Genomic DNA, 72,089 nt, shown 5'->3' on the forward strand with positions numbered 1-72,089 from the left:
TTCCAAACTGTTTATTGGTTGTTCATTGTGGAAAATGAATGCCTACCAACTTCTCAGAGCTGACCAGAGTTTAAATACCTTTTTCAGGGAGGAATGTCTGGAAAAGACAGTTTATTGGCTTAAACCTCCAGGGCCTTTAGGTGCTTCATTAATGTGGAAATCTCTGTTCTGAGCCATATGACCATAGGTCACACTTTCTTATTTGGGAAGTATGGCACATTTTCCAGGCTGGGAATCTGGCATGGAGCAGGGAGCATGGAGCAGGGAGCATGGAGCAGGGAGCAGGGAGCAGGGAGCAGGGAGCAGGGAGCAGGGAGCAGGGAGCAGGGAGCAGGGAGCAGGGAGCAGGGAGCAGGGAGCAGGGAGCAGGGAGCAGGGAGCAGGGAGCAGGGAGCAGGGAGCAGGGAGCAGGGAGCAGGGAGCAGGGAGCAGGGAGCAGCCTACCATGTGAGGTGTGTATGTCAGTTTCCAGGGACTCAGATCCACTCTACCTTATCAAGTTTCCTGGAAAGGTCCATTTTTCCATAGTATTACTATTTCCCAAGTTTAGTTGCTAGGTAAAGGTCAATATGCTAAGTTACAAAGGAACTTGAATTTGATGATCACATCTTGGCACTATGTAATTTTATCAGCTTTAAATGCTTAGGATAAGGTTGAAGAATCACAAAAGAGGTCTGAGCCATTTTCTAAAATGGCCCAAAAGAACCCTTCAATGATGTTTTGCAAAGATTGGCTTCAGATTTAACTTATAGTCAGAAGTTAGAAAATAATAATTGAATCTGGCTTTTTTTTTTTTTTTTTTTTTCCGAGACAGGGTTTCTCTGTATAGCCCTGGCTGTCCTGGAACTCACTTTGTAGACTAGGCTGACCTCAAACTCAGAAATCTGCCTGCCTGCCTCTGTCTCCCAAGTGCTGGGATTAAAGGCATGTGCCACCACACCCGGCATGTTTTTGTTTTTGTTTCTGTTTTTGTGAATCTTTGGCTTTTGAAAATGCTAACTCAAAATGCAAAGAGGCTGATTAGACCTTTAAAGGAAAGATCAGCACTAATAGATGTATAGATTAGAAATATGGCTGATATTGGCATTCATGTTTTTGATGATACAGTGATTAAAGAAGTATTTTCTAAGAAAAATCAAAATAACCAATGTTTGATTGTGGTAAGCAAGGTCATTTGAAAATGGATTGTTGGCATGGTGTTTCTAGAGAAAAAAATTTTTTTCTAAAGATAATCCAAAAGGAGGGCCCCAGCCTTCTGGTATATACAGAAATTATGGCAATGGCTGGAAGTGGACTAATCAATTCAGATCAACAAGGGATAGGTAAGGTAAACATTTGCCAATAGGAAATGCCATAGAAAGCCTTTTGCAGGCCCCAATGTCAATCATTCCCTGTCAGCAATGAAGAAACTCATCCACAGAGGAATTAAAATATTTAATGCCTATTGCTAAAAAAACAACACTGCTTTGGATATAATTAAGGCAGAACACCTACAGTAGATAAAATGAAAAATTTAAGAGAGACCAGAAAACAAATATTTTGACAAACTGCTATAAATTATCAGAGACCAAACCTAAAAATACAAATAAATGGCGTTGTAATAGAAGGTTTAGTAGACACAGAAGCAATTGTAAGAAAAATGTCATCAAAATCTTGACATTAAGATTGGTGTCTTCAGGAGGTAAATATTCAGCTTCTAGAGATCGAACTTAATCTCAGGTAAAAATAAAGTGGTTTCAGTGTATAAGGCCAAAAGGACAAATAGTAAAATGAAATTTATATGTGACTAACATAACCATAAATTTATGGAGACATGATTTTTTTATCACACTAGAAAACACTATTAGCATTCTCCAATCTTTGAATTAAAGCATAAAATAAGGTAATCTTCTGAGAATATGTTAAAAGGTATTATCAAGAATAGTAACTGATCATTCAGGTTGTACATAAGAAAAGAACAATAGCTAGAGAGAGACATTCAATAGTAGAAAAACACTGCTGAATTAAATCACCCTGAATATTATAAAGATTTATTGACCTCAAATTGTAAGACATTTTGTATTTGTTTCACAGGAAAGGAAAAACTGGATACCATCAAAATTTATAAAGATTAGATTTGAACAGGAGAGAAATCCTGAATAAGGAGAGGTGATAGTTCATCAGATTGCTTGGTCATTCAGTTCAAACTAACTTGTAAAAACTAACAAATACCTTTCATTTGATCAGACATGAAAAAATAAAAATATAAAAAAAAATACTTATATTTTTGAATGATAGTTTACCAAAGTCATATTTGCCTTTTCAGCAGGAAAGGCAAAATGGGGTTTCTTAAACTACATGTTATATTTCCATGTTAGAATGTTAGACTATAGATTGCCACATGGCCCATAGCATCTTTGACATAAGCTTTTGAGTTTCTTCTTAAATAAGAAGGGCATTTTTGTTTTTTGGTATTTAAAACACAGTTAAGAAATTTAAAATATTTTAAGTAAATTAAAAGGGTTACTGCAGTTCAAATTTGTTTTCTAAGTCTCTAAGAGTTAGAGTGATTTGTAGCTAAGGTAAAATATTTGATTAGGGCAGTTTTAGCCCATGCTTTTAAGTCCAGCAGAAACCAGGCAGACCTCTATAAGTTAGTAATTTTCTAAATTTAAGAGTTACAATGAACAAGGTAGTGTTGTATGCCTTTAATACCACCAACTGGGACAACATTCAGATATATCTCCTAATGGAGATGTTTATACACTAGAGTAATCACATAGCATATTTAGGAATCCATATTTGGCTAGTGATTCTTCACACCTTTATTTCCAGTACTTGGGAGGCAGAGGCAGGCAAAAACGAATTACAATGATTTAAATTTACAAGGCACTTGCAAAAGGCAGGCTCAAATTCAAAGTGAACATCCTTTGTCATCTAAAAAATTAAATGCTTAAACCTTGAATTTGTAAAGAGAAAGAGGAATATATATATATATATATATAAATATATATATTCAATATATATATTGAGGTTTATTTAGTTTCCAATTTTTAGAAGAATTTTTTTTAATTTCAATTAAAAGATAATACTTTTCTTTGTTGCCAAAACACATTTTGCCCTAGGAACAATATAACCTGCTAAAAGTAGAACCCCCAAGACCTAGGTTTGGGGCAGAGTTTTGTTCTTATCTTTCCAGGAGAATGAAAGCATCCAACTAAAAAAATCTACAGACCACTGGAAAAGTGAAATATCTGAAGAAAAAGAGTGGATAATCAAAAGAATGTATCCAAGAAAAAGTATAAATTGACCAAATGTAACCATTGAGGTCTCCAAAAAGAAGCCCTGCAGTGATGAATCCACCTGGATTGTGGTAATGCTGCCACTGGGAAAAAACTGCTCCATACCTCTTCTGTTGCCAGGTTCTGTGCAAACAGTCGACACCTTTAGGCTGACTGCTGTGTTCTACTGAGACTTGCCACTGAGCTTACAATTGCAACCTGATATCAGCTTCAGACTACAAACTACTCAGGACATTCAAATTGATGAGCTCTTAGGAGAATAGCATACATATTTTATAAAATATACTTAATCTAAAGACTGCCAAATGCAACCAAGCTAGACATTGTAGAAAGCTTGGCAGAAATAGTTTCATTATTTTAAATAGTTTTACTGTGTTAGAGGTAAAAATCTTTCCTGTTTACTTAGATAAAATAGTGAAATATAGGAATAATAGGAACAAAGTGTTGATTATTAACTCTACCTTTCTTGAAAATTATTTTATTAGATATTTTCTTTATTTACATTTCAAATGTTATCCCCATTCCTCTTTCCCCTCCAAAAATGCCCTATTCCAACCCCCCTCCTCCTGCTGACCAACCTACCCACTTCCCTGTCCTGGCATTCTCCGACACAAGGGAATCATGCCTTCACAGGACCAAGAGCCTCCCCTCCCATTGTTGTCCAACAAGACCATTCTCTGCTACATATGTGGCTGGAGCCATGGGTACTCTTTAGTTGGTGGTTTAGTCCCTGGGGGTTCTGGTTGGTTCATATTGTTGTTCCTCCTATCGGGCTGCGAGCCCCTTCAGCTCCTTCGGTCCTTTCTCTAGCTCCTCCTTTGGGATCCCTGTCCTCAGTCCAATGATGGACTGAGAGCATCCACCTCTGTTTTTGTTAGACACTGGCAGAATCTCTCATTTGACAGCTATATCAAGCTCCTGTCAGCAAGCACTTTTTGCCATCCACAATAGTTTCTAGGTTTGGTAACTGTTTATGGGGTAGATCCCTAGGTGGGCCAGTCTCTGGATGGCCTTTTCTTCAGTCAATATGACAACATGGCAACTAACAGATTGGGAAAAAATTCTTTAACAATCCTACATCTGATAGAGGGCTAATATCCAATATATACAAACAACTCAAGAATATAGACTCCAGATAATGAAATAACCCTATTAAAATGGGGTACAAAACCAAACAAAGAAATTTCAACTGAAGAATATTGAATGGCCAAGAAAAACCTAAAGAAATGTTCAACATCCTCAGTCATCAGGGAAATGCAAATCAAAACAACCTCGAGATTCCACCTTATACCAGTCAGAATGGCTAAGATCAAAAACTCAGGTGGCAGCAGATGCTGACAAGAATGTGGAGAAAGAAGAACACTTCCCCATTTCTGATGTGATTGCAAGCTGGTACAACCACTTTGGAAATCAGTTTTTCAGCACCTCAGAAAATTCAACATATTACTACCTGAGGACCCAGCTATACCACTCCAGGGCATATACCCAGCAGATGCTCCCACATGTAATAAGGACACATGCTCCATTATGTTCAAAGCAGCCTTATTTATAATATTCAGAAGTTGGAAAGAACACAGATGTACCTCAACACAGGAATGGATACAGAAAATGTGGTACATTTACACAATGGAGTACTACTCAGCTATTAAAAACAATGAAATACTTAGGTAAATGAATGGAACTAGAAAAATATCATCCTGAGTGAAGTAACCCAATCACAAAAGAACACACATGTTATACACTCACCGATAAGTGGATATTAGCCCAGAAGCTCGGAATACCCAAGATACAATTCACAGATCACATGAAATTCAAGAAGATGGAAGACCAAAGTATAGAAACTTTGATCCTTCTTAGAAAGGGGAACAAAATACCCATGGTAGGAGATACAGATACAAAGTGTGGAGCAGAGACTAAATCTACTCTTAAATTACAGAGCTTTTACTAACCAAAAGTCATATATCGGTATAGATCTTTGAATATCAATTAAAAAATTGATGATATACTTGATTACATTGGTATTCATCTTTGTGTATTGATATAAAATTGGGGTTATATGTGTTTCCAATTCATTAACTTTTTAAAAGATATTACACCTATATAATTCTCAAAACATTGTTATGCTCTAGTCTTTTTGAAAGCTGCTATTTTAAATTGTTTAGTTAAATTAAGACATGAAAGTTAATAAATGAGTCAAACTCATGGCATTGTTTGATACTAGCATAGTTAATTACAGAAATATGTTTCATAGGTTAAACAGATAGTAAATAGTTAAAAGCAAGCAATGTTTGCCTATCATATATACTGTAGATAGGTAGCTGGTATTGAAAAACCTTAGAGAACTACAGAATATGGCATTTAAAGATTACTTTTTATAGAGTGTCTTTTTTAAAAACAATGAGACAGGTCTGCTCAAAGAACCTCCATATGGAGTTTCCTTCATCTGTGGCAAGCTACCCAGTGGGCAAGAAACTGCATTTGCTTTAACTGCGGAAAATATGCTTTCTAGACTGCACAAACAAGACACAAGGAAGTCAAATGCCAAGCTTGGCCAAAATAGGGTAAGCAGTCCTTCATATTTCCTGCTTCACAAAAAATATTTGTCAGATATTTTGTGCCACAGGAATGAAGATGATACTCGTACTGTTCTAAGAAATTTGAACTGGACTGCCCAGGCAGTCAGCTTTCTTTCTTGTTTCTATAGTTTTGGAAGCTATTTGCCCTTGCTTCCTTCATAGTTAGGTAAGTATCCTCTTTCTCAGGCCTATGATATGGTTGGGAACTAGCTAGTTATTGTCTTATAATCAAGATTAAGTTCTTTAGGATTTATGACACTTTTAGGTATACAAAGATGTTTTTAGGTTGGTTAATGAAAGTTATAATATTGATTTTGGTACAGAGCTTTGGACTCACCAGATAGGATAGACAGTAAAGTACTTTTTTCAAGTTTGCCAAATACAAGTGGACTGGATATTGTAAATGAAATTCTTAGGTTATAGTATATAGTGTATTGATGTTATAGAAAAAGGCTTTTATTTCCACAAAAGTGTTGCAGGATATTTGGTGATAATTTGAAACCTGAAATTGTTGACTGGAAAACCCTGTCTCTAGTTGTGATATGGCTCATCCCTAGCACAAATCTTTAATACAAGAGTGTTCTGTTTATTGTAAATACGATTAAATAAAGTCAATAGTCAACCATAGGTCATGAGGCAGAGCAAGCAATCAGTTGAGAGCTAGTGACCATAGAAATAAAAACAGAGTGAGATGAGGTCAGAAGGACAGATAGAGAAACGCAATGGCAGTAAAAAAGAGATACATTCAGTTCAAAGGGTTGTTAAAACAGTATGGAGAAAAACTGTCTTTTTTCTTCTGGGATATTGGTTGAGGAGGAAGGTTGGCTGGATACTTTCTCTGCCTCTCTGTGCTAGTAGGCTTTCACATCAGCATCTGGCTCTTGAATCTTCAGTTGTTAAAAGGAAACAATTGGAATGTTGTCCACTCTCACTGTGTCTTTTTAATGTAGTGCTTGAATTCTTAGCAAGATAAGTAAGACAATTGAAAGAGTTTCAGAAATTACAAATAGGAAGAGAAGAAATCATTTATTTGCAGATGATATGATTGTATATATAAGTGACTCTAAAAAAACCTAAAACTTCTACCAGGAAAAGCATTTAGCTGATAAAAACTTTTAGCAATATAGTAGGATACAAAATTAATATTTAAAAAATCATTACATTTCTTATATATAAATGACAGACTGATAAATAGTATAACCACCTACAGCCAGATGAACTGGATTCCTGAGTGGGAGGCTGGAGCTGTAAGGGAGGAAACAGTGAGAGAAGAAACCAGGCCAAGGCAAAATTTCTGATCAAAGCCCAATGTTTACTAAAAGTATGTGCTTCCAAAGGGGGAAAGCCCATCTCCCACTGATCTACTCTTGGTGTCTGTCGCCAGCCTGTTTGCAATTTGTCTGACAGCAGTTAAGTTGGCAGTAAGGTGTCAACCACTGGGTTACCTGCTGTCTCAGGAATTTCTCAGGAAGGCAGATTCAGCCTCTCAGCAGGTAACAGCATCTTGGAGAAGTACAGTGTGGGTGACAGAACAATAGAACCATCTAGGTGGGAAGGCACCACCACAGGTGGTCTCATTCACAGTGGAGGCAAGGTCTGAATCAGCCTGTTCAAGGCTGGGGAAGGATTCAAGTCCTCCCTAAATATATAATAAAAATTAGCTGGACTAGGGCATAAAATTTATTTATGCTCCATGGTTCTCTCTGGGACTTATGGTGGCTGGCGGCCCTGCCTGACTTGGGACTTAGATCTTCTTTTTTTTTAAAATTACATCTTTTCCTCAATTACATTTCCAATGCCATCCCCAAAGTCCCCCATACCCTCCCCCCTACTTCCCTACACACCCATTCCCATTTTTTTGGCCCTGGCGTTCCCCTATACTGGGGCATATAAAGTTTGCATGTCCAATGGGACTCTCTTTCCAGTGATGGCCGTCTAGGCCATCTTTTGATATATATGCAGCTAGAGTCAAAAGCTCCAGGGTACTGGTTAGTTCATAATGTTGTTCCACCCATAGGGTTGCAGATCCCTTCAGCTCCTTCCTTACTTTCTCCAGCTCCTCCATTGGGGGTCCTGTGATCCATTCACTAGCTGACTGTAAGCATCCACTTCTGTGTTTGACAGACCCCAGCATAGTCTCACAAGAGACAGCAATATCTGGGTCCTTTCAGCAAAATCTTGCTAGTGAATGCAATGGTATCAGCATTTGGATGCTGATCATGGGATGGATATCTGGATATTGCAGTCTCTAGATGGTCCATCCTTTCGTCACAGCTCCAAACTTTATCTCTGTAAATCCTTCCATGGGTGTTCTGTTCCCAATTCTAAGGGGGGCATAGTGTCCACACTTTAGTCTTCATTGTTCTTGAGTTTCATGTGTTTAGCAAACTGTATCTTATATCATGGGTATCCTAAGTTTTGGGCTAATATCCACTTATCAGTGAGTACATATTGTGTGAGTTCCTTTTTGATTGTGTTACCTCACTCAGGATGATACCCTCCAGGTCCATCCATTTGCCTAGGAATTTCATAAATTCATTCCTTTTAATAGCTGAGTAGTACTCCATTGTGTAAATATACCACATTTTCTGTATCCATTCCTCTGTTGAGGGGCATCTGGGTTCTTTCCAGCTTCTGGCTATTATAAATAAGGCTGCTATGAACATAGTGGAGCATGTGTCCTTCTTACTGGTTGGGACATCTTCTGGATATATGCCCAGGAGAGGTATTGCTGGATCCTCCTGTAGTACTATGTACAATTTTCTAAGGAACCGCAGGACTGATTTCCAGAGTGGTTGTACAAGCTTGCAATCCCACCAACAATGGAGGAGTGTTCCTCTTTCTCCACATCCTCGCCAGCATCTGCTATCACCTGAATTTTTGATCTTAGCCATTCTGACTGGTGTGAGGTAGAATTTCAGGGTTGTTTTGATTTGCATTTCCCTGATGATTAAGGATGTTGAACATTTTTTCAGGTGCTTCCATGCCATTCGGTATTCCTCAGGTGAGAATTCTTTGTTAAGTTCTGAGCCCCATTTTTTAATGGGGTTATTTGATTTTCTTGAGTCTACCTTCTTGAGTTCTTTATATATATTAGATATTAGTCCCCTATGTTATTTAGGATAGGTAAAGATCCTTTCCCAATCTGTTGGTGCTCTTTTTGTCTTATTGACGGTGTCTTTTGCCTTGCAGAAGCTCTGCAGTTTCATGAGGTTCCATTTGTCAATTCTCGATCTTACAGCACAAGGCATTGATGTTCTATTCAGGAATCTTTCTGTTGTGCCCATATCTTCAAAGCTTTTCCCCACTTTCTCCTCTATAAGTTTCAGTGTCTCTGGTTTTATGTGAAGTTCCTTGATCCACTTAGATTTGACCTTAGTACAAGGAGATAGGAATGGATCGATTCACATTCTTCTACATGATAACAACCAGTTGTGCCAGCACCATTTGTTGAAAATGCTGTCTTTCTTCCACTGGGTGGTTTTAGCTTGCTTGTCAAAGATCAAGTGACCATATGTGGGTGGGTTCATTTCTGGGTCTTCAATTCTATTCCATTGGTCTACTTGTCTGTCACTATATCAGTACCATGCAGTTTTTATCACAATTGCTCTGTAGTAAAGCTTTAGGTCAGGCATGGTGATGCCACCAGAGGTTCTTTTATCCTTGAGAAGAGTTTTTGCTATCCTAGGTTTTTTGTTATTCCAGATGAAGTTGCAGATTGCTCTTTCTAATTTGTTGAAGAATTGAGTTGGAATATTGATGGGGATTGCATTGAATCTGTAGATTGCTTTTGGCAAGATAGTAATTTTTACAATGTTGATCCTGCCAATCCATGAGCATGGAAGATCTTTCCATCTTCTGAGATCTTCTTTAATTTCTTTCTTTAGAGACTTGAAGTCCTTATCATAGAGATCTTTCACTTCCTTAGTTAGAGTCATGCCAAGATATTTTATATTATTTGTGACTATTGAGAAGGGTGTTGTTTCCCTAATTTCGTTCTCAGCCTGTTTATTCTTTGTGTAGAGAAAGGCCATTGACTTGATTGAGTTAATTTTATATCCAGCTACTTCACCGAAGCTGTTTATCAGGTTTAGGAGTTCTCTGGTGGAATTTTTAGGGTCACTTATATATACTATCATATCATCTGCAAAAAGTGATATATTGACTTCATCTTTTCCAATTTGTATCCCCTTGATCTCCTTTTGTTGTCAAATTGCTCTGGCTAGGACATCAAGTACAATGTTGAATAGGTATGGGGAGAGTGGACAGCCTTGTCTAGTCCATGATTTTAGTGGGATTGCTTCAAGCTTCTCACCATTTATTTTGATGTTGGATACTGGTTTGCTGTAGATTGCTTTTATCATGTTTAGGTATGGTCCTTTAATTCCTGACCTTTCCAAGACTTTTATCATGAGTGGGTGTTGGATCTTGTGGAATGCTTTTTCTGCATCTAACCAGATGATCATGTGGTTTATGTCTTTCAGTTTGTTTATATAATGGATTACGTTGATGGATTTCCATATATTAAACCATCCCTGCATCCCTGGAATAAAACCTACTTGGTCAGGATGGATGATTGCTTTAATGTGTTCTTGGATTCAGTTAGCGAGAATTTTATTGAGTATTTTTGCATCAATATTCATAAGGGAAATTGCTCTGAAGTTCTCTATCTTTGTTGGATCTTTCTGTGGTTTAGGTATCAGAGTAATTGTGGCTTCATAGAATGAGTTGGGTAGAGTTCCTTTTACTTCTATTTTGTGGAATAATTTGTGCAGAACTGGAATTAGGTCTTATTTGAAGGTCTGGTAGAACTCTGCACTAAACCCATCTGGTCCTGGGCATTTTTTGGCTGGGAGAGTATTAATGACTGCTTCTATTTCTTTAGGGGATATGGGACTGTTTAGCTCCTTAACTTTATCCTGATTTAATTTTGGTACCTGATATCTGTCCAGAAATTTGTCCATTTCGTCCAGGTTTTCAAGTTTTGTTAAGTATAGCCTTTTGTAGAAGGATCTGATGGTGTTTTGGATTTCTTCAGGACCTTTTGTTATGGCTCCCTTTTCATTTCTGATTTTGTTAATTAGGATGTTGTCCCTGTGCCCTCTAGTGAATCTAGCTAAGGGATTATCTATCTTGTTGATTTTCTCAAAGAACCAACTCCTCATTTGGTTAATTCTTTGAATAGTTCTTCTTGTTTCCACTTGGTTGATTTCACCCCTGAGTTTGATTATTTCCTGCCATCTACTCCTCTTGGGTGAATTTTCTTCCTTTTTTTTCTAGAGCTTTTAGATGTGTTGGCAAGCTGCTAGTGTGTGCTCTCTCTAGTTTCTTTTTGGAGGCACTCAGAGCTATGAGTTTCCCTCTTAGAAATGCTTTCATTGTGTCCCCTAGGTTGGGTAAGTTGTGGCTTCATTTTCATTGAAATGTAAAAAGTCTTTAATTTCTTTCTTTATTCCTTCCTTGACCAAGGTGTCATTGAGAAGTGTGTTATTCAGTTTCCACGTGAATGTTGGCTTTCTATTATTTATGTTGTTATTGAAGATCATTCTTAGTCTCTGGTGGTCTGATAGGATGCATGGGACAATTTCAATATTTTTGTATCTGTTGAGGCCTGTTTTGTGACCAATTATATGGTCAATTTTGGAGAAGGTCCTGTGAGGTGCTGAGAAGAAGGTATATCCTTTTGTTTTAGAATAAAATGTTCTGTAGATATCTGTTAAGTCCATTTGTTTCATAACTTCTGTTAGTTTCACTGTGTCCCTGTTTAGTTTCTGTTTCCAGGATCTGTCCATTGATGAAAGTGGTGTGTTGAAGTCTCCCACTATTGTTGTGTGAGGTGCAATGTGTTCTTTGAGCTTTACTAACGTGTCTTTAATGAATGTGGCTGCCCTTGCATTTGGGGCATAGATATTCAGAATTGAGAGTTCCTCTTGGTGGATTTTAACTTTGATGAGTATGAAGTGTCCCTCCTTGTCTTTTTTGATAACTTTGGGTTGGAAGTCGATTTTATTCGATATCAGAATGGCTACTCCAGCTTGTTTCTTCAGACCATTTGTTTGGAAAATTGTTTTCCAGCCTTTCACTTTGAGGTAGTATCTGTCTTTTTCCCTGAGATGGGTTTCCTGTAAGCAGCAGAATGTTGGGTCCTGTTTGTGTAGCCAGTCTGTGAGTCTATGTCTTTTTATTGGGGAATTGAGTCCATTGATATTAAGAGATATTAAGAAAAAGTAATTGTTGCTTCCTTTTATTTTTGTTGTTAGAGTTGGCATTCTGTTCTTGTGGCAGTCTTCTTTTAGGTTCGTTGAGGGATTACTTTCTTGCTTTTTCTAGGGCATGATTTCCGTCCTTGTATTGTTTTTTTTTTTTTTTTTTCTGTTATTATCCTTTGAAGGGCTGGATTCGTGGAAAGATAATGTGTGAATTTGGTTTTGTCGTGGAATACTTTGGTTTCTCCATCTATGGTAATTGAGAGTTTGGCCGGGTATAGTTACCTGGGCTGGCATTTGTGTTCTCTTAGTGTCTGTATAACATCGGTCCAGGCTCTTCTGGCTTTCATAGTCTCTGGTGAAAAGTCTGGTGTAATTCTGATAGGCCTGCCTTTATATGTTACTTGAGCTTTCTCCCTTACTGCTTTTAATAATCTCTCTTTATTTAGTGCATTTGTTGTTCTGATTATTATGTGTCAGGAGGAATTTCTTTTCTGGTCCAATCTATTTGGAGTTCTGTAGGCTTCATGTATGATCATGGGCATCTCTTTCTTTAGTATTGGGAAGTTTTCTTCTATTATTTTGTTGAAGATATTTGCTGGCCCTTTAAGTTGAAAATCTTCATTCTCATCAACTCCTATTATCCGTAGGTTTGGTCTTCTCATTGTGTCCTTTTTTGCCTGGATGTTTTGAGTTAGGATCCTTTTGCATTTTGTATTTTCTTTGATTCTTGTGCCGATGTTCTCCATGGAATCTTCTGAATCTGAGATTCTCTCTTCCAGTCCTGTATTCTGTTGCTGATGGTCGCATCTATGGTTCCAGATTTTTTTCCTAGGGTTTCTATCTCCAGCGTTGCCTCACTTTGGGTTTTCTTTATTGTGTCTACTGCCCTTTTTAGGGCTAGTATGGTTTTGTTCATTTCCATCACCTGTTTTGATGTGTTTTCTTGTTTTTCTTTAAGGACTTCTATCGGTTTGGTTGTGTTTTCCTGTTTTTCTTTAAGGACCTGTAACTCTTTAGCAGTGCTCTCCTGCATTTCTTTAAGTGAGTTATGAAAGTCCTTCTTGATGTCCTCTACCATCATCATGAAATATGCTTTTAAATCTGGGTCTAGATTTTCGGCTGTGTTGGGGTGCCGCGGACTAGGTGGTGTGGGAGTGTTGCATTCTGATGATGGTGAGTGGTCTTGATTTCTGTTAGTAGGATTCTTACATTTGCCTTTTGCCATCTGGTAATCTCTGAAGCTAGCTGTTATAGTTGTCTCTGATTAGAGCTTGTTCCTCAGGAGACTCAGTTAGCCTCTATCAGCAGACCTGGGAGGCTGGCTCTCTCCTTAGATTCAGTGGTCAGAGTATTCTCTGCAGGCAAGCTCTATTCTTGCAGGGAAGGTGCCCAGATATCTGGTGTTCGAACCTGCCTCCTGGCAGAAGTTGTGTTCCAATCACCAGAAGTCTTAGGATCCCGTGGGGAATCCTGATTGGGTCCTTGCGGGTTTCCGGAGACTCCACTGGCAAGGCACCCAAGTGCTCGAGTGGCCCTGATGCGACTTGTGCCCGAGCAGAGGCCGGGTTGCCTGCTTCCCTAGTTAATGAAGTCTCAGGTCTCATAGACTTAGATTTTCTATGAACTATTCTTATCTGTCATGGAAGCATGTGCAGCTTGCTTGCGTTTATTTTGCACAAACATGGCTCTGTGGTGTATTATTAATAAACCATGACCTCTTGGCACATACCTCTTTTTTTTTAAATAGTCCAGAAATCTCAGTGTCCTGTTTTTGTCTAACCAGCCCTCATAGCACATCTTCTTCCCAATCAGACCAAAGCCACAAAATATACTCAATATGTTTCTTCATATTGATGAATTTCGGCCACCTGTGCTTGCTGGAGGTGATTCTGCAGGCTTGCTGAAAACAGGCTGTAGGGTGGTGACTGACCTGCTTGAAATACAAAGCAGAGAGTTGAAGTTGTAAATTAGCAACTATCAAGCTCAAACTCTGATCTCCTGGTGTGGGGGAGATGGCTTTGAGAATCAACAGAAAGAATGTTAATTCTTAGGAAGAAGTGGAGGCTGTGCTCCAAATTAACACTTCTGGATAAATAAAGATTTTTTAGCCATCATCAAGGTTGGAAGGTTCAGGGTCTGTGTCCACTTGACGAACCAATCTTTCAGGCAGACATCGTGCTCCATCTTCTTTTTGTGACAAAACGCAGAACCTCTTCCCCCAATGAAAACAGGGTCTAGACCATTCCACTTATTAGTTAGTGGGTCCCATCATTTAACCATGGTATAGGAACTGGAAGTAACTGGATGCCAGTGGTGATCGCTGCAGACTGACCTTTAACATCAGTTTGCAAAGTATTTAAAACAAATAAGACAAAAGTAACATGTGCTTTTGGTGACCTTGGGGGGTATAAGTGCCCCTGTTTTGTTTTTTAAAAGCCAATTTTTCAGAGTGTGATGAGCATGTTCAATAATTCCCTTTCCCATTGGGTTATAAGGAATTCTAGTTTTATGTTTGATACCAAATTCCTTACAAAATGAAATAAAATTGTTACCGTTATAGGATAGCTCATTATCTGTCTTAATGACTTTAGGCAATCCTATAGCTTTAAAGGCTTGTAAACAATGATCAATTACATTTCTAGAGGACTCTCCCACATATAGAGAAGCAAAAAGAAATTCTGACCAAGTGTCAATACAAACGTGTATATATTTTAATTTTTCAAATTCTTCATAATGAGTTATATCCATTTGCCAAATATGATTGGGCATAAGGCCTCATGGATTAACCCCTAAATGCACAACTTGAGATAATGTAATACATTTAGGGCATTGTTTTACAATCATTCTGGCAGTTGTCATGCTCCTGCAGCATTCTGTGGAGAAATCACAAGCATGGCCTCTTCCCCATATTAAGTATCTGTTCAGGATTATGCCATATGCCAATAAGTGGATCCTTTTCAACTCACCTAGGCATGAGTATGCCTAATTTTAAGATACTATAAGGCATTTAGTAAGTTTTTAACATCCAAATTTTAAAATTTTGAAAATAAAAATGTGATTTAAATAACATGCATGGGGATATAATTCCTCCCTTTCTTTGTTTTTAAAGAAGATATAGTTTTTAAAGTTTCACAATACCATGTCTTTGAGAATTATAAAAAGTTTCAGTAATATGGGTAACATTAAGCTGTTGACAAAACATCTCAAATACTTGACTATAATAGTCAGTTCCAATATCTGTTTTAATCAGTTCTGGAACACCAAGTATAAAAAAAATTAAAATAGGCAATGACTTTTAGTTGTTTCTCTTGTAACTTGGAAGCCTGAAAAGGTATCAATAGGCACATGTGCATATTTTATTTATGTATTTTTTTAATCAGAAATAAGAGTATCCATTTGCAAAAACTGATTAAGTATAAGTACTCAAGAATTAACACCATTATGTGGAAACATGTAGAAACTGAGGGCACTAAGAACAAATTTTTACAATTTGACATGCACATTCTCTAAAAATACCAAAATATTATCTTAAGCCATTATTATTTTGATGATGTAAAGAATGAGATTATATAGGCAATTATTCTTGTGTAAGGCCTATAATTTGCTTGGGATATAAATCTAGCATGGCAGTGCCTTAAGAGATCTTGTCCAGGCAATCTAGAACACAAATTCTTAAATGTCCAAAGACAGTCTTCTTAAAAGAACAGCATTTTTTCTTATGAGTTGTATATGCACAAACAATTGTAAATTCATAGTATCTAAAAGACGAGCAATTGTAAGCTTTGAGATATATATATATATATATATATATATATATATATATATATATATATGCTATACAAATTAAAGCTTGTTTATTCAACATTTTAAAACACTGTCTACAGCACACAATTTAATTATCTGTGCTGAAGCAGGAGGAAACTCAAAAAATAAAAAATAAACATGTGATTCAATCACACATACTTTTCTCCCATAGCAGGGCTGTTTTTAAATACAGTAAATGAGATGCATGCATGCATGAATTTATAGAAAATACAAGAACATGCATAAAAGCAATTTTTATCAACTTATCTTTAGGATAATGATTATCAATTTTATCTAAAATGATGCTATGCAATAGGCCAAATGTCAATATTCTGCAATAACCAATTTAATTGCTGTTTGGAACAAGGAAAAGATGCTTTGTCAAGTTTTTAAGACACATATTTTTTCTTATAGTTTTTCTAAAGTACATGAGTTTATCTTACAATTTTTAATTAGCACCACAGCAGCCTTATAATAGGATGTTAGAACTTTACTTAGAGATGAAGAAAGATGATTTTATAGTAATGTTTTCTTTTTCCAAATAATTGCCGTGGGCAAATTTAATAAGCATAACTAAAATAAGCAGCTAATATTTAATTACCATTGATTATAATTGATAACAATTATGAAAGCTTCCTTTATTTTCTGCAAAGCCTTTTGTTCTTTATCAGTTAATTTGTATCTCTCTTTTTTGTTTTTTGTTTTTTTTTCGAGACAGGGTTTCTCTGTGTAGCCCTGGCTGTCCTGGCACTCACTTTGTAGACCAGGCTGGCCTCGAACTCAGAAATCCGCCTGCCTCTGCCTTCCGAGTGCTGGGATTAAAGGCGTGCGCCACCACGCCGGGCAATTTGTATCTCTCTTGATAATATCCAACAAAGGTTTAAGTCACCTTAAGAACTTAAGGTAAGGTCTTAGCCAATTAACATCTTTTGGAAGCTTTTGAAAAAAAAATGAAGCAAATCAATTTTCATTCTTAAATTTTCTGTACCACAATTTTGTAGTATAACTAAAACCCTAAATATTAAAAAGATATTTTCTCTGAATCTTTTCTGGAGCAACAACTACTCCCCAGAACTTTAAAGCTCATTGTTTGAGAGCAAAGATTTGAGGAAAGCTTCCCTTTAGAGGCATTATCTAATAAAATACTTTCCACACTGAAAGATTCACACTCTTAGCTTCTTGTATTGAAGCAGAGACATTAATTTTTTTTTTTTTTTTTTACATAATGTAAGACTATTAGCCATACCTAGGAGCAAAACCTTTTAATGGTCACAAACCCACTAGAAATGAATCCTTTAAAATTATCAGGATGCAAAGGAAAAAACAAACTTCCAAATCTATAATAATTTTATATGGAGCAAGCAGGCCAGATTGTAATGCTTCTATAAGTCTTACATTCTCATTGATTTTTCATAAATATTAAATTTAAATTTTATTTCGAGCAACATCTGGAAAGATTTGCAGCAATGTTCTTGAAGAACTCACAGTCTTAATTAGGTGTCATGTGGAAAAATTGTGGGGACATTTCAAGATGTTAAGCTGAGTTCTTGGAAAGTTCTCTGAAGTCTTCTCTGGTTGGACTTTAATATTCCCTTCAACATGAAAGTTAAACATGGGAAAAAGACCTTGACCTTTAAAGGATCAAGGTAACTCCATTTTGTCTCAAACTCCTTCATGTCTACTGCCCTACTTAGCTCCTAAACAATTTGTTCCATAACCCCACAACTTTCCTGGGTAAAATACAAGGGCTACCCAGGGCCAATCAGTACTTTCCTGACACAGACACAGCCAAACTCTATAAAGGACAAGTTGCCACAACTGCTGCCACCCCCACCCGCCTTTTTTGACTTAAGAGTACCTGGTGTACTGGTGCAGGAAATAATAAAAAAATGGTATAAAAGTCTTTTATAAGCCTCGCAGGATACTCATATTCTGTCTAACGTGGGATCCACAGGAATATTGGGTTTTATATCCTCTTGGCAACATAGGAAAGTGTAGGCACATACAGTATTTTGGTTTACTTCATTTATTTTGGATTATTTTAATTTGAACTAGGATAGAGGATATTAGTCACTGACTCCAAAGTAGATAGTGCAGTGATAATCATTGCCTGCTTTGAACAGGTATTAATTATCTATGTCTGTGGCCTGATGTAGAGAGTTAAACAGACAGATATTATACAGGTATTAATAAAATATGTCTGTGGCCCTGGCAGAGAGCCAAATAGAAAGATGGTATAGATTGTTTAACCAGCCACAGGAATCTCATATTCTGCTACTTTAGGCTCCATGGGAATCCTGACTGTCTTTTCCTGCTTGGCAAGTTAGGAAAGGCCTAGTATAGGCACGTACAGTATCTTAGTTTATTTCATTTGTTGTAGATTGTTTTGACTTTCAAAATGGCTGTGATTTTGAGTTTGTGGTTATATTATTCCTATGGGAGAGAGGTCTAAATAAAGCATGTTCTGATTACTGGCTCAAGGATAAGTTGATTTGGGAAAAAGGTTTTTGTCTTTGTGTTTTTGGAAAAGGTGATTAAGGTATTTACACCTCCCAGAGTTATATGAATCAGATATGACAAAGAGAGACCTCCAGAGGACTCATTTCCAGAGAATTAAACAAAAAATATATCTTGATGATACTGAAATTTTATTTTGAGACATATATTACAGAATATACACCCTTGGTGAATTTCCTCCTCAGACATCCTGAACTGACCTGTTTGAATTCCTGATGTCCTGGACTTCAGCTGGGTCTAGTCAAGACAAAGACATCACAGACTAATCAATCCTGTTTTTCATACCCTTCCCCCATTTATAATATATCAACACCCATATTCTGCTTGAAGAATTTATGAAGTGTTGTCGACACAGTTATCTGGTCTTTGGGGCTGGAGAGGGATATTAATAGGTTTTCTTTCTAGGGAATGTAGAAATGGTCATATTGGAACAGGTAGAGATAGCTAGAATGGATTTGATAGCCATAATCTCATTTGGTAAAAATCTATTTAAGTGTTACCTATCTGAAGTCATAATTTCTTAATTTATTTTGATGCAAAATCAAGGGTTTCAATGGTATAAATTTCTTCTTATGGTACAAAATTTTTAAGTACAAGGATTAGACCCAGTTATCCTATAACTGCTATTTTAATCTGATCTGTGATATTTAAACCTGTGGGTTTAGGGCCAAATAGCAAATTCATGGCTGAGTTTATTGTTAGGGTATTTTCAAGATTTTAATTAGAAATAGCTAGGAGTAGTTAAGGGACAACAGTCCAGATTACTTTACATAGATAGTTGGTTTTCAAAAATGTCAGAAATCCACAGAATGTGACATTTAATGTTACTTATTCACTTGTTGTCTGTAGTCTGCTCTTGACAGCTTTCCCTGTCTTAGACTCAAAGAAGAAATTTGAGCATCTGAGTTACTCCAGTTGTGACAAGACAGCCACTAGGCAAAAATTGCCTCATTTCCTCTACAGTCATAATATTGTCCAAAGAAAGGACACAATTACAGGTTTAGGACAGCTTGATTCTGCCAAGACAGAGTAGGCTAGTTCTTAATATTCTGATTCTCTATCTGTCAGATGATCCTGGCCAGAAGGCCGAAGACCGATGCTCCAATGTTTTGAAGTAAGGGACTATCCAGGTGATCAGCAGTCTCTAAAAATTGGCTAAGTTTTGGAATCTGTGTTAGGCTTCCTATATGTTTTCAGTTAATATCAGTCGTTCTTGGATTTCTGACAGGGTTGAAGACCGGTAGTCTCACAGCCAGCCTAAGCTGTTTAGCATTGAGAAAGATGATATAGATTTGAGAGAATGGTTTTCAGATGGCATACAATGTAAAGCCAGGACATGGGTCAGGTGTAGAATTATAAGTGATTTAAGTTAGGATAGATGACAGAGGTCCTATTTATTTAATTGAAAAGTTGGTGGACTGTGTGTTAGGTCTATCTTGTACTTTATAAATTATGAAATGGTAATAGTTGTGCTCAAATTTTATTTTGAGAGAGAAAGTTTTTTTTTTTTAATTCAATTAAACAGAAAGGGTGATATGTCACAGGAATTTCCTTGTCCAATTACATTAGTGCAGGGGAGGCCCATGATTGTTCAGGGAAAAGAGAGGTGGAGCAAAGTTTTGAGGAGACAGGGAGATTGCAGGAGGAGAAGGAAGGAGAATGGAGTCCAACCTGGTGTTATCCAAAGGTTAGAATAGCTGGTTTAAAGCTTTATCATTGTCAATTGGCTCTGAAATTCTTTATCAGCATCTTGTAAATTGTGATTTTATTGATACATAAATCTAATTGGTTAACTATAAGCTTAAGAGTCTTGATTCTACTGGGCTACTGGGTCTTGTGATATGTAACCATGAGGTTGGAGGCTCTATTTAGTTATGAGAATGTGAAATTGTAGACTACATGGGTTTATGGCTGAGAAAGAACTAGCAGCAACAGGGACAAGCAAAGGAGAGCTGGGTACGCAGCAATCAGGCACAGCAGGGCCTAGCTCCAGAAATTTGGCAGTGGCAGGAGTGTGGTCTGGCTCCACAGAGAGTTGGCAGGTTCATTGTTTTTAATATTTCCCTCAACAGTGTACCTTCAGCTCCGGAGTATGGCCTCATCCCTAATCAATTAACTTTAGAAATTCTTGGGAAATAAAGAGTTCCTGCTTGACTTGTACCATATGGTCCTAATCACTTGCTTGGTCCTAGACCCAACAACGTGTACTTTGCTTATAAGTATCATTTCAATGATGTTGTTCTATACTTGTAAATTCTCAGCATCATTTCTGACCTTGGTGTGGAGAGAATCTCAAGGCTACCTGAATGTTCTAAGGTTTTGTGTTTGTCGGTGAGTGGCTCAGTTGCTTCTTGGCTTTAGAATGATTTATCATCTGATATTTTTCTTTTAGCCAATGTATCATGATGTATCTTTGGACTTTGGTTGGCACTGGGCTCCTATGCCTCAAAATCTCTGCTTCTAAGGACAGAAAAAGTGCAACACACAGACAAGGCCATACTCTTCCCTTTTCACATTTAATAGTGCACTTACTGAATATACTCTGTACAGATATGGAAAAAATTATAAACCCCTTTTATTATTTTTCTCACTAAAACTGTATTCATGTTAAGTTTTTTTCTTTTTTTTTTTTACAGTGTGGGGAGGGGAGACTTGAGTTACAAAACCCAAAAGAATATATGAGGTGTATATACAAGTATATTTTAATAATAATCTTTACTATGATTTATCAATGTCTGAAAGCATAATAGACAGCTTTGTGCACATGCTTCTCAGTAGAAAGGTATGTAAAGCATACAATTGTACAGATCAGGAAGCCATCAAAGTTGGCTCACACATACATCCTCACAAGCAACACTTATAATTCAAAAAATTCAAAATTTAAAACTCTATTCTGACAGCCCCTCATTTCTTAAAAGAACTTTTGAAATAATACTGACAAGGTAACTAAGTTATAACAAAATAAAAGTCCTTCTTCAGCTCTCACTCATACATTATTCACTTTTTGATCAATACAAAATAAATTCACTTGTACTGTCTCAAGGCAATCTTTACAATTACAGCAAAACCTGTATAAAGACCATGCTTCCAAAAACCTGCACAGTTAGTTTTTCCTTGAGATTAATATAACCCATTAGTAGTAAGATACAGTTCAAGCTATCAGACAAAAGAAAACAAAGAATGTATGGAAAAAACAACCACCCAAATAGTCAGAAAACCTGCTTGTGCATGAGGAGAAACCCAATTAATATATACTCATAGCTGTCAAAAACACTGGTAACACCACCAACCCTTAAAAGCCTTTTGTGTTTGGGTCAAATAAACCTACTGGGGACATAGTTCCCTGTGTTCCCTTGTGTATGTTATAGTTTGTCAAAAGCATGAATATACTATAAATTATAATAGGTAAAATGTTTTGATGAGCTGAGCCTCTTATCCTAGCTATTAGACAGACTGAGAAAGGAACCTGGGGTATAGAGTGAGTCCAAGTTCAAGAACAGCCTGGCAACATGTTGAGGCTCTGTCTCAGCATAAAAAGTGAAAACAGAGTTGGAGCTAGAGGTCAGTGTAGAGTGTTTGCCTGGTACGCAGGGCTCAACAAGCATTACTGAAAATAAAAATGTTTTGATGCTTTGCTTATGGGTCAGTGCTTATGCTCAGCTTTTCCTTCTCACTGTATCTTAGAAGCCTTTCTGGGGAGTCAGTCAAAGCAATGAAGCTGATGCTTTTTCCTGAACTAGTCTTGCTGGATAAATTCTTACAATCATGGGGAAACTATAGTTTATGATAAGTAAGCTATTCCAATAATAGTTTATGGGAAGCAAAGGTTTATAGAAAAGAAAAAAAATTGCTTAATAAGTGAAGAAGGGAGCTAGGTTTTCCTTCTGGATAGATCCCTGGGTAGTCAGCTATTTCAAGTTGAACTAAACCTGGTGTATTGACATCCTTTGTGGAGCATCTCAATGTGCCAAACTCTGCATCTCATCCCTCTATCTGTGCCATTCAGTCAACAACACACACAATTACACTTCTCAGAGCAAACCATTACCTGCTCATCTCAGTAATAAAAACCTGTCCACGAATACCAACTCATGTTTTCCAGTGGATATATCACTCATGCCCTCAACACACTGAAAAAACATAGTTACACTTATGTTGATATCACAAAAGAATCTTCCTTTAGGTACTGAAAGAGTTCTTGCTTCTTAGAAGCAATCTGAGTAATACAAGTACCCCCTCCACGACTTATATATTACAGTTAAGGTTTACAATATAGACCAAAGACAATCATGAGGCAGCTCTAAGAACCCAAGATACAGTCCACAGAACTCAAAAAGGCCAACAAGATGAAGTATCCAAGTGAAGACGCCTCAGTCCCACTTGGGAGGGAGAAGAAATCAATCAAAAGTGGGGAGGGAGGGAGAGACCTTGGAGGGAATGTGGGCAGGAGGTGGAGTGGAGGGGGAAGAGGGGAACCTGATCTAGTATTGGGTGAGGGAAAAGGACTGAAGTCCTGAGGGCCAGCAGAAAGAATGGAAACAGGCAAATTTGAGAGGTAGGAGATTGGGGGGACCCTCCTCAATGCACCAGAAACCTGGGAGGTAAGAGACTCTCAGGACTCAAAGGGAGAGACGTTAGATGAAATGTTCAACAGTAGGAAGAGGAAACGTATAGAGCCCACTTCCAGCAGGAAGACAGGGCATCAAATGAGGGAGAGGGGGCCATCCCACAGTCACAACTCTGACCCACAATTGTTCCTGTTTGATAGAATTACAGGGATGAAAATGGAGAGAAGCCTGGGAAAAAGAAGGTCCAGCAACAGGCCCAAAGTGGGATTCAGCTAAAGGGGAAGTCCCAAGGCCTGACACTATTACTGAGGCTATGGAGCACACTCACAAAAAAGGACCTAGCATGACAATCTCTGGAATTTTCAATAAGCAGCTGAAAGACTCAGATGAAGATATTTGCACAAAACCAATGGACAGAAGCAGGTGACCCCTGTTGTTGAATTAGAGAAAGCTGAAAGAAGCTGAGAAGTGTCATCCTGTAGGAGGACCAGTAGTCTCAATTAATCTGACTCCCTGAGATCTCTCAAACACTGGAGCATCAAACAGGCACCATATACCAGCTGATATGAGGCCCTAAACACACATACAGCAGAGGACTGCCAGGTCTATGTTCATTCAGAGATGATGCACCTCAAGAGACTGGAGGCCCCACGGAGTTTAGAGGGGTGGGGTTGGGGCCATCCACATGGAGACAGAGGGTGTAGAGGGGGTATGGGATGTGGGAAAGTCGGAGGGTGGGTGGGAGAGAAAAGAATATGGAGTGTAATAAATAAATAAATAAATAAATAAATAAATAAATAAATAAATCATGAAAAATATTAATTATTTTATAGTACTGTCCTTTCAAAAAAAGAAAGAATGTGTCGAAATATCTATATTCCAAGGACTGGCAAGGCTCTTGCTACAGTCACCCAGGTAGTGGATAAAGGTCTACCTCCTCAATAGCTTCACCTCTGTAATCACTTTGATTTGGTATCCTTGTTTTCAGTGTCCTGATTACTGAAGGAGTTTTAGATCTTTACCATTTCAGCTGCACACAAATGTCTGGAAGATTTTGTGGCTACTTACAGAGCTGGAGGAATTGAGTCTATTCTCTGGCATCTGGCTCCTTAAATCAGCTCTGCACATGTAGGTGAGCTTGGGACAGGATCATATTACCTCTCCCCTTAACTACATGTGCCCAGCCATGTTCTACAGAGGTGAATAAGAGGTCACCATCTCTCTTGGGTAAATTAATCTTCCAGGTCCTGAATATGACATAGTCTTTAGCAAGTTGGAGCACCATGCTGTTTTGGAAATAATGGTAGATTTAAGTCTGGCTATCCAGGATTCCAATCACCTTTGAGTCCAGCAGGTCCATAACCCAAACGTGGTACTCCTTCAGAAGGAGCTTTAAGATCTTCTTGGTTACAGCAGGGACTTCAAGTTTTGACTTCCAAAGCCTTAATGGAGGTCCTACACTTACCATTTTATAGAAAATCTCACCCTGTCCTATAAGGTGGGATAGCTGACCCATCCTTTGAAATTCTCTTTTGTGCCCTAAAACAGGCCATTTACACAGACACATCCTTGAAGAAATGTCTGTAGCAAGTAGGTTGATGAGTGTAAGGACCTTCAGCTTTTTCTCAGTGTAAGAGTAGTGGGATCGGCTCATTTCCTCAGGAACCTGGAAGAGCTTCTTGCATTCAACAATCACGTGAAACAGCCCTTGAGTGGTGGCTAGGTTGTCATTCAGATCTTTCTGCTCTGTTCACCCAAACTCTTATTTTCATTGCATTACTCTTAGAGAATTCTCTCTCTTCAGGCTGTTGAGGTAGAAAAGAAAATGAGCTAAGTGCACAGCCAGGTTAGTAGAAAATCATCTGGATTTCTTTCACAGCAGCTGTGACGTTGTTCAGTCCTTGTAGTCTGGAACCTTGATCCCTTTCATGAACTTGGACACAGCCTAGTTAAAACCATCCTTGTTGGAAAGTGGGTATTTTTCCAGCAGGATCGTCAGTTTCAGGAGTGAGTATTTTTGTAATAGGTTATTCTGGGCCACAGACTGACAGTTAATCGGCAAAGATACAGATCTCAGAGCTGGTGAGGACTCTGAAAGCTGTTGCCACCTCACCCTGTACAGATTGCACCTGGACAGGGAAGTCCTTATCCCAGAGTCCCTTCTTTATGGGATAACAATGGGCTCTTCATGGTCTTTGGGGCAGTTATGTGGGGCATGGTCTTTGGGGCAGCTATTCAGGTCACTGAGTGTTTCTCATTCATGGTTCACACCCAGGTGCATCTGTTTTGGAAATGATGGACAAGGAAACAAAGTTAGGTCTGAGTTCAAGTCTCTCCCATCTGAAAACGTTTTGGTTGACTATCTTCCACATCTGCTTCACATGGTAGAGAATGTTCTGCAGCTCAAGGAATATGTCCTCATTCTCTGAGTTGGTTAGGTCTCTGAAGTTGGAGTAGAGTCTGGAGCCTAGTATGCTATCAAAGATGTTTAGGTGGCTACTCACAAAGCTGGAGGAATTGCATCTCTTCAAGCTTGGAAGCTGCTTTGTGCTTAATGTGGGATTTCTTGGGCTTAATGTTCTCCATCCATTTCAGCAGGCTTTGTGTCTTAGACTTGGTGTTCTTCTCATGGCCTTTCATACTAAAGCTGGACAGTACCTTGAGAAGTCAGGCTGGAGAAAGACTCATTTTTGCCTACAAAGTGACTAGAGAAGCAGAGGATAATGACAGAATTAGTTTGGGGTATCACGACATCCTCACTGTGGGGCCAGTAAATATGGACACTGCTGCTTGTGCTACTGAGGCCATTGGGAGAGGACACCTCCTAGTATTTGCTGAGACATGTCCACATACATTCATGCTTTGTTGGCCCTCTGCCAGTGAGAGTGCTCTGGGAACCCAGGTATTGGAAATTTCTTTGTGGGAAAGACATCAACTCTTCAAACAAGATTTTCTATCATTCTGGAAAAGACAGATTTGCTGTCCTTCTGGAAAGTCCACTTGCTGCTTGTTGCAGAAGACTTAATCTTCATTCCAATCCCAACTTTGATTCTGGAGATCTCCAGATTCATCCCTGCACACTAGTTTAAAGTATTTACTCACCTGCATCAGAGCCTCGGTGGCATCCCTTTCCAAGAATCATGTTCTCTCTGGAACAGTGAAATATCAAGAGGAATAGGAGATCTTCATAAAACTGTATACTCGGGTAAACCAATTACCCTCAGCCAATCACGATCTTTTTGGGTTCAATTTTTAGGAGATTTGTTCATGTGCCAGTGAGTATGTTTCTACTACTATGTGTATTTCTGTGTAAGTCATGATAGACTGCTTACCCAGCCTGTATTAGACCCATGGCTTAATTTTTAGTCCCACAGAAGGAGTCTTTAGTTTTAGGTTATCATTTTGTTACTACAAAATGCTTATTTAATAATAGATTTATTTAAAAAGTAATTTTATGTTATTACTTAGACCTACTGACTAAATTTCTGTGGAATAGGGGGAAATTATATGCTTAAATCAAATAGTAGCTTAGGGATTTTTATAGATTCATTCAATTGATAAATGCCATTTAAATAAATGAAATTTCAGCTTGAGGTATATTATTTTTACTTATGATAATACAATGTTTGAAGACCACGAATTTTTGCTTAGATATACTTATTTTGTTAAGCTAGTGATTTATTTTGTTATACATAAGGTCATACACACACACACACACACACACACATTCAATTCACATCTTATTATAGATCCAGTTTAAGCCATCTTTAAATTCTTTAATTTACATAGCTAATGTATTGGTAGAATGTCAGAACCACTGTTCTCCCTCTTCCCTACTGTCTGTTTTTTTGTTTGTTTGTTTGTTTGTTTGTTTGTTTTTTGAGACAGGGTTTCTCTGTGTAGCCCTGCCTGTCCTGGAACTCACTCTGTAGACCAGGCTGGCCTAGAACTCAGAAATCCAACTGCCTCTGCCTCCCAAGTGCTGGGACTAAAGGGGTGCACCATCACTGCCCGGCTGTTTGTGGTTTTTAGAATTATAATTACATTGGACAAGAAAAGCATTGTATTAGTTTAAAATTGATTCATATATACTGTTTGTGCATGTCATATTTATTTAGCAGAAATACCCAGTAAAGATATTTTTTGTTTTGCTGTTTTGTTCATGTCTCAAATGTATGCTTTCACTATTTCACATTTGAAAACAGAAAGGTGTCTTTGTTTTAATTGAAGTCTCCAAGGGAACCACTTTGATTTACTGACAGACATCTTTATTAAACCAAATCTTACTAAGACTAAATATGCAATCACCTTAGTAAAAAAAAAGAATCTCATGGAGTTTAAAACTTATAAAAATCAAATATGGAAAAACAATCTGATATTTAATTATTGTAATAGATGATTTTATGCATCCATTAATTGTTTAAACAACAATGTAAAAGATACTGAGAACAATTCATAGGAAAATTAAGATCAGAAGCAATTATTTTGAGCCACTAGTGCCAAACATTTCTTTCCTATCTATAACTCAAGGCACAAAGAGGAGATATTTATACTAAGAAATCCCAAATGACTTCTTTTACTGGGTTAGCTTCTACCTGAATGAACAAAGAAAATTCTTGTCAAACACTTTGTGGAAGACAGGCTTCCAGATATTTTCAGGAATCATAGATCACATACTACAAGCTCCAGAAATGACATTTCTAAACCTCTATACAATATGAGCCGGTTAACCAAATAAACATCCATGAATATAAATACATAGTTCGGCATGTTAATGTAGCTTATAATCTCAGAATTCAGAAGGCTGAGAAGAAAGAATTATCAGTTCAAAGACAGTCTGTGCTACATGGTGAGAACATTTCTTCTTAAGCCAAAACAAATAAAGGGGGTCATAGAGAGAGGAAAGTGAATAAACTACTTTGCTTTTAAACAACGATTATAATGAAAATTTAAGATAATATATTCTCAGATGAAATATTGACAATAACAAATGAACTCTTATAAGTGAATGCATACATTTCTATAGTAGGTATATGTGATTTATGTTCAATTTCATGATATAAGAAAATAATTTAGAAATTCATGCTAAAATGTTAATTTTAATTACAACATTAACTTGTAAAAATTGTCACTATTTTCTATGGAGATAAAATTAATGATTATATTATTTTTGTGTGGTTGAGTTTAATGTATTAAGGATATTTCTAATATATCTATCATATATTGATATCTACAAGGTAACCATTTAAAAGCACATTTAAGTTTGAATGATTTTTAAAATGTTATTGCATGTATTTTTTCTAAATGAAAAAAAGAATGTATTTGTAGAGGATAGTACTTGCTGAAATAGTAAAGAACCATGTCATGAAAAATATAGGCAGGGCCTAGAGCAATTGCTCAGAGGGTAATAACACTGGCTGCTCTTATCCAAGGTAAGTTCAGGGCACTCATGATCAATCACAACAATCTATTACTCCAATCCGAGGGGATCCTAACCCCTCTTCCGACCAACACCAGGCCCACATATAGTGCACAGACACATATTTAGACAAAGCACTCATATATTTTGAAAACAAACAGCAATAATTTTTTTTTAAATATAGGCAAGCTACCAATCAAGAATAGGAAATAGATATTAGAATGAAATTTGAAAGCTTTACAGAACTAAAGGATAAAACTTGGAAAAAATAGATGTGAATGAGATAGAAAAACTGATACCCATAAGTAAGACTGGCAGTTATGGATTCAACAAGCTGAAGTTTGGTTAGGGTAGGACATAGTTGTATCCATACAAAATTGTTTCTCAACTTTCCTTAAATTTTTGTTATGCCATCAATTTTCAGACCATCATGTCAAGATGCTCTAACTGGCAAACCTGTATTATAGCTCACCTAATGACTTCTTCGAGAATGTAGAGGAACTATTGCCCATTATGACTTTCATACTGTAAAACAATACTCTCTGCTTATCATGAGATTCACTCACTTGGAAACTTTGACACCCATTCTTAAACCAACCGACCATCCAAACAAACAAACAAACAAACAAACAAACAAACAAACAGACTGTCCAGATGTTACATATAAAATATAAGAGTATTTTTTCCTCTATATGTTCCTTAATATGTCTATTCATTTTTTTACCTCAGTGTTCAAAAAATAATTGGATATATTTAGCCATTCAAGCAGAAGCAAATTACAATATTTAAGTGATGTCTCAGTATTAGATAATTATTATTTTTATTAGAGTTTCAAGTGCCCCAATGGTATATCTCTATGTGTTAGCAAAAGTAGAAGAAATAATAGAGTATAATTACTTAAAATATCTTTGTATATATAGCACAGTAAGTTGGGTAGGAGACATGAAAAATCTTCTAGATTAGAAGGCTTTATAGTGTCGTTTTTTTCTAGTTTTGATTGAGATCTCACAAAGAAATGTGGAAATTTCTGGTTTCTTTGGCGAGTCAGGTTATAATGATATTTTGCTGGCACAGACAGGTAAAAGAATCTTTTTCTGAAACACACAGGTGAAAGGATGTTTTGCTATAGCAAACATGTGAAAAAATGCATGATGCTTAGACAGAATGTAAATATTACTCCATAGACTGTGGGAGCTCAAAAATTGGTTCACTTTGCTCCACTCCACTAGTTTTGTCTGATGACATGCATGTATTGATTCACTTTACATTGCATTGCTGAACTTTGCTTGTGGTTACTTCATTGAGAGAAACTCACCAAAGAACTTCTCTTGAGATTTCTGTGGTTTCTTGCTGTTTCTGCAGACTCTGACTGATTGGCGAGCTTCCAAATTGATGTACATAGTATCTGCCAAATGGAATGGACTGCACCTCTTGATTCATGTTTGGTGTTTGCTAGTGGACTGGACCAAGAACAATGAAGATTAGAATTGCACCAAAGAACTATTTCTAAATAGGTCCCCTTCCCTCGTGCCCTTATAACATTCCTTTTCTATTACTTCATGTGGGTGGTGGTGGTGGGGTTTAACCCTTATTAAAATAGGCTGTGAAAAATATATGCATACAAGCAACTATCCTTGTTTGGTCTGAAGATCAATAGACAGACAAGGATGGCCTCAAACTTGTAGAGATAGACCTGTCTGTGCTTCCAAGTGCTAGCCTTAAAGGCTTGTGTTACCACACCTAGCTTACAGTGTCTTTCGTCATATATTATATGTACCCATTTGTTCCAGGCAATTCTTGGGCTGATTATAGTTTTCCAAGGACTTTGTATTTATTTATGAGTAGCCTGAGCTCCCAGTGTTTTTGTTCATAAATTGGCAGTAGTGTGTCATTGCCACTTACCTACAGATAACACAGTGAATAAAATTTGAGTATCATAAATAAGACTTTCTGCTTTTCTTATGCACAGGCAATGTTATTTTTTTTCTGTCAGTATTTCAAATTAATTATTTCAATCAATACAATACCTTCCCTCTTTTCTCCACCATTTGCCTTTCTTTTCCATATTTATTTAATGAAATTAATGAAATAAAATTATGTGTGTCAATCACATATAACTCAAGATAATATATTCCACAGTAGAAATATATATTTTAGGATTCTCAGCTGAGTGCTTAGATATGTAGAAATATGAAGTAAAATAGACTGTAATTTTAATCACAAAAGTTACCTTCGTCATAACTTCTTTATTTCTTATGTTATTACTATGATTAGGGTCTATAAAAAATGTATTATGTACAGATTGAGTGCATAAAAATATATTATATGTGTTAACCTGTATGATGAAGTCTTCAACCCTTTTAGGTCTCTGATCATCTAGTTAAATCCTCTACTATTAGTATCTGTTGTAAATGTTATTCTCATGTACCTCAGGGTGTTTTTTCTTCTTTCTTTCTTCCTTCCTTTCTTCCTTTCTTTCTTTCTTTCTTTCTTTCTTTCTTTCTTTCTTTCTTTCTTTCTTTCTTTCTTTCTTTCTTTCTTCCTTCCTTCCTTCCTTCCTTCCTTCCTTCCTTCCTTCCTTCCTTCCTTTCTTTCTTTCTTTCTTTCTTTCTTTTTTTCTTTCTGTCTGTCTGCCTGCCTGCCTGCCTGCCTTCCTGCCTTCCTGCCTTCCTGCCTGCCTTCCTGCCTTCCTGCCTTCCTGCCTTCCTGCCTTCCTGCCTTCCTGCCTTCCTGCTTTCTTGCTTTCTTATGTTCTTGCTTTCTGTTTTGTTTGACACAGGATCAATATATGTACCCTGGATGTCCAGGAATTCACTATATAGACCAGCTTGGCATCAGACTAACAGGTATACATCCACCTGCCTGTGCCTATTGAGTCTTGGGATTAAAGATATGTGCCACCATGACCAGTTATGGGCTATAATTTCTTACAGAAAGATGAAATATTAAATGTTTGCCCACTGACAAGATTTTACCTTGCTTTGGTGTCCTTCGAGGCAATATCTATAAAATGCAACATTAGCAAGCAACTTTTGTTGTACTGTCAGTATATAATGGATAATTACCTGCAAACTTCAAGTACACGAAATTCCTCAAGAACCAGGCATAGTGATGTGTTCCTACAATCCTACTACTAGACTATCAGAGGCAAGTTTGTAATCCTAGACTAAATATTGAGACTCTGTCAAAATAGCAACAAAATAAAGTCCCCATTAAACCATATGTACATATAAAGGAGGGCTAGTAATACATCAGAAGTGAGCATGGCCAATTCTTTAAATCATCCTGTCCACAACTCTATATACTTTAGTTCTCATGAACACCTCTTATCACATAGCTAAGTTTGCTGGATCTGAAACTTTGTTTTGAGCAGATAAATATATATGATCATTTTCTATTTCATTGAAGCCATATAGAAACCATGAAGGTTCACACAGAGGGAGGATGCCATATATTATGATTATATTGTACATATCCATATCATTAACCATGACAAATGTATGACATTTCTAGAAAATCTTACATTTTGTTCATTTTGTTTATAAAGCTTTGTTCTCTCCCTACATGACTTAAAATTTACGTAAGGCAACAATCAAATTAGTCAAATGAAAGGTTTACTACTAATGTATCCTGAGTTAACTATTAGGCATTTTCTAGAATAAACTAAATGTTCTTTCCATATTTAGTCAAGTTTGACTAGTAGCCACAAATACTGCTAAATTCAAAATCACATTTTCTTAATTATGGCATTAACTTTTAAAATTAGCAGTCAAAATGTACTTTCTGCTTTGTAAAGAATATTTCATCTTCAGAATACTTGCATGTTTAAGAGTATTAAGATAAACTTACATTATGTTTTCCTCTCTCTCTCTCTCGTGTGTACATATGTGAGTATGAGTGTGTGTGTGTGAGTGTGTATGTGTCACTTTGTTAACCATAAGAAAGAAAGGTTTATGGTAATATAAATTAAAAATAATATAATTATTTTATTATATTTTATTTATTAATATAATAACAGTTTTATTAATATAATAATAATTTACTTCAACTGTGTGATACTAAACTGTTCAAAACTCAGGTTTGGTTTAAAACCCATGGCTATGAGCAAGACAATAGATAGATGGTGGCAAATGCATCTATTTATTTCCCCAGCTCATTGCCAATGTTGTCTATTTGTTTTCAGATTGATAGTTGGGACTAGATGTGAAGAATAGTACAGTTTGATCTTTGCAAGACAATCCCATGTGGAGCAGTCACTTACTGAGTGCATTTATGATAACCTATTGTTATTCTCTGAGAAATATCCATTTATTATGTGATGTGGTCTGAGTTCTTAAATGGAAATAAGACATCTGTCTCCATTCCCATTTTTCAATTCTTCAAACTAATCTTTGTTGCTTTCCAAAGATACCGGATTACTCTCTCTTTATTGTTCAAGCTCAGGAAATGATATCTGACATATTCACTTGTTTCCATGCAATAAAATGTCAATATTCTTCAAGTCAGAAAGCCACATCAGGAATTGCCATTTTCTGAGAACATTTATAAAACATACAGTCAGATAGCAATGAAAGTAGATTACCATGATTCTATTCTGAGGTGCATATGAAAATAGCTCATATTAAATAGGACCTTTACAAGCTTCTTTTTTGATTTAGAGAGTGAATGATGTCCTCAGGTAGTATTAGCTTAAAGTTAGTTCAAAGAAGGCCTTAAATATTCTGGACATTTTCTTTCACAAACATATTTCTTTCAATAAATGCCATAGGTCCTAATGTGGAAGACCAGGAAAACCTGACAAGATGTATTTCTTGTTATCATGAGATTCTCCATCAAGACTTCACCTCATCAGTAGCAAACCCAGTGACAACTCATGTATCACATCTGCAAAATAACAATGAGCAAATAATGGGATATGTATCACATGAAAGAACAAAGGGGGCAATTTTCAGAAGGGAAGGAGGACAATGGAAGAGAATTAATAAGAACAAAGTGTAATTACATATATATTAAAATGCCACAAGGAAACACAATATGTTGTATGCTAACCACAGAGTAAGCTCAAGTCATCTGAGAAGAGGGAACTTCAATTAAAATTAAAAAAAAAGTTTATCACTTTTATTGAATTCCTGAGTGTGTCGATGATTCTTGTGCCTTCTTTGCTTTTTTTTTTTTCCTTCTGTTAGCTTGTCTTTTCCTAACTTTGATGTGATGGGTTTTTGTTATATTTTATTATATTTTATTTTGTTGTTAAGAATAGGAAGAAAAATATAAAGAAAGAAAATTAAAGAAGGAAAGAAAGAAAAAGAAAAAGGGAAGGAAGGAAGGAAGGAAGGAAGAAAGAAAGAAAGAAAGAAAGAAAGAAAGAAAGAAAGAAAGAAAGAAAGAAAGAAGAAAGAAAGAAAGAAAGAAAGAAAGAAAGAAAGAAAGAAAGAAAGAAAGAAAGAAAGAAAAGATTGGGTTGCAGGCAAGCCTGTAGGGCACTTCCTTAATTAGCAATTGATGTGGGATGTCCAGCCCATTGTGCACTATGTCATCCCTAGGTTGATAGTTCTGTGGTCTATAAGAAAAAGCAGGCTAAGCAAGTCAAGGGAAGCAAGCCAGCAAGCAGAACACCTCCATGGCCTCTGCATCAGATCCTGGCTTCAGGTTTTTGTCCTGTTTGAGTTCCTGTCCTGACTTCTGCCAATGATCATCAGTGAGGAATATGGAAGTGTAAGCCTAATAAACCCTTTGCCATGGTATTTCATCACAGCAATGATAGCCCTAACTAAGACACCTTCTAGAACAGCAGGAAACCATTTCTTTTTTTCCACTAGATATTGTGCCATCTACAATATTTTAGCTACCATCAATCTTAAAAGGTAATCAACTTTGTAGGATGAATGTAATAAAAATTAAGAAGGTGGGCCTCTGATGAAATTTTTGAACTATTTAAACTCATAACCCCAAAATCTTCTTCATCCCTCTGCTTTGTGATTTTTGAGATCATGTATACACTTATATTCTAACTAATACAATGTGAAGCAGAAATTCTCTCACTGTATATGAAAGCATTTACCTGATAGACTATTGGAGCCTATAAGTCATGATAGGTCTTTGTTCTTAAGACTTACCTCATGAAGACAGTGGAGACAATTTTTAATATCCCTTCATTACTCAGTCATGAGAAAAGAAATTATCTGAAAGCTGTTATATAGCCAGTTTAACTGTGCTTATTCCTATTTTGTAACAATTTCCAGTTGTTATTTCTGGTGCTGCCTTTTGAAATGTATTATATAATTTTTCTCTGTCCCTTAGCAGTTTTGAATTGATTATTTATTATTATAGTGCTTAATTAGTTCAGTATGAAATGAGCAGATAGTAGATGATAAATACTTATTACAAGTATACATACACTAGTCTTGTGCTTAAATTTATTAATATGTATCAAATATAATTTGCTATAAAAAACTTCAAAAGTTTATATCACTAATTGTCTTATACATATAAAAATAAGTCAAAAGTTAAGCCTCTGTTGTATATACAACAGAATGTGTAGGATAAATGGGCACTGGGTATCTCAAGGTAATGGACAGTTCATTTCTTGCTTTTATTCCTACTACATATGAGTAAAGGTCTCTGAAATTCTTGGGCTAGGGGGTTTGTAGAGGGAAACTGGGAAAGGGTATAACATTTGAAATGTAAATAAAGAAAATATCCAATAAAAAGGAAAAAAAAGAATAAAGATTACTAGGATTCATATATTTTATTGGAATAAATGATATAGTCTTACTCATTTTTTACCAGAAAAATTTTTTTTAAAAATTATTGGCTCAATATTTGACATGGTAAGTTTATATAAGTTAATATTAGTAATGAGTAACAAAATAAATAAAAGTTGAACCTACAGGAAAAACTAATTATATTTTAAAAATAATCTGTTGTTATTTGTTAAGTCAGCTATTTTAGTTAATTAGTAAAGAGCAAACAGTATAATCAAGATTATGTTATAGGGGATTGAAAAATTGCTCAGTGAATAAGAGCATGTATTGCATTTTTAGAGGACACTTGTTTGGTTACAGGACCCAAACAGGATGGTTCATAATTGTATATAAGTCCATCTCCACAGAATCCAACACTGTACTCTCATTAGGCTTCATTAGGCACCTGAAATCACATGTACACACACACAGAAACACACACACACACACAATTGAAAATGAGATAAATATTTTTGAAAGGCTATGTTATCATTTTCCGTAGAAAGCCAAAGAGGTATATCAAATCTTAAAGAGTATGCAAACAGGATATTGGATATGGGGCTAGAGAGATGGCTCAGTAGTTAAAAATACAGGCTGCTCTCCCAGAGAACCTGTTTTCAGTTCCCAGAATCCACATGGCAGTTCATAAACATATATTGCTTTTGTTTCAGGGAATCAGACACATCCTTCTGGCCTCTGTAAGTACCAGACAGGTATATGATACAAATATAAGCATTACTTCCAAGCAAAAAATACCCATACTCATAAAATATTAAACAGTAAAGATATTGAATATGTATATTACCTTTTTTCTGTCTGTTTTTGTTGTTTGTTTGTTTATTTGTTTTGTTTTGTTTTTCTGTGACAAAGGTCTCATAATGTTGCCTTGGCTGGCCTGGAACTTTGGACCAGGCTGACCTTGAACTCATAGGGAGGAACCTAAGGTGTATGCTACCACATCTAGTGCATGTTTCTTTGATAAACCACTGGATAAGATTAATACTGAGTGAAAGTCCCATTTGCTAATCACTCCAGAATAAGAGAAGAAAACAGTAAGTATAAAACTATTTAAAGTGAAATTATTTGGGAAGGATTAAAGATCCTAAAGGGGAAAAGGAACTCCATAGGAAGATCAAGAGAGTCAATAACTGGGAGTCAAGCTCGGGGAGCTCTCAGAGACTGAGCTATCAACCAATGAGCATACTGGGGTTGGAATGAGGCCTTGGCACATACATGCAAATATTTACAATTTTGAAGACAGAATTCCTTCCATGAGTAGAGCTTATTGTAAATGAAAACAAAAAATTGATGTGATTATATAGCAATAATAGCACTTCTGAATAGATTTTAAATAATTATTCAAATAAAAATAAACCATTATATACAACCACAATAATTACATTATCAGTAGGAAAAATTTATTTATTTATTTATTTATTTTGGTTTTCCAAGACAGGGTTTCTCTGTATAGCCCTGGCTGTCCTGGAACTAACTCTGTAGACCAGGCTGGCTTCAAACTCAGAAATCCGCCTGCCTCTGTTTCCCAAGTGCTGGGACTAACGGCGTGTGCCACCACTGCCCGGAGAAAATTTTAAATTTATGTGAACACTTTTTATAATTTATTGGAATTGTATATTCATATTGTTAAAGAAAATTATGCTTTTCATTTTATTCAGTTTCGTATCTATAGCTATTACACTTCAATTTTTCCTTTTAAAAAGTTTTCCTGATATAGCTCTCTCTTGTGAGGCTATGTTAGTGCCTGGCAAATTCAGAAGTGGATGCTCACAGTCATCTATTGGATGGAACACAGGGCATCTAATGAAGGAGGTAGAGAAAGCACCCAAGGAGCTAAAGGGGTCTGCAACCTTGTAGGAGAAACAACAATATGAACTAACCAGTACCCCTCCAGAGCTGTGTCTCTAGTTGCATATGGAGCAGAGGATGGCCTAGTCTGCCATCAATGGGAGGAGAGGCCCTCAGTCTTGCGAATATCATATGCCCTAAGTACAGGGAATGCAAGGGCCAAGAAGTGGGAGTGTGTGGGTTGGGGAGCAGGGTGGGGGGAGGGTATAGGGGGCTTTGGGGATAGCATTTTAAGTGTAAATGAAGAAAATATCTAATAAAAAAGTTTGGCGTGGGGGACGAGATGTAGGATGTGGAACAGTTGGAGGGTAGACTGGGAGGGTGATAAAGTCTGGACTGTAAAAAATGATTAAAGGATAAAAAAGTTTTTCTACATTTCTTTCTTTATATCTTAGTTAATGAATTTATTTATTTACATCCCAAACACTGCTGTCCCTCCCTCCCAGAGTTCCTCCCCTCTTCTCCCTCCTTTCTCCTCTGAGAGGGTGCCCCCCCTCCAGGAATCTGACCACCCTGGCACATCAAGACTGCCCGATTGGGTGCATCCTCTTCCACTGAGGCCAGACAAGGACACCAAAGAGACTGAACTGCATGTTTGCAACATATGTGTGGGGAGGCCTATGTCCAGCCCATGTATGTTCTTTGTTTAGTGGCTCAGTCTCTGAGAGCTCCAAGGGTCCAGGTTAGTTGACTCTGTTGGTCTTCCTGTGGAGTTCCTATCCCCTTCAGGGCCCTCAATCCTTACTCTACCTCTTCCATAAGACTTCCTCACTTCAGTTCATTGTTTTACTGTGGTTATCTGCATCTTGTTTAACTTCTTTGGGTCTGTGGGGTATAGCATGGGTACTTTGTACTTTATGGTTAATATCTAATTATCAGTGAGAATATATCATGCTTGTCTTTTGAGGTCTGGGTTACCTCTCTCAGGACTGTTTTTTAGTTCCATCTATTTGTCTCTGAAATTCATGATGTTATTGCTTTTAAGAGCTGAACAGCATGTCATTGCGTAAATGAAACACATTTTCTGTATCCATTATTTGGTTGAGAGAGATCTGGGTTGTTTGTAGTTTCTGGCTATTATGAATGAAGCAGTTTATAAACATAGTGGAGCATGTGTCCTTGTTCTTGTGTTATGTTGGAGCATCTTTTGGGTATATGGGCAGGAGTGTATAGCTGCCCATATGGAAACTTGATTTTAAACAAAGAAGCCAAAACCTGGGTAGAGGAGCAGGGCAGGGGAAGGGTATAGGGAACTTTCAGGATAGCATTTGAAATGTTAATAAAGAAAATACATAATAAAAAAATAGAGAGAAAAGAGAGCATCTTTAAAAAATGGTGCTGTTCTAACTGGTTTTCTACATGAAGAATAATGCAAAAAGATCCATATTTATCACCCTGCACAAAACTCAAGTGCAAGTGGGCCAAGACTTCAGAATAAAACTGAATATGCTAAATGTAATATAAGAGAAAGTGGGAAGTAGCCTTGAATGCATTGGTACTGGAGAAAAATTTCTGAACAGAACACCAATATAAACAATTAATAAATGTGACCTCATGAAACTTAAAACCTTCTATAATGCAAAGGACACTGTTAACAAGAAAAAACAGCAGCATACAGATTGGGAAAAGATCTCTATCCCTATATCCAACAAAGGGCTAATATCCAAAATATATAAAGAACTCAAGAATCAAAACTCCAACACATCATTTTTAAAATTTATTTCAGACAATAAATTGCTATTTTACCAGACAGAAACAGTAGACTCAATAATTTGTATTTATCTCTTCTAGTTGCTTTTTTGTTGATGCCCAAAATACTTCATAAATGGATAATAAATTTTACACTTAAACACCTAAATCTTAAGAAACAATGGTTTCACCCAAGATACAATTTGCAAAACACAAGAAAATCAAGAAGAGGGAAGACCAACGGGTGGATACGGGTGGAATGAATATAAACAAAATATATTGTATGAATATAAGAACTCTAAGAATAGATATTTAATTGTTGTTCACAACAGTATATCCATCCACTCACTCCTTAGCGGAGATACAGGTGATATAGTAGGAAACAACGAAAGGCTAAAGAGAAAAGATAACATTCCTCTTTTATGCACAATGCTTTATTTCTTATTATCTATAACTGAGAAAATCTATCAGAAATAAACTGGTCATAGTATCTGCCTTATAGGTCTGAGAATTTTATTTGTCTAGATTACTATTAAAAAATAGCACTCAATATGTTGTTGCTATTCATCAAGACTATGATTTCCTAATCTGATGTATAAAGAAAAATAAATTTGTTTCTTTTCTGGCAACCCAAATTTCCTCTTTCTTATTTGGTTCCATACGTAAGCTACCTTTAGTACAAAAATATATTATGCCCTTTAATATTACCTTTGTCACTCTCCCATTCATAGACCATAAAAAAGAAACATACTGAAAAGACAAAATTAGACATAATAAATAGCTGTACATTGCCAGTGTTTTTATTAGCTTGGCCTACATTAGATATTTGATCTTTACTATTTATTAGACCAAAGAATCAATATATTTGCTGTGTTAAATGATGTTTAACAAATCCTTGAGGTAATTATATTTTACAAAACTACTTTTTGAAATGATGTACCACTAGGCTGGACACAATTATGTACACTTTGTGTTGTGTGTATTCATAAATCATAAGTCTCATATTTAAGTTTTCAACATTTGTTGAATCAGTTTTTCAATAATGTGGATTCAATGAAAGTAATTAATAAAGCATGTTATATTCTTCAACATATTTTAAGAGGAATATGAATTTGTTTCTATGTTTTCTACAGTGAATTTTCTTGCATTTCCCCTCTGTTTACACAGATTTATTTTATTTTTTTAAATCTCTGGTTGGAGGCAGGAAAGTTGGCTTCTTTCCAAGCCTGATAATTTGAATTTGTTCTTAAGGATTCATATTTATCATATTTGGCAAGAGTTCTGAGGTCTGAGTCCCTTATTTGTTCTCTGATCTCCACCCATGGATGGTGGCATATTCATATATATTCATATATATGTGTGTATGTACATATATACGTATACATATATGTATATATATATGAATGTGATTTAATTTTTTTCAAAAAATATTTTAAATGGTATTATAGATTTTCAATTTCAAAAATCATTTAAATATGTCAACTGTGGCATGACATATTATTTTCTTTATTATCATTGCATTGTTTTGGAAAACTACTATAAATGTACTATATATTGTATAAGTTCTAGATGAGCAAAGTAAGATCATGCCAAAAGTATTTTCAAAGCTACTTAAATGTGGTGGCTGTCTTAGTTAGGGTTTTACTGCTGTGAACATACACTATGACCAAGGCAAGTCTTATAAAAAAACAACAACATTTAATTGGGGCTTGCTTACAGGTTCAGTGGTTCAGTCCATTATCATCAAGGTGGGAGCATGGCAGTATCCAGGCAGGCACGGCACAGGCAGAACTGAGAGTTCTATATCTTCATCCAAAGGCTGCTAGTGGAAGACTGACTTCCAGGCAACTAGGGTGAAGGTCTTAAGCCCACACCTACAGTGACAAACCTACTCCAACCAGGTCATACCTATTCCAACAAGGCTACACCTCCAAATGGTGCCACTCCCTGGTCCAAGAGTATACCAACCATGAGAGTGGCCATTTGAAGTTGTCTTTGCTCTTAAAAAATACTGAAGCATTTATGCAACTATAATTTGTGTTCAATGTTTAAATGTGACTTCTATAAACAATATTAGTAAAAAAAAATCACTTGCTTGAAGATTATATACATATAAATATATATGTATATATATGTATATATATGCATATATATATATATATATATATATATATATATATAAAATCAAAGTGGAACTTTGCACTCATTTGAGCAAAACCTATCCCGGTTTCATAAGTTTTCCAACTGTGAATAGGCAATTGAGCCTCTTTGTCCATATAAGGAAAGCTGAAGTGATCATTGAATTCTTGGAATTCTCTTAAAATTTAATTTCCTTTTTGTTTCTTGATTTCTACATTTCCTTTGCCCTTTATCACCTTCATTCTTCTGATTTGACTTGACAGTAGCTACTTTCATTGCTTTTATGCTTTAGCTTTGATTATGTTTCAGACCTTTTGATTTATTTCTTTCACTGAGACTAGATGATATAAGTGATGACATCAGTGTGTGATTGTCATCCCTTACCAATGCTTTGTATATAATTTCTAAGAATGATGACTACCCTAGTTGTTTGCTTTATGTTGTTGTGATAACTGTCACAAAACTCTCTCTAGGGCAGGAAAAGCTTTGTTTGGCTCACAAGTTATAGTCCATCATTGGGAAGTCAGGTCTTAAACAGGAGGAAAGGCAGAAAGGGATCATGAAAAAAATAAAAAATGGTGCTCATTGACTTGCTTCTTCTGCATTATTCAGCTAATTTTTCTTTATTCAGTCAAGGGCCTACCTGCCTGGGGATGTACTACTTGCAGTGGGTTGGAGCCTCCTACATCAATTACCAATGAAGAAAATGCCCTACAGACATGTTGGAAGACCAATCTGATTGAGGCATATACTCAGTTGAGACTCCATTTTCAATATTATGTCAACCTGATATCTGAAGCCAACTATGATAGTGAACTAGCCTGTTAGTGTTTTAGTTTGACTTTATACTGCCTGAGAGGGGGAGAAATTGACTTTTCAAATGCAAAGCAAAACTATAACCAGAGAGCCAAAAAGTGAGTAAAGTACATAATAGAAAAATAATTGATAATGTGGGTTTTTGTTGCTGTATTCAGAAACTTTAAGCTCTAATTCAGAGGGTTTGTTTCACATGATTTGGCATCTTATAAATATTAGGCTTTAATGATATATTTTCTTGAAATTCTATCCATTACTAACTGTTATAGCAATTAGATTCTCCTAGTCTTATTAATTGTCCTTCCATCTGTAGATTTTTGTATGGCTTTCTCTTTGTGTTTAGGAAAATGGTGATGAAAAGCTATTTTGGGACTCTGGTTTTCCTTTCTCAGTATTTCTGTGGAATATTGCAATCCTTTTCAGGCAGTTTCAGTTTTTGTCCATGTCTCTTTGGTTGTGTGTGTGTGTGTGTGTGCATTTCTCTGACTTTCTCACCACTTAGAGCCAGCATCTGTAGAAACTCTACCATTAAGAAGAGGGTTCTGGGACATATTGGATCCTAAAGCTCATGCTCCCTAAAGCAATCCTTGTAGAAAGGGCATTGAATTAAATTGCTGGAAACTCCCATTTGTTTGAAGGGTTCTCCAAAGAGTAAGTTAAAATAACAGCTTGGAAATGGATTTGGCAGGTACCTTTTGAGCAACAAGGCCAGGCATCAGCTATGGATAAGCGAAAACTTCTGTAAAACATTTGTAAGATTTACCTTCTAGTATGTAATGTAATTATCATAAGATCAAATTCTAAACTCCAAGAGTGGTTTTAGCTAGTTAGATTACACTGCCTTCACAACTTACATTTTTATGTTGGAAAAAATACATTTGTAAAATATTTGGTTTAATTTTTAATTATTTTTTTGAGTTTGGGTTTTTGTGTGGCTATTTGCCCATAAGTAGATGTACCAAAAAAGACACTGACACAGAAGAGGGCATTTGATCTCACAGAGCTGAAGTTACACATGAAGCAACTAACATGGGTCTGGGAACCAAACTAAGAGCCTCTGCATCGGTAGTATCCACCTTTCAAATTTAATTTAATTTTGATTTTTTTTTTTTACTTATTCACTTCACATTCTTCTCACTGACCCCCTCCTACTCATCCCCTCCCACAATCCTTCTCTCATCCCTCCCTTCTCCTTTGAGCTGGTAGCAGTCTCCCTGGGTAGCCTACCACCCTGGCACTTCAAGTCTCTGCAAGGCTAGGTGCTTCCTCTCCCATTGAGGTCAGACAAGGCAGTTCATCTAGAAAAACATATCCCAAGGACAGACAACAGGTTTTGGTATTACTCCTGCCCCAGTTGTTCGGGACACACATGAAGACCAAGAAGCACATCTGCAACATAGGGAGTCTAAGGTCCAGCATGTATATATTCTTTGGTTAGTGGTTCAGAGTGTGAGAGCCTCAAGGGTTCAGATTAGTTGACTCTATTGGTCTTCCTGTGCAGTTTTTTTAAAGATACTTTCTTTACTTACATTTCAAATATTATCCCCTTTCCTAGTTTCCCCTCTGAAAGTCCCCTATCCCCTCCCCCTCCCCCTGCTCCCCGACCCACCCACTCCAACTTCCTGGCCCTGGCATTCTCCTACACTGGGTCATAGAGCCTTCACAATACCAAGGGCCTCTCCTCCCACTGATGAACGACTAGGCCATCCTCTGCTACATATGCAGCTTGAGCCATGAGTCCCACCATGTGTACTCTTTGGTTGGTGATTTAATCCCTGGAAACTCTAGGGGTACTGGCTAGTTCATATTGTTGTTCCACCTATTGGGCTCCTTGTGTCCTTTCTCTAGCTCCTTCATTGAGGACCCTGTTTCCTGTGCAGTCCTTACACCCACAGATCTATGGACACTTGATTTTTTTATAAAAAAGCTACAACCATACAGTATGTACTTTTTTTTTCTTTCTATTTTTTATTGGACATTTTAATGAATTTACATTTCATTTTGGGGAGATTTAAAGAGTTTTTATTAAAAAACGTTTATGGCAATAAGACAGGTCTGCTATTGGCAACTCCCATCATCAAAGATGATGAGCATCAAAGAACCTCCATAGGGAGTTTGTTTAGCCACCAAGCAAAAAATTGCCTTTGTTTCCAAGGTTGAGAGCATACTACCCAAAATGTTCAAACACGGTGAAGAGACATCCACTGCTGAGTTTGCCAAGGCAGCATAAACAGACTTTTATGATTCATGCTACACAGAAAAGTAGGTCAAATATTCTGGGCTATATAGCTAAAGATGGATGCTCCTATGTCACAAATAAATATTTGGTGACTATCTAGACATCTAGCTACTCTGCCATATCTATAGTAAATGAATATGCCAGACTAAACTTCCTGGTAGTATATATTTCTTCTTAGGTCTCTTATGGAGTTGAAGACTAAGTAATAATAATCTCATAATTAAACTTAAGTTGCTTAAGATTTAAGAAAAATGTCCTTTTTTCATTTTTTATTACTAGATATTTTAATTATTTATATTTCAAGTGTTATCCACTTTCCATATGTCCCCTCAGAAAGCCGCTATCCCATCCTGCCTCCTCCTGCTTCTATGAGGGTATACTGCCACACACCTGCACACTTCCACTTCCCTGCTCTCACATTCCACTACATGGGGGCATTGAGCCTTCACAGGACCAAGGGCCTCTCCTCCCATTGATGACTGACTAGTACATCCTCTGCTACATATGCAGCTGGAGCCATGGGTCCCTCCATGTGCACTCTGTCGTTGGTGGTTTAGATCCTGGAAGCTCTGGTTGGCTGATATTGTTGTTCTTCCTATGGGGTTGCAAACCCCTTCAGCTCCTTCATTTTTTTCTCTAACTCCTCCATAGAGGATCCTGTGATAATTCAATTACTGGCTGTGTGGAAAGCCTTTTCCCATACTGCATGGCAGGAGTCTGACATTGGCCAAGGACAAGGAAATGGGCTTCAGGCAGGAATCTCATATTGGAAGTAAGCTCAGGCAGGAATCTGGCATTAGAGCACAATAAGGAAGTAAGTTTCGGCAAGAATCTAACTTTAGGCTGTAGTAGGGAAGTAGAGTAAGGCAATAATTTTAGTCTTAGGGTGGAACAGAAGAACCTAGGCTTCAGGCAAGATTTTGGGCTTGGACAAGGAAGTGGGCTCAAGTATTTCGGTCATTATGACAAGCCCTTTTAAACAACTGTCATGGGAGTAATTACAGGACTTTACTGCTTGGTTAGTTCCTTATTGTACTGCTCGCCCAAAATACTTGCATGTAATTAAAATGGTATAAAAAGTGGACTGAAAATATTAAATTTGCCTCCAGACTCAGAATTGACTGGGGTCATGCTACAATGTTGTCTGTCTTTTTTCTTTTTAATCATCACTCCCATGCTGGAGAACCTGGTGACTGACTGAGTGGTCTTGGTCATGGTTGTGAGCATCTGCCTATGTATATGCCAGGCTCTGGCAAGGCTCCCAGGAGACAGCTATATCAGGCTTCTGTAAGTTTGCACTTCTGGGCACCCACAATAGTGTCTATGTTTGGTGACTATATGGGATGTATCCCCAGGTGGGGCAGTCTCTGGATGGCCTTTCCTTCAGTCTCTGTTCCATACTTGCTCCTGTGAGTATTTTGTTACTCTTTCTAAGAAGGACTGAAGCAACCACACTTTGGTCTTCCTTCTTCTTGAGCTTCATATGGTCTGTGAATTGTATCTTGAGTATTTTCAACTTTTGAGCTTATATCAACTTATCAGCGAGTACATACCCTGTGTGTTCTTTTGTGATTAGGTTACCTCATTCAGGAAGATATTTTCTACTTCCATCCATTTGATTAAGAATTTCATGAAGACATTGTTTTTAATAGCTGAGTAGTACTCCATTATGTAAATGTACCACATTTTATCTATTTCTCTGTTGAAGGACATCAGGGATCTTTCCAGCTTCTGACTATTAAATATAAGGTCGCTATGAACATAATGGAGTATGTGTCCTTGTTATATGTTGGAACATCTTTTGGGTATATGCCGAGAAGTGGTATAGCTGAGTCCTCAGGGAATGTTATGTCCAATTCTCTGAGGAACCAAAAGACTGATTTCCAGAGTAGTTGTACAAGCTTGCAATCCCACCAAAAATGGAGGAGTGTTCCTCTTTCTCCACATCCTCACCAGCGTTATCTGAATTTTTCATCTTAGCCATTCTGACCGGTTTGAGGTGGAATCTCAGGGTTGTTTTGATTTATATTTCCCTGATGATTAAGAATGTTGAACATTTAGTTAGGTGCTTCTCAGCCATCTGAGTTTCCTCAGTTGAAAATTTTTGTTGATCTCTGAACCATATTTTTAACAGGGTTATTTGATTGTCTGCAGTCTAATTTTTGAATTCATTGTATATATTGAATATTAGCTCCCTATCGGATGTAGGATTAGTAAAGATCTTTTCCCAATCTGTTGATTGCCATTTTGTCCTGTTGACAGTATCCATTCCCTTACAGAAGCTTTGCAATTTTATGAGATCCTTTTTGTGAATTCTTGACCTTAGAGCATAAGCCATTGGATTTATGTTCAGGAACTATTTACTTGTGCCCATGTATTCAAAGTTTTTCCCCACTTATCTTCTTTAGTTTCAGTGTATCTGGCTTGATGTGGAGTTCCTTGATCCACGTGGACTTGAGCTTTGTACAAGGAGATAAGAATGCATCAATTAGCATTCTTCTACTTGGCGACCACCAGTTGAACCAGCACCATTTGTTGAAAATGCTCTTTTTTCCACTGGAGATCACGTGACCATAGGTATGTGTGTGTTCATTTCTGGGTCTTCAATTCTATTCCATTGATCTTCCACCCTTTTTCTGTACCAACACCTTGCAGTTTTTGTTTGTTTATTTGTTTGTTGTTGTTGTTTTTATCACAATTGCTGTGTAGTACAGTTTAATGTCAGGGATGGTGATTCCCCCAGAATATCTTTTATTGTTGAGAATTTTTGCCATCCTGAGTATTTTGTTATTCCAAATGAATTTGTGAATGCTCTACAAATCCATACTAGACCTAAAAAGGGAAGTAGACACAATAAAGAAAACCCAAAGTGAGGCAACGCTGGAGATAGAAACCCTAGGAATAAAATCTGGAACCATAGATACCAGCATCAGCAACAGAATACAAGAGATGGAAGAGAGAATCTCAGGTGCAGAAGATTCCATAGAGAACATCGGCACAACAATTAAAGAAAATGGAAAATGCAAAAAGATCCTAACTCAAAACATCCAGGAAATTCAGGACACAATGAGAAGACCAAACCTACGGATAATAGAAGTGGATGAGAATGAAGATTTTCAACTTAAAGGGCCAGCAAATATCTTCAACAAAATTATAGAAGAAAACTTCCCAAACCTACAGAAACAGATGCTCATGAACATACAAGAAGCCTACAGAACTCCAAATAGACTGGACAAGAAAGAAATTACTCCCAACACATAATAATCAGAACAACAAATACAATAAATAAGGATAGAATACTAAAAGCAGTAAGGGAAAAAGTTCAAGTAACATATAAAGGCAAGCCTATCAGAATTACACCAAATTTTTCACCAGAGACTATGAAAGCCAGAAGAGCCTGGACAGATGTTATACAGACACTAAAAGAACACAAATGCCAGCCCAGGCTACTATACCCAGCCAAACTCTCAATTACCATAGATGGAGAAAACAAAGTATTCCAAGACAAAACCAAATTCACACATTATTTTTCTATGAATCCAGCCCTTCAAAGGATATTAACAGAAAAAAACCAATACAAGGACGGGAACCATGCCCTAGAAAAAGCAAGAAGGTAATCCCTCAACAAACCTAAAAGAAGACAGCCACAAGAACAGATTGCCAACTCTAACAACAAAAATAACAGGAAGCAACAATTACTTTTCCTTAATATCTCTTAATATCATTGGACTCAACTCCCCAATAAAAAGACATAGACAAAAAAACTGGCTACACAAACAAGACCCAACATTTTGCTGCTTATAGGAAACTCAACTCAGAGAAAAAAAGATAGACACTTCCTCAGAATAAAAGGCTGGAAAACAATTTTTCAAGCAAATGGTATGAAGAAACAAGCTGGTGTAGCCATTCTAATATCTAATACAATTGACTTCCAAACCAAAGTCATCAAAAAAGACAAGGAGGGGCAGTACATACTCATCAAAGTTAAAATCTTCCAAGAGGAACTCTCAATTCTGAATATCTATGCTCCAAATGCAAGGGCAGCCACATTCATTAAAGTAACTTTAGTAAAGGTCAAAGCATACATTGCACCTCACACAATAATAGTGGGAGACTTCAACAAACCACTTTCACCAATGGAAGGATCATGGAAACAGAAACTAAACAGGGACACAGTGAAACTAACAGAAGTTATGAAACAAATGGATCTGACAGATATCTACAGAACATTTTATCCTAAAACAAAAGGATATACCTTCTTCTCAGCACCTCATGGTACCTTCTCCAAAATTGACCACATAATTGGTCACAAAACAAGCCTCAACAGATACAAAAGTATTGAAATTGTCCCATGCATTCTATCAGATCACCATGGACTAAGGCTGATCTTCAATAACAAAATAAATAATAGAAAGACAACATTCATGTGGAAACTGAACAACATTCTTCTCAATGGTACCTTGGTCAAGGAAGGAATAAAGAAAGAAATTAAGGACTTTTTAGAGTTCAATGAAAATGAAGCCACAACATACCCAAAATTATGGGAAACAATGAAAGCATTTCTAAGAGGAAAACTCATAGCTCTGAGTGCCTCCAAAAAGAAACTAGAGAGAGCACACATTAGCAGCTGGACAACACACCTAAAAGCTCTAGAACAAAAGGAAGCAAATTCACCCAAGAAGAGTAGACAGCAGGAAATAATCAAACTCAGGGGCAAAATCAACCAAGTGGAAACAAAAAGAACTATTCAAAGAATCAACCAAAGGAGGAGCTGGTTCTTTGAGAAAATCAACAAGATAGATAAACCCTTAGCCAGACTCACTAGAGGGCACAGGGAAAGCATTCTAATTAACAAAGTCAGAAATGAAAAGGGAGACATAACGACAGATCCTGAAGAAATCCAAAACGACATCAGATACTTCTACAAAAGGATATACTCAACAAAACTGGAGAACCTAGATGAAATGGACAAGTTTCTAGACAGATACCAGTTACTAAAGTTGAATCAAGATCAGGTTAATGATGTAAACAGCCCTGTATCCCCCAAAGAAATAGAAGCAGTCATTAATAGTCTTCCAACCAAAAAAAGTCCAGGACCAGATGGGTTTAGTGCAGAGTTCTATCAGACATTCAAAGAAGATCTAATCCGAGTTCTTCACAAACTATTCCACAAAATAGAAACAGAAGGTACACTACCTAATTCATTCTATGGAGCCACAATTACTCTGATACCTAAACCACAAAAAGACCCAACAAAGATAGAGAACTTCAGACCAATATCCCTTATGAATATTGATGAAAAATCCTCAATAAAGTTCTCGCTAACCGAATCCAAGAACACATCAAAACAATCATCCATCCTGACCAAGTAGGTTTCATCCCAGGGATGCAGGGATGGTTCAATATATGGAAATCCATCAACATAATCCAGGATATAAACAAACTCAAAGACAAAAACCACATGATTATCTTGTTAGATGCTGAGAAAGCATTTGACAAAATCCAACACCCATTCATGATAAAAATCTTGGAAAGATCAGGAATGCAAGACCCATACCTAAACATGATAAAAGCAATCTACAACAAACCAGTTGCCAACATCTAAGTAAATGGTGACAAGCTGGAAGCAATCCCACTAAATTCAGGGACTAGACAAGGCTGTTCACTCTCTCCCTACCTATTCAACATTGTACTTGAAGTCCTAGCCAGAGCAATTTGACAATAAAAGGAGATCAAGGGGATAGAAATTGGAAAGGAAGAAATCAAAATATCAATTTTTACAGATGATATGATAGTATATATAAGTGACCCTAAAAATTCCACCAGAGAACTCCTAAGCCTGATAAACAGCTTCAATGAAGTAGCTGGATATAAAATTAACTCAAACAAGTCAATGGCATTTTTGTACACAAAGGATAAACAGGCTGAGAAAGAAATTAGGGAAACAACACCCTTCTCAATAGCCACAAATAATATAAAATACCTTGGTGTGACTCTAACTAAGGAAGAGAATGATCTGTATGATAAGAACTTCATGTCTCTGAAGAAAGAAATTAAAGAAGATCTCAGAAGATGGAAAAATCTCCCATGCTCATGGATTGGCATGATCAATATAGTAAAAATGGCTATCTTGCCAAAAGCAATGTACAGATTCAATGCAATCCCCATCAAACTTCCAACTCAATTCTTCAACGAATTAGAAAGGGCAATCGGCAGATACATCTGAAATAACAAAAAACCTAGGATAGCAAAAACTCTTCTCAAGGATAAAAGAACCTCTGGTGGAATCACCATGCCTGACCTAAAGCTGTACTACAGAGCAATTGTGATAAAAATTGCATGGTACTGGTATAGGGACAGACAAGTAGACCAATGGAATAGAATTGAAGATTCAGAGATGAACCCACACCCCTATGTTCAGTTGGTCTTTCACAGGGGAGCTAAAACCATCCAGTGGGAAAAAGACAGAATTTTCATCAAATGGTGCTGGCACAACTGGTTGTTATCATGTAGAAGATTGCGAATTGATCCATTTCTATCTCCTTGTACTAAGGTCAAATCTAAGTGGATTAAGGAACTCCACATAAAACCAGAGACACTGAACCTTATAGAGGAGAAAGTAGGGAAAAGCCTCTAAGATATGGGTACAGGGGGGAAATTCCTGAATAGAACAGCAATGGCTTGTGCTGTAAAATCGAGAATCGATAAATGGGACCTCATAAAATTGCAAAGCTTCTGCAAGGCAAAAAACACCATCAATAAGACAAAAAGACCACCAACAGATTGGGAAAGGATCTTTACCTATCCCAAATTGGATAGGGAACTAATATCCAATATATATAAAGAACTCAAGAAGGTGGACTCCATAAAATCCAATAACCCTATTAAAAATTGGGGCTCAGAACTGAACAAAGAATTCTCACCTGAGGAATACAGAATGGCAGAAAGCACCTGAAAAAAGGTTCAACATCCTTAATCATCAGGGAAATGCAAAACAAAACAACCCTGAGATTCCATCTCACACCAGTCAGAATGGCTAAGATCAAAAATTCAGGTGACAGCAGATGCTGGAGAGGATGTTGAGAAAGAGGAACACTCCTCCATTGTTGGTGGGATTGCAACCACTCTGGAAATCAATCTGGCAGTTCCTCAGAAAATTGGACATACTACTTCGGGAGGATCCAGCAACACCTCTCCTGTGCGTATATCCAGAAGGTGTCCCAACCGGTAAGAAGGACACATGCTTCACTATGTTCATAGCAGCCTTTTTTATAATAGCCAGAAGCTGGAAAGAACCCAGATGCCCCTCTACAGTGGCATGGATACAGAAAATGTGGTACATTTACACAATGGAGTACTACTCAGCTATTAAAAAGAATGAATTTATGAAATTCGAGGGCAAATGGATGGACCTGGAGGGCATCATCTGAATGAGGTAACCCAATCACAACGGAACTCACACAATATGTACTCACTGATAAGTGGAAAATAGCCCAGAAACTTAGGATACCCAAGATATAAAATACAATTTGCTAAATGCATGAAAGTCAAGAAGAACGAAGACCAAATTGTTGGACACTTTGCCCCTTCTTAGAATTGGGAACAAAACACCCATGGAAGGAGTTACAGAGACAAAATTTGGAGCTGTGACAAAAGAATGGACCATCTAGTGATTGCCATATTCAGGGATCCATCCCACGATTAGCTTCCAAACACTGATACTGTTGCATACACTAGCAAGATTTTGCTGAAATGACGCAGATATAGCTGTCTCTTGTGAAACTATGCAGGGGCCTAGCAAACACAGAAGTGGATGCTCACAGTCAGCTATTGAATGCATCACAGGGCCCCCAATGGAGGAGCTAGATAAAGCACCCAAGGAACTAAAGGGAACTGCAACTCTATAGGTGGAACAACAATATGAACTAACCAGCACCCTCGAGCTCTTGTCTCTAGCTGCATATGTTTCAAAAGATGGCCTTGTAGGCCATCACTGGAACGAGAGGCCCATTGGACTTGCAAACTTTATATGCCCCAGTACAGGGGGATGCCAGGGCCAAAAAGGTGGAGTGGGTGAGTTGGGGAGTGTGGGGGTGGGTATGGGGGACTTTTGGGATAGCATTGGAAATGTAAATGAGGAAAATACCTAATAAAAAATGAAAAAAAATGAAAAATAATAAACTAAGGGACTTTTGGGATAGTAGTGATCCTTCTGTTCCTATTTTATTCAACTACCTTCAATAATTTAAAGAGAATTTCCATTATGTTTTCTTTGAGTGTTTAATAGAATTCTAGTCCTGGACATTTTTGTTGTTGTTGTTGTTGTTTTGTTTTTGTTTGGGATACTTTTAATGACTCCTTCTATTTCCATATGGGACTGTTTAGATGCTTCATCTGATCCTGATTTAAACTTGGTACCTGGTATCTGTCTAGAAAATTGTCCATTTTATACAGATTTTCTAATTTTGTGGAGTATAGACTTTGAAGTAGGATCTGATGATTTTGTTTTAATTTCTTTGGGCTTCTGTTGTTATGGCTCTCTTTTCCGTTCTGATTTTATTAATTTTGATATTATTTTTGTGCCATCTGGTTATTCTGGCTAAGGGTTTATCTATCATGTTGATTTTCTCAAAGAAGTAGCGCCTGGGTTTGTTGAATATTTGTATAGATCTTTTTGTTTCTATTTAGTTTATTTCTGTCCGGAGTTTGATTATTTCTTGCTGTGTACTCCTCTTGGATTTATTAGATTATTTTTGTTCTAGAGTTTTCAGTTGTGCTGTTCAGCTGGTAGTGTATGCTCTCTCCAGTTTCTTTTTGGAGGCACTTAGAGCTATGAGTTTTCCTCTTAGCATTTCTTTCATTGTGTCACAAAAGTTTGTTATGATATGTCTTCATTTTCATTAAATTCTAAAAGTCTTTAATTTCTTTCTTTATTTCTTCCCTGACCAAGTTATCATTGAGTAGAATATTATTCAATTTTGACGTGTATGTGGGCTTTCCATTGTTTTTGTTGTTATTGAAAACCAGCCTCAGTCTGTGGTGATTTGATAGGATGCATGGGATTATTTCAGTCTTCTTGTATTTGTTGAGGCCTGTTTTATGACCAATTATATGGTCAATTTTAGAGAAGGTACCATGAGGTGGTATGAAGAAGGTCTATTCTTTTGTTTTAGGATGAAATGTTCTATAGATATCTGTTAATCCATTTGGCTCATAACTTCTGTTAGTTTCACTGTGTCTCTGTTGAGTTTCTGTTTGCATGATCTGTCCTTTGCTGAGAGTTGGGTGTTAAATTCTCCCACTATTATTGTGTAAGGTGCAATGTGTTCTTTGAGCTTTAGTAAAGTTTCTTTTATGAATGTGGATGCCCTTTCATTTGGAGCATATATGTTCAGAATTGAGAGTTCATCTTGGTAGATTTTTTCCTTTGAGGATTATGACGAATCCTTCCTTATCTTTTTTTGTTAACTTTCAGTTGAAAGTTGATTTTATTTGATTGTTTCTTGGAACCATTTACTTGGAAAAAATATTTCCAGCCCTTTACTCTGAGGTAGTGTCTTTGTCACTGAGGTGTGTTTCCAGAATGTGGCAAAATGCTGGGTCCTATTTATATATCCAGTCTGTTAGTCTATTTCTTTTTATTGGGAAATTTTTCCATTGATGTTAAGAGATATTTTGGAAACATGATTGTTGTTTCCTGGTAGTTTTGTTATTAGAGGTGGAATTATGTTTGTGAGGCTATCTTCAAGTTTGTTGGAAGAAGATATTTTCTTTATTTTAATAGGGTGTAGTTTCCCTCCTTGTGTTGGAGTTTTCCATCTATTATCCTTTGTAAGGTGCAGTTTGTGGAAAGATATTGTGGAAATTTGTTTTTGTCAAGGAATATCGTTTTTTTTCTCCATTTATGGTAATTTAGGGTTTTGCTGAGTATATTAGCCTGGGCTGGCATTTGCATTCTCTTAGGGTTTGTATGATAATCTGCCCAGATTATTCTTGCATTTATAGTCTCTGTTGAGAAATCTGGTATAATTTTGATAGGTCTGCCTTTAGATGTTACTTGACTTTTTTCCCTTACTGCTTTTAGTATTCTTTCTTTGTTTTGTGCATTTTGTGTTTGGACTATCATGTGACAGGAGCAGTTTCTTTTCTGGACTAGTCTATTGGGGGTTCAGTAGGCTTCTTGTATACTCATGGGCATCTCTTTCTTTAGGTTAGGGACATTCTATTCTATAATTTTGTTGAAGATATTTACTAGTCCTCCCTTCAATTTGGGAATGTTCGCTCTCTTCTACACCTATTATTCTTAGTGTTGGTGTTCTCATTGTGTCTTGGATTTTCTGGATGTTTTGGGTTAGGAGCTTTATGCAGTTTGCATTTTCTTGACTGTTGTGTCAATGTTTTCTATGGTATCTTCTGCACCTGAGATTCTCTCTTCTATACCTTGTATTCTGTTGGTAATGCTTGCATCTATTTCTCCTGATTTCTTTCCTAGGTTTTCTATCTCCTGGGTTGTCTCCCTTTGTGATTTTTTCAGTGTTTTTATTTCCATTTTTACATCCTGGATGATTTTGTTCAATTACTTCACCTGTTTGGTTGTATTTTCCTATAATTTTAAAAGATATTTTGTTTTTCCTCTTTAAGGGCTTCTACCTGTTAACCTGTGTTCTCCTGTATTTCTTTAAGGGAGTTATTCATGTCCTTCTTAAAGTCCTCTATCATTATCATGAGAAGTAATTTTAAATCTGAATCTTGCTTTTTCCTGGTGTGTTGGGGTGTCCAGGGCTTGCTGTTGTGGGGGAACTGGGTTCTGATAATGCCAGGTAACCTTGGTTTCTGTTGCTTATGTTCTTATGCTTGCCTCTCACCATCTGGAAATCTCTAGTGCTACTTGTACTCACTGTCTCTGATTGGAGCATGTCCCTCTTGCTATTTCAGTTATGTCAGAACTCCTCAGAGTCCAGCTGTCTTTGTGATCCTGTGATCCTGATATACTGGGTATAAGAGCTCCTGGGAGTCAAGATGTCTCTGGGATCCTGAAATGCTGGTGTGACCAAGCCTCTGAGACTATGTTATATTATGATCTTATAATCCTAGGATTTGAGCTTTCTCTGGATGCTGTAGGACTTGTTGTAGAGCCAGTGCCCAAGGTCTGCTCAGGGTACTGGCTCATATTGGGAGGAACCCATGCAACTGGCTCAGGGGGTCCCAGTTACTCCTGGTTTGGGTCAGATGTTGTGGCCTCCTCACATATGATCCTGGGACTATTAGAGCTCCTGGGAATCCAGCTTACTCTGGGTATTGTGGTCAGAATGTACTTGTAACCATTGATTGATCTCACTATTCCTTTAAGTACCCGTTTGTTTATGTATTCATTCCTTATATAAAGTATTTGAACACTGTGGGTTGAAATCAAGTGTAAGATAGCAACTTATAGGTTCAATTGAACCATTTGAATTATGATTTTTAAATAATGTCACAGAAAATAGTTTCTAATTTTTAACCTCATAGTGTCTTTTAAATGAGTAAGTATCAGAGTGATGCTTGGTTACAATCATAAATACTATATAACTGAGTATTCTGTCAAATTTTTAATATGTATTTCCAGAAATCTGAAATAAATAGTTATTCATCCATATAAGAACTAAAAGATAATGATTTGGGGTTAATGTGTTTTATTTCCTGAGATTCACAACAGTTTTCTTTCTCCAGTAATGCTTTTACTGGCTCAAAAACCACTGGCCAGACACTATATGCTTACAGATTTTCTAAAAGTAAAGTTTATGATGAAGCTGTATAACCTTTACATGGCCAATAACAATTAAAGAAATAGACAATACAAAAAGAAAAAGGCAATTGTTATCAGAGTTGTTTACAAATCATAGGTACCTACCTTGCTTTTCTTAGTTAAAGCCAATCCTAACTTAGAACTAGTTTTGACTCCTAGACCACCAGGGAAGACTTTAAGAATTGTGATCAGAAAGGGAGGGATAATAAGATAATGTCAACTCTAACCCCCCAAATTGGTCTATTAAGAATATGATACTAGGGAGCCTTGATGCAACTCAGAATGTTTCCTTGTCGTTATTCTCATCTCTCTCTATCCCCCAATTTGGTTCTTAGGAGAAGGTCCCCTCGAGACCCTCAAATAACTGGACCTTCTGGATGGGTCGGCTGGGAGATAGAAGTTTCTGACCTGAATCTTGGTATGGAGATCTTGAGGCATAGTGGCTATGGATTCCAGAAGAGTAAGACAGGGAGATCTCTGAGTTCAAGATCATCTGGGATTAAAGATGTGGTGGCACACACCTTTAATCTGGGCTATACCTTCTTCTGGAGACCATATAAGTACATTAAAGAAGGAAGGCTCACTCTCTCTCTCCTTTGCCTGCTTGCCGTGTGGGACTAAGCAACCTCCAGATCCTTGGACTTCCATTCACAGCTGCTACTGATGATTGGTGGGAGTTGGACTTCAGACTGTTCCTTCTGACTGAATATTTATCTGGATGAGCACCTACAACCCTCCCACACTCCTGCAGCTGGCACTGGAGGGAGTGCTGAGGAAGAATTCCATAGAATTCTCTGATCTGGAGTACCTGTCCATTACGCTCGTTCCACCACTCTTCATAGAGGCCTTCAATAGCAGACACACAGAGATAATAAAGACAATGGTGGCAACCTGGCCCTTTCCCTGCCTCCCTGTGGGGGCACTGCTTAAAACTGCTGGTGTGGAGATGCTACAAGCTGTGCTCGATGGCATAGATATAGTGCTGACACAAAATGTTAGTCTCAGTTGCAAGCTTCAAGTGTTGGAGTTGAGAGATGTACACCAGCATTTCTGTGATGTATGGGCTGGAAGAGAGGATGAAGTTCACTCAGCAGAGACTAGGAGTGAGAAGAAAGTAGAAGAGGGCATTTCTAGAAAACCACTGAGGGGTGTGAAGGTAGTCACTGACCTGAGACTTTGCTACCCTGTAATTGAACACCAAGCATGCTTGCTGCAGTGGGCCCAGCAGAGAAAAGACCTTTTGAGAAAAGGTTCTTTGTGGCTATGCTGTCCAAAAATCAAGATTTATGGCCTCCCTTTATGTATTATGAGAGAGTTCTTAAATGTTTTCTATCCAAGCGATATCGATGAATTGGATCCATGCCCACATCAGTTTGTGTCCTTCCTGGATCGCTTTGTACTTTACTTTGGAAAAATGTGATATCTTTGCAAGTTACAACTAACCTGCATCAACTCAGGGACATATTTTCAGATACATTGGCAGACAAAGAGGAGAAGAGTGGTACCAAATTCCTTTCTCAGTTCTCCAAACTCAACCATCTCCAGTCCTGTACTGAAGGACCTTCTGCAATGCATGGCCAATCTCAGCAAGTTGACTGCAGATCTGTACCCTGCCCCTCTGGATTGTTATGATGACATGCATGGTGTTGTGGTGGAGAGATTTTTTTCCAGCTGTATCCTGACCTCATGGATATACTCATGGCCAAAAGGCAGCCCAAGACCATCTTCTTTGCAACAGTCCCCTGCCCTCATTGTTGGATGTGCTGTGTCTATGAAATGAAGACCAAACTTTGCCACTGTTGGTAGTAAATAGGACAAGGTTACTTTTTGATACAGACAAATTAATGTCAAGGGGAAGGGGGAATTCATCATGGGGTCCCAGAACCCATGGCTTTAGACACTGTTTGATGCATTGGAATCAAAATGATGTTCAGATTATTCAGAACACAGGAGATGGCATGACCTGGACAGAATCACTGACCTCAGTTCTTGGTTTACCATTAGGGTGCCCTGTAAACTCATGAAGTGTGATCAAGGAAATTATAGTTCAATACATTTTAGCATCAAAATGAACTGAAGTCATTTATCACATTTTCTCTCTTCAATTTCTACTCATTGGCTGCTAGGAGTACTATGTGCACAGTTATCAAACTGACTGGTGAGTGCAGGCCCTCTGTTTATGAAAAGCAATTTACAGAATGGCAGATGATTTCACTTCATGATACTCAGAAGAGAGATGGTATGAACATTTTGAACATGGCTGAAGCAAAAGTTCTTGCCCAGAGAACTGATTGTGCTGAGACCTGTTAACTATTCAATTGTGAGCTCTGAGAGAGAGGGCAAGCCAACCATTTTATTCCCTTTGTCACTGTATCAGGTAACATTAAAATAATTTTACTCTCAACAACAAAAAAAAAAGAATATGATACTAGTGATACTAAAACTGCCATTATCATCTTTTTACACTTCTATTATAATTTTGATACAGGGGAAATTAGGAGACTTTCAAGCCACATGGCCAGTGCTATTGCCTTGAGTCCTAGTAAACTACAGTACTGTACTAGGGGTAGAGATTCTTAGATAGGGTGTTTAACACAATAACTTTTAAAAATATATTTGCTTCTTGCTTCATAAAACTGTTTATTAAAGTTAGTAGTAAGTGAGATAGTGCAGTTACCATTCTGGTAGGGCTACTTACCATTATGAGTAAGCATGCTGTCATTTCATCTGCATTCCTAGCATCATCATCAAAGGCTTTGTGATGGAAATATTCCCTGCTTGGACAAGGAGAGAGCAGGAAGATCACTGACTATCCAAAAGCTCCCAAGTTGCTCACAAAAGTTATGAAGTTACTGTGGTAAGATGGACCTTCAGAAGGACCAATCTCATGTGACACTCTGCCAGACAACCGACACTGGTCCAGAAAAGACCTATGAGCCAGATGTCATTGGATCTTGGCATTTACGAAATAGAGAACAACTCAGAAAAAGAAAACATGAAGCACAAAAGAAGCAAATGTTACAATGGCACCTTGAAGAACAGAAGATTCACAAGAGGCAGAGATTACGGAATGCAAATCACAAAGATTTAAAGAAACAACAAAGTACAGAACCAAAGGCTGAGTCTCTATTACAAGTAGAAAAGGAAACACAGGTGGCACCTGCCCAGAAAGAAACCCAGTACTCTGAAACAGAAGACCTTTTATATTTAACCTCATCTCCAAAAGACATGCCTGCAGAATACTGTTTTGAAATACACCAGGATAGCTTTGTACATGGGGAAAAATCTGCTAGGTACCGTGATACAGCAGTATTGAACCCTTTTTCTGAAACAAACCAATATTTGACTGAATCTGAAGACCTCTATCCTAAACTATGCCAAGAAATATCAGTACTTAAAGAATATGGTTTAAAAATATGCAGTGACATGGCTGAACATGCAGCTTTCTCTTCTGAATCATGTGAAGAGACAATGTTTACCAAAACTCTACCCTGTACAATATCTGAAGATACATCTGACAAGTATGAATGCTCAGGATCTCCTAAATCATATGTGCCTGAAAACTATCTTCTCAACAAATGCCAAAAATTACCTGGATCAGAGAAATTCACTACTGAGCCACATCTAGAAGCAATTATGCCTGAAGTTTTCTTCTCCTATCTGCAATTAAGAGCTGTAGCAAAAGATGATTTTCCCCTAACACAAGAAGCAGTTGAACCTGAATACTCTTCCGCTGAGATTTACAAAGATATCACTGCAACCACAACTTCTTACAAAATAATGGAAATAACACCTAAGCCTGAAGTAAATTCACTTGAAACATGTCAAGAAATATGTGAAGATGAGAAATGTTCACCTGAAGCTTACCAGGAAATGCCTGGGATAGAAGGCATTTCTAATAAAAGACATCAGAATAGTGATGAGCGTTATGAATGATTCCTAGAACAGATTCAAGAAATTTATGCATCTGAAGACCAGTACACTAGTATACACCAGAAAGTTAACATTTAGACTTTCAGGAAATGAAGCAGAAAGCCAAAATAGAACCAAAAGTATCAGGAATTGGATTTCTTTCTCATGTATTTTGTCGTGAAAATAATATCTAGAGTTATACTTTGCTTTTATAATGTTCAATAATAAATTGTATTCTAACATATTTTCATGTGTATGATTTTCTTAAGCTCTACAGTTTGCATTGTATTTTAACTTAATTTTTGCCATATATGGAAAATGTATGAGAGAACTATATTTAAAGTTCCTAATACAGACAATAATTTTAGTGTTTGTCCATGCATGTGTATATGTTATGCTGTGCTCAATTATATATATATGGCACAGATAGTAGCATCTCTGAGAAGAGGCAAATAAGAAAAGCTAAGACTTTATAATTGATTTTTCCCTCTAAGAACTTACATTTATTTTGTTAATTTTTCTTCTCCTTCTCCTTCTCCTTCTCCTCCTCCTTCTCCTCCTCCTTCTCCTCCTCTTCCTCCTTCTCTTCCTCCTCCTCTCCTCCTCCTTCTCCTTCTCCTCCTCTTCCTCCTCCTCCCCCTCCTCCTCCTCCTCCTGCTCCTCCTTCCCCTCCCCCTCCTTCTCCTACTCCTCCTCCTCCCCATCCCCCTCCTCCTTCTCCCTCGCCCTTGCCTCCCCCCTCCCTCCTCCTCCTCCTCCTCCTCCTCCTTCTCTTCCTCCTCCTCTCCTCCTCCTTCTCCTTCTCCTCCTCTTCCTCCTCCTCCCCCTCCTCCTCCTCCTCCTGCTCCTCCTTCCCCTCCCCCTCCTTCTCCTCCTCCTCCTCCTCCCCATCCCCCTCCTCCTTCTCCCTCGCCCTTGCCTCCCCCCTCCCTCCTCCTCCTCCTCCTCCTCCTCCTCCTCCTCCTCCTCCTCCTCCTCCTCCTCCTCCTCCTCCTTCTTCTTCTTCTTCTTCTTCTTCTTCTTCTTCTTCTTCTTCTTCTTCTTCTTCAAAATCAAAGTGCAACTTATTCTGCAGAAGTCCAGCATGTTGGGTTCTACCAATTACCAATATTGAGACACCCAGGTGAGCTCACAGGCCCAATTTAAAGCACATTAGGGGAATTCCAGGTAGGGGTAGGTGCCCACTATCTTAAATGGTTGGCTTTATTTCTGTGGATATTCCAGAACCATTGGTGGGTGTTGGGTTTGGGGTAGATACTGATGCTGGGCTAGCCTGGAAACTGTTGCTGACCCATTGCCCTTGCTTCAGGCCAGGTGCCAGGGCAATTTCTGATGGTGGGGCTGTTTATGATTGGCTGTCTGAGGCCTAGGATTTTTTCCAGTAACTGACTTGCTTGGACTTTCCCAGTTCTTAGAAATAGAAATCTTGGCCTACTCTCCCAAACTGCCAATTTGTAGCCTGTCATTAATTCAGTCTGTCCTCTTATCCCCCCCCCCCCCACACACACACACCGAGAAATTGGTCATCTTGAATCCTTGAGATGTTTCCCTGGGCTGGTATTGTTGTTTCAGGATCATAACTAAAGCATTGATTATGCAGGGACTATAAGTCAAGGCCAACATTGATATGTTGGAATGGTGGCTTGAGTCCAGACAGACCACAACAGGCCAAAGCAGTTTTGCATGGCAGAGGCTTATTTGGAGACAAAGAGGGGAAAGAGAGAAAGACAAAGGAAAAAGGGGTGGAAAGTGAGAAAAGGTCTGTCTTTTATTTAGGCTGTGAAGAAACTTGTTCATAGGTAAATGTGGGAAGTGGAATTTGGGAAGGTATGTGGTTGTCCTGGCAATATATGTCACCTATGTGTGACATTCCTGAATTTGGAGCTATCTGCCAAGCTAGTTCTTGATGCCAACAAACATCAGTAGGATAAAGAACTGCTCAGGGCAGAGACAAGGGTGGTTAGCTAAGGAGAGCACTTGAAGAGGCACTCATACCAACCTTGAGACTATTCTTTCTATTTTTTTGACTTGTAGTCTCTTTCTGACTAAGGCCAGGAATTCTTTGATCACCCCTGAGTGGTCAACATTGCAACAACATTCCTCCCCTAAAGCTATACAGAATCTTCCCTCCTAGAGGAACAGCAAGTATAGGCCTCTGATGTTCTGTAAGAAATTAGGGAGATATAAACATCCTGCAAGGCTGTGATGGACTTTTCTATCTCCTGTATATCTGAATCTATAGCCATTTGTAGGGTCTTGTGATTTTTATCTTAGAATATTAAGACTGAGGCCCCTACACTAGTATTTCTGGCCAGCCAAGGAAAGAACCTAGTAACACAGTAGAAATGGCCACCTGTTTTACCTCAATGTTTGGAGGTGCTAGCTGGGTGATGACATCATCCCAAAAGTAACAGAGTCTAAGTTCACTACCGCTGAATACCCCTGCATACCCACTTCCATTTTGTATGAAGCTGCTCCCATCCACAAAGTAGATACATTCCATATCTTGCCAGGGTGTGAAAATCAAGTCCATTTTGGTGTTCTAGATGTGATCCAGAACTATGAAACAATCATGTTGCTTATCTGATGATGGGTCAGGTAACAGGGTGGCTGGGTTTAGGGCAGATATACTTGAGGGAACTGAAAAGTAGAGCTCAGAAGTGCACCATGGCGAGAGACAGGGAATGCATGAGAGCATCAAGATTTTCCTCCTTGTCCTGTAAATGTACCAAATAGTAAATCATGTGACTCATACCCTCAATGGTTTATTTAGTTCTCATTGTTATTCTCTCATTATTTACTTCTCTGAAAAGAAACTTTCTATAAAATATATTCTGATCATGTTTTTCTTTACTCCCAATTTCTCCCATATCCTCCTTCTGTCCACCCAACCCCATGCCCTGTATCTCTTAAATCAAAACAAAACAAAACAAAACAAAAACAAAAACAAGCAAAGAAAACAAACAAGAAAGACAAACACACACCCTGTTCCTGAACAAAAGCAGAGAAATGGGAACTAAAATATATAAGCAAAATACAAATGAGACAAATATGCAAACAAAAAAATGAACAAAAATCAAAACAAAAAACCCAAACAAAACAAAATGAAACTGAAAAATCTACCAAAATACTGTTGAGTTCATTTTGTATTGGCTAAGTACTCCTGGGCATGAAGCCTACTCAGACTTGTCGATTATATACCCTGTGAGACTCTTTTGCCAAGGAATATCAATTATGAATAGCTTCATGGTTAAGGGTTGGAAGTCATGACATCTTTCCCCTCTCAGTGTTGGGAAATGGTTTGGCTTGAAACTCTGCAGGCCGTATGTGTAATGCCAGCTCAGGAAAACTGATACACCCATGGAAATCTTATATGATCGGAGGAATAATTATTCCCTTAATAAAATAATGAATAACGAATACACCAGGATACCCTCCCTTGATGCAATTGTTTGCAGTTCTCACTGGTAAGCCTGCCTACTTTTTTTTTTTTTTTTTTTTTTTAGCATTTTTTTTTAGCATTCCTTCGTTTTATCTCTTCTTTGGATACCAGCTCAAATCCTGACAGCCTTGTCATTCTAAATCTTTCTGAAGACATCTCACCCTCTGAAATATACCTACACAATTCAGCTGTGTACAGATTGCTATGACTGAGCCTCCCTGCTATCTTGGGTGCTAATTCAAAAGGCTTGACTTTCCCCATTGTGTGATTCATCTTTCTTCTCTGAGTACCTTCCAAGATTTAAAGCCTCTTTGTACTTGTATTTTCTGTGATAAAATGGACCTTGAGCATCCTTCGCAGTTCATTTTTAAATTATTTTATCAACAAGACTGAGAACTCATAAGACAGAATCTGGGTTCTTGAGTAAATGTCATGGGTCTTAGCTCCTAGAGGACCAAACTAATTCCCCCCTTTTCCTGATTTCCTATTCTCTCACCAAGCCTATGGTCTTTTCCTCACTTCAGACTAATAGTTCTTAATGCAAGGAAATAGACAGGGAAATGGCAGGTCTCTGTAGGAGAGCACAGTGCTCTGAACAGTGGGTTGATTTCTTCTGTGCATATGCTTTAATAAGATCACAGTATCTGTGGATGTAGAATTTTGGCATCTCTGGGGAGATTTCAGGTGCTTGTGTACTAGAAAATGGATTTTTTTTCAGGTTTATGAGGGTAGTAGGAAGCAAAGTGAGAAACATTTTTAAAGAGATGATTTAGTACCAAGGAAAAAGGTGGGATAGAACAGAGAAAACACTTAGAACCTCAATAAACTTTCTTGTACAAAATATGGGGCTTTTCGTTGTTTCATGTTTTTTTGTTTTGTTTTGTTTTGTTTTTTTGTTTGTTTGTTTGTTTTGATTTTTTGCTCATTTGTATTGTCAGTTTTCTTCCCCATATTAGGTCATATGTGGTTCTACATAAACTTCATGTGTAGAATGTATCATTAGAGTCTTAAATCTTTTACTCAAGGGTGTGCATTTGGTAGAATAATAAGTCATAGGCCCATTTTGAATATTTTGCAGTACTTCTCTGTCTGACAAGCTATTCCTAGCCAGACTCTTCCAAGGGTTTTCAGCATTCTTCTCTGCCAATAGCTTTTTCTAATATGATAATTTGTGGGATTTTTAAGGTAAAGCCTTATGGATCTCACTATCTACCTTATTCCCCTGCATCAATGGCACCCTATGATCCACCACTGAGTTGTCATGTGAGAGGCACTTGGTTACCTCTAATTAGTTCCTATGCCTAAGGACTCCATACTGAAGACTTATTTAAATTATTAGCTGTCATTTTAATTCCTTTTCTCCTACTGGTAATGTGTCATTTGTGTCTGATTTCTTTCAAGGGTTTATCTTTGGTGCATATTTACATTTGCTTACTACTGAAATTCTTTAACATAATGTATAGTTTTGTGTATATCACCAAATTTAGAGAAATTTCAAATATTTTCCTCAAATACTCTTTCAGCCTCACTGACTCCTCTTCTGATTATATTAGGAAGTTCATTAGACATAGATTTAAAGGAGAGTAGGGCTGGGCCCCTCCCTAATTAAAAAACAGCTTGTGAAACCAGGGAACTGGAAGCTGATAGAATTCCAAAGCAAGATCTCAGTCACATTTTTGGTGCTCTATCTCTCTTATCTCTATCACATTAAGGCATAGACCCCACTTCCTTAGCCAAATAAGGCCAGGCAATACAAGTCAAATGTTAGAGAAAATGACTATTATTGACCATGGACCTAATGCTAACCCTACTGTATGTTTTGAGTCCCTCAAGGATGCCATGCAAAAGTATATTCTAGCTGATTCCTCATACCTATTTGAAGGCCAACTCGTTCTCATAATCAAATTCCTTTCTCATTCCACTCCTGACAACAGGAAGAAATTATTGTTATTAAGAATAGACTCCCACTGGTGACCTAGTAAGTACAGTGCATTCTGTTTTCTGAAACCAGAAACTAGAGGAGGAAATAAATACTGTCTATAGGCAGCAGGTCATTGGAAGAAAAAGTACATGAATAGCAGGCAGGCCTTTTCCTCAGAGTTATATTGTCCCAGTGTGGAAGTGTACTACACCAAAAAGCTTACTGCCTACAAGGACTGATGGAACCCTGAATGAGAGCCTCAAATGTTGTCCCTTGAATGAGGAAGTGCTCAGCTCAACTTGGACTCTAGCACAGCACACTTATCATTGCATGGACCCTTAGTTAAATCTTAAAGTTTCAGGTAGGACCATAAGTTTTCTTCTTCATCAGAGAACCTCTTATTTTATTGTTATCTCATATTCCAGACAACTGGCACCTGACTCTTGTAAGGCAGTGAGCATCAATGAGACTCTGTGACCAAATGTTTCATTCTAATCTTTAATCTTTAATCCTAAGTATGGACTGCTGACATTCCACATAGGACTGTCACAGCTAATATTATATATTTTTAATTTTATTTTTTAAATTTTTTAACTTTAATGATTTTCCTAACTGTAAACATTATTTTCTCTAGCCTGAATCCGGACTCAGACTTCAACTTTTAATTAGTAAATTCCTCTGTTATTGGTCCTAACTCCCATTCAGTCACATTAAGAGTGAATATCAATTATAATCCTACTGATTATTATATCAGTTTTTCAACCTTGTGCAGTTAATTGCTGGTTTACTTTTATCTTTTCTCTTTTAACATTGATCCACCCATATATATTCCTGTGACAATCTAACACAATCTTTGTGAATTCTCCTGATTGTTCTCCAAGTCCTGAAATTTGGCAATAGTGGTGATACTGAATATTTCACATGCCATTTCAGATATGAGTAGCCAGATAAACTTTAAAAATCAATTACTAAGTGATGATAAAGATTCAGTTCTTGAAGGAGGATTGTTAGGTAGACAGACATGAGCAGACTTAAAAGTCATTGAGGACAGAACCCATACACATAGACATACCCAACAATAATCAGCTGTCCTTTTTTGCCAATTGTCCTTTATTCCCCTGGTAATGAGGATTTTCTGGAATAGAAAGACTCAGCTGCCTCCTGTGGTGATTTGAGTAAGAGTGGACCCATTAGGTCATGTATTTGCATGCTTAGTTATTAGGAAGTGGCACTACTTGAGGGGGATTAGGAGATATGGCCTTGTTGGTATAGATGTGGCCTTGTAGGAGGAAGTGTGTCACTAAGGGTAGGCTTTGGGGTTTCAAAAACCCATGCTAAGCCCAGAGTCTCCCTCTCAGTCATCCTATTAGCATGTAGCTCTCAACTACTTCTCTAACACCATTCTTCCCTGTGTGTCTCCATGGTTCTCACAATGAGGATAATGGGCTAAACCCCCGAAACTGTAAAGAAGCCTCAATTAGATGCTTTCATAAGGGTTGTCATAGTCATGGTGTCTCTTCACAGCAATAAAACACTGAATAAGATATGCCCTTAGAATTTGAACACATCACATTTATCCCTAAAGATTTAAATTATCATATAAAAGGAAAGAAGATGAAAGAGGCAGGGGGTTATTGAAGCCAGTTAGAAGAAGGTTAGTTTCTCCTGGTAAAGCATGGTTATTTTGCAGTGTTGTTGCTGTTATTATTGTTTTGTTATATTTTTGATAGAGTTTCATTATGTAGCTTTGGCTGGCCTGAATCTCGCTATGTAGTCAAGGCTGCTAGCTTCTAACTCACAGAAATTGATCTGCTGCTGCCTCCCTACTGCTGGAATTAAGGACATCTGCCACTATGGTCAGATTTTCTTAATTCTTTTAATCTACTTTGTTAGATATCTGGATCAAAAAAAAAATAGGATCTGAGCTTGGCCCTGAGTGAACATGATACACTGCCTAAAATATCTTAATATTCAAAATACATTTTGTTGTTGCTCCATTAAGAGTTGGTCCGGGCAGGGGGCAGGATCTGGAAGGGGAGGAAACAAGGAGGGTAGTATATCAGGTACTAGAGGAGATACATCCTGTCTGCAGACACCAAACCTGACAGGGTTGCTGTTACCAAGAGGCACTTGCTGACAGGAACCTTCCTTGGGAAGTTCAGCCAGCAATTTACCAATGCAGATGTGGGTGCTTGGAGCCAACCATCAGACTGAGCTCAGGGACCCTGGTGGGAAAGCTGGCAGACAGACTGGAGGAGTGGAGAAGGATTACAACCCCATTAGAAGAACAACATAGGCAAGACCACCCAGTTCTCTCAGAGTCTAGACCACCAGCCAAGAAGGGTACCTGGAGTCAATCATGACTTGAGATACATTGGTAGAAGGACTTGTCTGACATCAATGGAAGGGAGAGGACCTTGGTCCTGTGGAGGTTTGTTGCCCCAGCTTACGGGGACGCTGGAAAGGTGGGTGGGAGAGGGTGGGTGGATGGGGGAGCACCCTCATAGAGGCAAAGGGGAGAAAGGAGAGGTAGGATGTCAGACGGGAAGGATTGTGGAAGTGTAACTGAGAAATGGGATATCATTTGAGATGTAAACGAATGAAATGACTTAAAAAATAAAGAAAAAAAAAAAGTTGGTCCAAATGGGTTGACAATCAGCCAAATAGGAAACTAGCCCTCAAGAGAATCATCTCTTTCAAAGAGTTGGAAAAAAAAAAAAACCATGATATACTTGAAAGCATATAGAAAAGATGTAAAGATGTATATATCTTAATATGATATATACTCTATATTAAAAAATTCACTACCACAATTCAATTGTTTACAGACCCTCACTGCTAAACCTGCCTTCTTTCTGAAAAGTTTCTCCTTCCTTTTTCTGATTCCCATTTTAGATAACATTCAGAATCCTAAGCTGTTTACCCTGATATTCTGGATATGTTCAATACTTCTTTGAATACCCAACCCTATACTATCCAGTTGCTCAAAAACTCCCATTGCTGAGTTTGCCTGCATCATCGAACTCTAACTCAAAAACAAATAAACAAACAAACAAACAACAACAACAACAAAAACAAATGGATAAAACATAACTTTTATCAATTTCTTTCCTCTTAGCAGCTACCAGGATCTCCAGTTTTTCCATTGTATCTTTTTTTTTTTCTCTTTCAAACTCTAAAAAAATCCCAAGGTTAGCTTTTGAGTCCATTTTCCCAATTTTTTTATCCATTAGATGAAAAGACTGTAAAGAGAACTCTATATTTCTTCAAACAATATGGTTATTATACATTTTAGTTTGTTCATGTATATGAATTTTAGTATGAACTAGCTAAACCTAATTATAGTTTTTAAATTATACCAACCTTTGTGTCTTACTAGTCTTTAAATCAAATAAATTTTATAGACGATGTAGCTACCCATATTCATATGATATTAAACCTTATATACCCACTTCTTTCTCTCTTTCATTCAATCCTTAATGCTCTCCGAAGAAATCTGTATTATCTATCTAATCTCAGACCCTAAGATCAGCAATTATTCTTTAAAATTACAAACCAGAAATTTCTGACATTAAATATGCAAAGATAAATTTAATAACCTCACAATTTTTCTTTGCCCTTCACTCTATCCCTGGTCCAGTGTTGCCTTCTGTTTATAGAAACTGATCAAGTGCTGTTGTTTTATTGTCTTTTGTTTGTTTGTTAGTTTGTTTGTTGCTCTATTACTTTTCTTTTTTATTAGATATTTTCTTCATTTACATTTCAAATGCTATCCCCAAAGCCCCCTATACCCCCCTGTCCTGATCCCAACCCACCCACTCCAGCTTCTTGGCCCTGGCATTCCCCTGTACTGGGGCATATAATCTCACAAGAAAATAGGCCTCTCCTCCCATTGATGGCCTACTAGGCCATTCTCTGCTACATATGCAACTAGACAGAGCTCTAGGTGGTACTGGTTTGTTCATACTGTTGTTCCTTCTATAGGGTTAAAGACCCTTTCAGCTCCTTGGGTACTTTTTCTAGCTTCACCATAGGGCCCCTGTGTTCCATCCCATAGATGACTGTGAGCATCCACTTCTGTATTTGCCAGGCACTGGCATAGCCTCACAAGAGAGCTATATCAGGGTACTCTCAGCAAAATCTTGCTAGAATATGCAATAGTATCTGGGTTTGGTGGTTGTTTATGAGATGGATCCCCAGGTGAGGCAGTCTCTGGATGGTCCTTCCTTCTGTCTCAATTCCAAACTTTGTCTCTGTAACTCCCTCCATGGGTATTTTGTTCCCCATTCTAAGAAGGAACGAAGTATATACACTTTGGTCTTTCTTCTTCTTGAGTTTCATGTGGTATGCAAATTCTACTCTGGGTATTCTAAGTTTCTGGGATAATAACCACTTATCAGTGAGTTCATATCATGTGAGTTCTTTTCTGGTTGGGTTACCTCACTCAGGATGATATCCTCCAGATCCTTCCATTTGCCTAATAAATTCATAAATTCATTGTTTTTGATTGCTGAGTAGTACTCCATTGTATAAATGACTACATTTTTTATATCCATTCCTCTGTTGAGGGACATCTGGATTCTTTCCAGCTTCTGGCTATTATAAATAGGTCTGATATGAGTGGAGTGGAGCATGTGTACGTATTACAAGTTGGAACATCTTCTGGGTATATGCCCAGGAGAGGTATTGCTCAATCTTCTGGTAGTACTATGTCCAATTTTCAGAGGAACTGCCAAACTGATTTCCAGAGTGGTTGGACCAGATTGCAATCCCACCAGCAATGGAGAAGTGTTCCCTCTTTCTCCATGTCCTCAGCAGCATCTGCTGTCACCTGAATTTTTGATCTTAGCCATTCTTACTGGTATGAGGTGGAATCTCAGGGGTGTTTTGATTTGTATTTCCCTGATGATTAAGGAGGTTGAACATTTTTTCAGGTGCTTCTCAATCGGTATTCCTTAGTTGAGAATTCTTCATTTAGCTCTGTACCATATTTTTAATGGGGTATTTGATTTTCTGGAGTCCAGCCTCACTAGTTCTTTGTATATATTGGAAACTAGTCCTCTATTCTATTTGTGATTGGTAAAGATGCTTTCCCACTCTGTTGATGGCCTTTTTGTCTTATTGACAGTGTTTTTTTTTGCATTACAGAAGGGTTGCAATTATATGAGACTCCATTTGTTGATTCTCAATTTTACAACACCAGCTATTGCTGCTCTGTTCAGGAATTTTTCCCCAGTGCCCATATCTTTGAGACATTTCCCCCACTTTCTCCTCTATAAGTTTCAGTGTCTCTGGTGTTATGTGGAGCTCCTTGATCCACTTAGACTTGAGCTTTGTACAAGGAGATACGAATGGATCAATTAGCATTCTTCTACATAAACATCTCCAGTTGAGCCAGCACCATTTGCCTAAAAAAACTGTCTTTTTTCCACTGGATGGTTTTAGCTAATTTGTCAAAGATCATGGGACCAAAGGTGTTTGGGTTCATTTCTGGGTCTTCAATTCTTTTCCATTGATCTACCTGTCTGTTGCTATACTAATACCATGCAGTTTTGTTTTGTTTTGTTTTGTTTTGTTTTGTTTTTAATCGCAATTGCTCTGTAGTATAGATTGTGGTCAGGAATGGTGATTCCACGAGAGGTTCTTCTTATATTGTTCAGAATAGTTTTTGCTATCCTAGGGTTTTTGTTTTTTTTGTTTGTTTGTTTTGTTTTTTCAGATAAATTTGAAAATTGTCCTTTCTAACTCGGTGAAGAATTGAGTTGGAATTTTGATGGGGATTGCATCGAATATGTAGAATGCTTTCCGCTAGATAGTCATTTTTACAATGTTGATCCTGCCAATCCATGAGCATGGGAGATCTTTCCATCTTCTGAGATCTTCTTTGATTTCTTTCTTCAGATCCTTGAAGTTCTTATCATACAGATCTTTCATTTCCTTAGTTAGGGTCACACAAAGGTATTTTATATTATTTGTGAGTATTGTGAAGGCTGCTGTTTCCCTAAACTCTTTCTCAGCCTGTTTATCCTCTGTGTAGAGAAAGGTCACTTATTTGTTTGAGTTAATTTTTTATCCAGCTACTTCACTGAAGCTATTTATAAGGTTTAGGAGTTCTTTGGTGGGATTTATAGGGTCACTTATAAACACTATCATATCATCTGCAAATAGAGATATTTTGGACTTCTTTCTTTCCAATTTGTATCCACTTGACCTCCTTTTGTTATCTAATTGCTCTGGCTAGGACTTCTAGAACTATATTGAATAGGTAGTGAGAAAATTCACAGCCTTGTCTAGTCCCTGATTTTAGTGGGATTGCTTCCAGTTTCTCTCCATTTAGTCTGATGTTGGCTACTGGTTAGGTATATTGCTGTATATTGCTTTTATTATATTTAGCCATGGGCCTTGAATAACTGATCTTTCCAAGATTTTATTATGACTGGGTATTGGAATTTGTAAAATGATTTCTCAGCATCTAAGGAGATTATTATGTGGTTTTTGTCTTTCAGTTTGTTTATATAGTGGATTATGTTGATGGATTTCCATATATTAAACCATCCTTGCATTCCTGGGATGAAGCCTACTTGATGATGATGGATGATCATTGTGATATGTTCTTGGATTTGGGTTGCGAGAATTGTGTTGAGTATTTTTGCATCAATATTTATAAGGGATATTGGTCTGAAGTTCTCTTTCTGTGTTGGCTCTTTATGTGGTTTAGGTATTAGAGTAATTGTGGCTTCATAGAATGAATTGAGTAGAGTACTTTCTTTTTCTATTTTGTTGAATAGTTTGAGGAGATTTGGAATTAGGTCTTCTTTGAAGATCTGATAGAACTCTGCACTAAACCCATCTTGTCCTGGGGTTTTTTTGGTTGGGATACTATTAATGACTGCTTCTATTTCTTTAGGGAATATGGGAATGCTTAAATCATCAATCTGATCCTGATTTAAATTTGGTACCTGGAATATTTCTAGGAATTTGTCCATTTCATCCAGGTTTCCTAGTTTTGTTGAGTATACCTTTTTTTTTTTTTTTTTGTAGTAGGATCTGATACTTTGGATTTCCTCAGGTTCTGTTGTTATGTCTTCCCATTCATATCTGATTTTGTTAATTAGGATACTGTCCCTGTGCCCTCTAGTTATTCTGCCTAAGGGTTTAATCTA

At 37.4% G+C, this 72,089-nt stretch overlaps 1 protein-coding gene and 4 pseudogenes across 1 annotated transcript; 2 read left to right on the forward strand and 3 right to left on the reverse strand.

Moving 5' to 3' along the window:
- Positions 1 to 23,914: 23,914 nt before the first annotated feature.
- Positions 23,915 to 24,825, reverse strand: LOC110286276 (rho GTPase-activating protein 7 pseudogene; annotated as a pseudogene).
- A 24-nt stretch (positions 24,826 to 24,849) lies between these two features.
- Positions 24,850 to 25,480, reverse strand: LOC147004658 (rho GTPase-activating protein 7 pseudogene; annotated as a pseudogene).
- A 1-nt stretch (position 25,481) lies between these two features.
- Positions 25,482 to 26,026, reverse strand: LOC147004659 (rho GTPase-activating protein 7 pseudogene; annotated as a pseudogene).
- Positions 26,027 to 56,369: 30,343 nt separating this feature from the next.
- Positions 56,370 to 57,834, forward strand: LOC110286190 (PRAME family member 22-like; annotated as a pseudogene).
- Positions 57,835 to 58,513: 679 nt separating this feature from the next.
- Positions 58,514 to 59,587, forward strand: LOC110286275 (hemogen-like). The gene has a single exon (XM_021152718.1). It carries the CDS (start codon positions 58,514 to 58,516, stop codon positions 59,585 to 59,587), a length of 1,074 nt encoding a protein of 357 aa, XP_021008377.1.
- Positions 59,588 to 72,089: the final 12,502 nt, after the last annotated feature.

The sequence above is a fragment of the Mus caroli genome, unplaced genomic scaffold, assembly GCF_978045245.1.
Source record: "Mus caroli unplaced genomic scaffold, Mus_caroli_1 scaffold_5, whole genome shotgun sequence".
Classification (NCBI taxonomy): Eukaryota; Metazoa; Chordata; class Mammalia; order Rodentia; family Muridae; genus Mus; species Mus caroli.

What these genes read in the sequence shown, in the direction of transcription:
- LOC110286275 (XM_021152718.1), top strand. Translation starts at nt 58,514, where the DNA reads ATGGACCTTCAGAAGGACCAATCTCATGTGACACTCTGCCAGACAACC.